General features: G+C 43.6%; 1 protein-coding gene across 1 annotated transcript; it reads left to right on the plus strand.

The window, feature by feature from the left end:
- Positions 1-8,511: 8,511 nt before the first annotated feature.
- LOC111158493 (transmembrane protein 178A) lies at positions 8,512-59,272 on the plus strand. Its single transcript, XM_022520549.1, has 4 exons — positions 8,512-8,911; positions 44,464-44,577; positions 46,958-47,095; positions 58,285-59,272. Exons 1-4 carry the CDS (start codon positions 8,512-8,514, stop codon positions 58,524-58,526), a joined length of 894 nt encoding a protein of 297 aa, XP_022376257.1. The 3' UTR covers positions 58,527-59,272.
- The last annotated feature ends 12,817 nt before the right edge of the window (positions 59,273-72,089 follow it).

Consider the following 72,089-nt stretch of genomic DNA (forward strand, 5'->3'; position numbering starts at 1 on the left):
TGGAGGGAAAACACTAAGACACATCTCCCCTACTGCCACCCCCCTTCCCTGACTTGCCACTCACACAGTCCAAGGCTCTTGATCACATACAGATTGTAGACACCAGATAAATTAGGCAGATGGAACTCATACATCAAAGCTACCTACTTGGAATCCTTTTTGGCCATTGGTGCGTTTCCTCTCTCTCTTTTTTAATCAGCCTCATAAATCTGACCCTGACAAGGTCCTACCTCTCCAGACCAGCAGTCAGAGGTGAGATGGTAATTTGTCCTCAAGGTTTCATTTGCTTCTCCACTCAAATGACTCTCAGCTCCACGTGGCACCCATTCATTACAGGGGCTCAGGTGCAGCTGTGGGGAGGTGTGAGCCAAGTCATGCCGACCTGGTTACTCCTTCCAAAAGCATGGGATGGTTCTCCAAGCACCATGCACATCAGATGATTACACTCCACTGTGTTGGATGAAATCCTTGGCATGCTGACAACCCTAAAGCATATAGCATATTGTTACATGTTCTCCAGAGGATCTCCTTCCTGACAGCTAGTCGTGTTCTGGCTAACAATTACTTGGACCCAAATAACTATTTCAAGAGGGTTATCCAAATCAAGATTGAAGGTAAGAAAGGAGTTGTCCAGGATGGTGAGCTCTCTGAGATGGTGGCAGCTGCCTGCAGACCCGTGTTGAATTCACCCTTTTCAGGCACATCTGACTCAGTCCTTATCTCCTGGTCTTGAGAGTCTGAATCTGGAATGCTGACCTAGCTCGTGTGAGCCAAGCTTGGATTTCTCATCATAGGTAGAGAACTTCCTTCTGACTTCTAGCAGCTGCTTCTTGGCTATGTCTCGAGTCCTTCTCGAGTCTTTGCTCTTTTCTCCCGGGCCTTCTAAGGAGTCTGTCTCTTTTACTTCTCTCCTCTAGATGCTATCCCCTGCTGGCTTAGTGTCCTCTCCCCTCTCTGGGTTTCCTCGGCCCCCCTGCTGAGGGAGGGGCAGGTCCAGGCACGCCCTGCATTCTCCTAACATGATTGGTACCCATACAATGCAGCAGTTATGGGCAGTGATTTCTAGAGAGGCATTTCTATCCAGCCCATTTAAAGACCTTGAGAAATGGAGATACCTTATTGTACTCCTGCAGCTTATTTTGGCTATTCACAAAATAGCATTAAACCTCCTTTATGGGCTCATAACAGAAGAGCCTATTGAAAGAGCATAATGGTTCCTCGCACTTTTGAGTGCCCATCATTCTACCAACACTATAGGCGATTTATGTTTTTCAGGGCCTTATGGTAGGTCTCTGGGCTTTTCATTAGGCACAGTCCTTGGGAGAGTGATGGTCTGTACTGTAACTGGGATTATGGTTTGCAAATGGGAGCAGTAACCAAATATTATTGTTGGAGATGATAAATGACAAGAGTTACCCTTCAACTCTGGAGCATTTCCTATAGGTCAGGCTTTAGGCTATGTCGCTAAGTGTTTTGTATTCACTGTGGATTTGATTCCTATAGCAACCCTAAGAAGAATACTTATTTCTTGGATCCCCATTGCACAGATGAGGAAACAGAGGTTTGGAGAGGCGATGTAAATCCCTCTTCCCCACAAAGAAACAAAAGACAAAAGAAACAGACAAACAAAACCCCAACATGCTAGAGTTTGAGCCCAAGTCTGGCTGACTCCACATCCCAGACTCTGTTGTCTCTCTATGCGTCACCATTACTGGACTGCCCTGCCTTGGCTGGGGGGACATGCATGGTCTTGATGTTTAAGTGCCTACAAGGAGGTCTTGACCTGAATCTCTCTGTTCCTCGAGCTACACTTCCCCCTAAGCTGTCTTATTCAGTCCTGAGCATTTAAATATCAACATACATATAACACTTATATGCTGACATCTCTAAAATCTAAATCTTCATTCCAGAGTCCTTCCCTTCCTCTCAGGCTCATAGAGCCAGCTGAGATTTCTAAATGGCATCTCACACCTAACAAGTCCAAAACAGAATTTTTACTTCTCCCCAAGTACGCCTGACATTCCATACATGATACCACAGTTCAAACAGACCAGAAATGGAGGCATGGTTCTTGATTTCTTCCCTCCCTCCTCTGGACTAATAGTAATTCTGTGACATCGACCTCCACGCACTTCTCTGTTAATGTTGCTGTCTCTTTAGTCTAAGCTACTAACAATATGCCGTGTCTAGACTGTTGTAATAAGACTCTTGACTGGTTTCCCTGCTTTTGCGTCTGCCACACCCAGAGCCAATTCATTTTTCACATAGTCTTCTGACATTTAAAACGTGAATTAACTCATGCTCCTCCCTGCTTAGAACTCTTCCAAGGTTTTCTTTTGTCTGAAGTCCAAACTCCATAGCATGGCCTTCAAGACCACATACGATCTGGCCCCTGACTAACCCTGCAACTGAGCCTTATACCACTCGTGGCCTCACTCCCTACTCTCTAGTTGCAGTGGTCTCTCTTCAGTTCCTCAGTAGTACAAAGCTCTTTCATGCCTCAGGACCTTTGCACTGGCTGTTCCCTCTACCTGGAATGTTCTCTCCCTGGCTCATAGGTGCTCAATAATGTTAACTGAACAAATGAGAACAATAGATTGTCTCTCCTACAAGAATAATAGAAGCAATATTAAAAAAAAAATCACATCATTAATAATATAGTCAGCCATTTGTATTTATGACATATAAATAATATGAGCTTAATATAATTAGGCCATGGGTTTTCTGAAGCATGTTTATATGTTTACATGAATGGAGTAGGGAAGAGAAAGGGAGTGGGGGTTGGGAGGAAACATATTTAACATGTGGTCATCATGAATCCTGTGGAGTAGGTATTGATATCCCTGTTTTTCCAAACTTAGGTGATTTGGGGAGGTTAGGTAACTGGCTAAGAGTGAGCAGGTAGGAAGTAGCCATCTGGAATTTACAGGTGGTCTGACCCCAGCACCTCTGTGTGGTTCCCAGGTCCTGGTGTCTTAGAGCAGACCCAGCTGAAAGAGGACATTCAAGGGTAAGGAAAAGGGGAGACACTGGAAACACTAGCTCTTTTGCTCATGTGGGCAGCGGCTCAGGCTGCTATGAACTGGAGAGACTGAGTATCTTAGCTGTATCCAAGTCTCTGCTGGTTGTCAAACATGGCCTAAATGAGCTGCATGAGACCTCAACTTCAAAACCCAGTATCCACACACACAGATAAGGCGGGGAATACAGCTACGTATGGCAATTAATAAGCCACCATCTGCTAAAACATCCCACTCCGAGTGGGATTTAACATGGTTATGGGTTTCTTTGAATGTGTGTGTGTGCGCGCGCGCGTTTTCCCCACCATATGTGTTTAAAGGCTCCAAAAAGGAAACAGCTTAATCCAGAAATGTGAAAAAGAATGGTGACATTCTGTGGTGTGTCACTGAAATGAGAAACTTATCAGGCACCATCTATTTTGGGGGTTTTGTGGTATTTTATGGTTCCAGGCTTCGAGTTAGTGACAAAATGGCACTGCCAAGATGACTTAACCACATACGTGGGGTAGAGAGGAGTACTGTGGTAGGCACTGCTTCTAAAATTTACTTTTGGCTTTGCCCTGGACTGAGTTGACACACATACAGAAAATCTCCCTTCTCCTCCAAGGCCCAACTGAGAAAGCATCTATTCTACTTGGCTTACCTATATTCTTCCCAACGGAAATGAATCCCTCATTACTAGATTTTCCTGTGTGAACTTCTGTGATGGCTCTCATCCCAGGCAGTCCTTCCTTGTAGCCTCTTGGTCTCCATCTCTCTTCTCCACTGACCCAGTGTTCCTTGAGGGTACAGTCTGTGGTGTTTTTCATCTCTGCATAAACCAGTGGGACCTAGAGCAATAACTCACTTGGGAGGTACTATATATATGTTTTTGAATGAAAATGAAATTGTTTCACGGAAACAATGTAGGGTGGTGACTTCAACCTCAGTTATTGGTAGAAATGACATATTGTAGATTAACAGCATAATTGACACCATCCTTATGTTAAAGGCTAAAAAATGTGTGACATTATATATATATATATATATATATATATATATATAAATTCCCATTTGTTATGAAAGCCAGAGTGTGGTTTTGGTGAAATGGCATTGTCTAAATCCTGTGGAATCTAAATGTTTGAAATGAGGGAAGATATTGCTTTTGGTCTCAGCATTGGAGCAAAAAAAATATTCATGGTTAGCATGGGTAGCTTAGTATAGATATGTCAATAAATCATTGCCATAGTTCTGTGATGATTGGAGATCTGTGTGTGTGTGCATACACACACATACATGTGCACACACACACAGACATTTTTTTAAAGATTTTATTTATTTATTTGAGAGAGAGAGCATGATAGAGGAGGTCAGAGGGAGAAGCAGACTCCCCGTGGAGCTGGAGCCTGATGCGGGCCTCCATCCCAGGACTCTGGGATCACGACCTGAGCTGAAGGCAGTGGCTTAACCAACTGAGTGGCCCAGGTGCCCACACACAGACATTTTATAAGGAAATATTTATTTAAGAACTTCCTGACTGCCAAGAGAAATACAATGAATGTCACAAAGCACCTAGATATTATGATAAGTGTGTTTGCAGAAGACAAAAACATTTTGTTTTCTAAATATTTAAACATGGCCGACATGTCAGTTGGGAAGTTTAAATGTTATGGGAATAAAGAAGGATTCCGGAGTTATATAGCGGATGATTCTCTCCAACTTAGAAAGGAGAGTTGGAAGCTGAAGGATGACATAATCAAAGTAATATTTGAGAAAAAGGCATTTGGCGACAGTATCCAGGATAACGGCAGGCAGGGCTGCTCCCGGAACCGTGGGGGCCAAGGAGGAGGCTGTAATGATAGTCACTTGTAAAGTGATGGAGACATCGTGATGGCAAGTGATAGAATGTAGAGGAAGGATTGGCTATGAAAGGCATTTCCAAGGAAAAATCCCTATGATTTTTGTGAAGGTGATAGATAATTCTAAAATACTGAGTTGGAGTAACTTGAATGATTTGTCAACACCAAGGAAGGAGAAGCGGGGAGGAGCAGCTGGACACAGGGAGATAGAAGGGTTTGCTTTTGGACATGCGGAATTCAGTAAGGCAGTGAGACACAGCACTGTCCCTGGCTCTACCCTGTCATTTTTGGACACTGTGGTTCTCTGGGGGACGCGTGGGAGAGATCAGACCTGGGGACAACAAAGCGGAAATTGAAGACAGGCAAAGAACCAGCGCGGTCACAGCATAGCCACCACCGAGACTTGCCGCACAGCTCTGGCGGGGTATCTGGTCTCCTATCATTCTGAGTCTCTGCCCGGCTAAGTGCCCTCATCCGCTGACTGTATTCTGGCTTCTGCTTCTGCTTCCAGTCACCTACAAGCATTTAGCTTGTCGTCAGGCATTAGAACCTGTCAGCTTTACCATTTGAAAATGTAGAAAAAAGTTCTTATTTTACGGTGGCCCCAAATAGGAAAGCCTCTGGGCTTGTGAAGTAGATATACAAATCAAAGCAGTCTGTTCTGACTGTCATGCCAATATCTCTGATCTAATCCTCTTGGTGAAATTTACCTCATTCTTTGGCGCTAACTCGGAAACCTCTAATAGCCTGCCTGCCTCCCCGGGCAGGAAGTTTTTTCCTTGTCCTCGTTCCCACAACACTTCGTTGTCGTTTCTGCTCCAGCACATGGAGCAGTTGATGGGACCATCTCTGGCCACTAGACTGGGAGCATCTTGAAGATGGGAACTATCCATTCATCTTTGTAACCCCACTCCTGTAACAGAGTGGGGGTTAGTGGGTGACACTTGGTAGTGTGAAATATCCAAAAGAGAAGTTTTAAGGACACGGATGGTGCACCGTGCAGTTGCTTTAGCAAAGCCTGTGTGCGTATCATGTGTCCTATCCCCGCTGAGGCTGTTGATACTGCACCAGCAGAGGCGGTGCTCTCATTACATGCTGCTGGCCCATATTTGTAATGCGTGACACTTTTTTTATGAAATACTATCAAGGGTAATCCATCATACAGTAACCTTTGGATTATATGCTGAGGCCGGTCTTAGAGCCATGAATGAGCTTCAAAAATAATGCTATTCTCTAAGAAGGGTAGGATCAAAGAGTTGTGGCTAGGAAAATAAAGCAGAATTATGCTCTTTAAAGTTAAACAAAAGTGCCTGAAAAAGAGGTTTCCCTCCGTCCACTTCTGCTGGGGACAGGGTTATTGTGTGAAGATAATCGAGGGGCTCTGAAATGTGGCAGGCTGTTTACGTCTTGTAGGGTATTGGTGTATGAAAATGGGGTGAGGGCTTGCCAAAGGTTCAATCGCCCTTGAGGCTTGCAAGGTCTGTAATCACCTCCTTTCAAGAGGCATTTTTTTGTTTTGTTTTTAAATAGCAGGACACATGACAACTTGAGTGAATTTCAGATGTCAACTGTAGGCTTACAGTTAAAGGTATTTCTCTCTGCATATCCGTAAAGATCTGGGGTTTTACACACATTACAGCGTATAAATAAAAGAAGGCTTCTAAGTCTCGTCATTTTGGTGTAAATCCAGATAAGACTCCTTTGATGAGCTTAGCGTTTCCTGTTAAGGAAAAGCTTATAGGTGAGAGAAACACTAAAATTATAATTCTTTGTCTTCCTTAATTAGACCAGAGCTCCCCATAGATCTTGCTGAAGCTGTGAGAAAACCCAAGCAATAATTCACACTGTCAGGTCAGCAGATAGGGGCACAGGGGTCCGATACGACGGAAGGATTTGCTTAGGTGACCTATCTGTGAACTAAACAGCTCAGAAGAGGTCTACAACCTTCAGCGGAAATACATGCTCTGAAGATGCCGAGCACAAACAGCAATGAAAATAAATCCCAGCAAGATTCTCATTCCACCTTTACAGATGTCATTCCAGAGGAAGTATATAAATCCCATTAATACCAATTGATGTGGGGCACTAATTAATAAGTCCCATTAAATCATGGAGTAATGACATTTAGCATCTAATGAATGCCTCATAATCTCTTGATCGTTAATATTTTATAGCATAAGAACACAAGGATTGGCATCCTGGGCTCCTGCAGCATGGTTCTCTGTCCCTGACATGGCCCCAAGGGCATTAAGTGGCACAAGCGTTTTGCACCTCTGTTGTAAGACTACACAGAATAAGTGGCTGAATCTTCCAGTAACCCTGGGTTCTAACATTTCCTCATTTTAGTGAATGTGAATCTGTCAGTCTCCTAATTAACATCTATGGACTGCACGGGCGCCCTGAAAGAACAGAAGGGAGCTGAGATGGGGACTTTATAGTGTAGCATTGCTTTCTCCCATTCCATGCCAGAAACTTGCACGGGAGAAAATCATTACTTTGATTTATTACCGGGGGCTTTCTTTATTCAAATGCAATAATCACCTCACAGAGCAGGTGCCATTGCAAGGGTTTATTGATCCCATGCTCTTCTAGAAATTCCAGGAGGCCATCACTCTGCCCGGAGATGGAGGTGGTCAAACAAAAAAGAACTCAGTCTCAGAGCAGGCTGAAGGGAAGTGGGAGAAAATCCCTGGCCATCGCTCTAACGCTTCAGTGACACTCGGTGCCTTTTTTTTTTTTTTTTTTTTTTTCCCCCTTCCCTCCAGAAGAGAGGCTGGAGGAAAGAGAACGCTTAGAGGTGGCAGTGGGCAAGGGAGAGGCAGAGAGCACCGCCGGAGAGCTGCCAAGGGGTCTAAGAGGTCTAAGAGGCTGCATCCTTCAGGCGTCAAGAGAAAGGGTCTTCGGCTCCAGACCACGATTCCAAAGAGTTAAATTTTACCACGCAGCCCGATCTGGATGGGATTTGCTTCTGGTTACAAAACGGGACACTGATCAAAATCAACTTGGACAAGTGACAAGCCCGAGTCTGCTGTCGGTGGATGTCTTTTAAGGTCGTTGGAGGGGAGAGGACGCGAGGCAGTCTGCTCAGGGGTAGGTGGAGAGAAGCTTCGAGTCCAGGGCAGGGCTATAAAGGGACGCGGAGTCCGCAAACAGCGAGACAAAACGAGTGGGGAAAAGAGAGAGGAAGAGTTGAAGAAAAGTAGGGGGAAGTGGGGACAGGGTTAGGGGAGAGAGGAGGATAGGAGAGAAAAGTGAGGGCGGCAGGGAGGGTTTAAAAGGGAAGGGGGATCGCTGGAGAGAAGGGCGGACGGCAGACTCGGGAGGTGGAGAGGAGGCGAGGGGACCGAGCGGGTGGGGGGGCGCCGAGAGGCGGGCGAGGGGCTGGGGAGGAGGCGGAGGGCTAGAAAGTGCGAGAGGCGCAGGGGGCGGAGGGGCGGCGGGGAGCCGGGGGGCCGGGAGGGCAGTCGGAGCCGTGCCGGGGAGGGGGACCGGGAGCGAGCTGGGCCGGGAGCCGAGGGCGGGGAGGCCGCGGGAGGGAGGTGGGGGGCAGGTGGGGGAACGCGGGAGGGAGCGCGGAGGAGAGCCGAGGCCAAGTGCATTGTGTCTGGCGGCGGCGCGCGAGCCCACCGGCGGCTGCGGCGGGGCGGGAAGCCATGGAGCCGCGGGCGCTCGTCACGGCGCTCAGCCTCGGCCTCAGCCTCTGCTCCCTGGGGCTGCTCGTCACGGCCATCTTCACCGACCACTGGTACGAGACCGACCCCCGGCGCCACAAGGAGAGCTGCGAGCGCAGCCGCGCGGGCGCCGACCCCCCGGACCAGAAGAACCGCCTGATGCCGCTGTCGCACCTGCCGCTGCGGGACTCGCCCCCGCTGGGGCGCCGGCTGCTCCCGGGGGGCCCGGGGCGCGCCGACCCCGAGTCCTGGCGCTCGCTGCTGGGGCTTGGCGGGCTGGACGCCGAGTGCGGCCGGCCGCTCTTCGCCACCTACTCGGGCCTCTGGAGGAAGTGCTACTTCCTGGGCATCGACCGGGACATCGACACCCTCATCCTGAAAGGTGAGCGGCGGGTGCGCCCTGCGCCCTGCGCCCCTGGGCGCCCGCTCGGAGAGCGCAGCCCCCGGCTCCCCAGGGGCGCGCCGGTTCCCGCGGCCACCTCCCCGCCGCGTCCCCGCGCTCCGCTCCCCGACTCATTCTTTCATCCTTCCCGGCTCATTCTTTCATCTCTCCCTTTCTTGACGACCCCCTTCCTCCCTTCTTCCCTCTCTCGCTCTTCTTTCTTTCCATGACTCTCTTCTTTCCTTCTCATCCTGCTCTCCCTCTCCTCCCCTTTCCCTCAAGTCTGTGCCTTAGGCGCTCCCCCCCCCCCCTTTATCTGCTTCTTTCCTTCCTTTGCCTCTGTTTCCCTCCTTCCTTTCCTCTCCCCTCGTCCTTCCCTGTCTTTGTACACCTGCCTGACTTGGAATGCAGGTGTAGATTTTCTTGACTCTGCTCCCCTACGGAGGTAACAATAAAAAAGACCAGACCCTTCCCAGCTGGGCACCTCTCAAGTTGTGCTTTCCTTTTAGAAATACCTTTGGAAGAAAAGTGGTGCAAGCCTCAGAAGAGGCGGCAAGGGGCTTCTTCTTATACTGTGCTCATGTTGGCGTTAGATGGAACTGGTGTGGCCATCCCAGCCTGGCAGTCTAAAGAGAAGATAAGAAGGCCCAAGATCTTCTTCCCAACCCCAAAGTGCAGGGTTTCCTGTTGATTGGACCTCAGATAGCATTAATTCATTGGCGAGGCAGTTGAACACCGATAGGATATCTACTTTTTCCCAACCTTCCTGGTGACTCCACACTCCATCCTCAATGTCTGGACACACCGGGGTGAGGGGAGGAGAGAAGCTTCCCAACCCTTTGAAGTGCTTCTCTCTGGATTTGGCATGGAATCTCTGTGGTGTGATACCTTGTTAGGTTGCTTTTGTGGTAGTTTTGGTTTTGGTCCCGAGTTGTAGAGCATCAATTTGCTCTTCTGGAATCTATGCAATGCCTGGCTCCCATGTGTGGCTAATCAGAAGTTTGATTTTTTTTTTTTTTTTGGTAGTCTCATTCATGTAAAAATATTCAAGTGACAATTCCATTGGTGAAGTTTCCTTCTAACTTTCAGAGCTCCACTCTTAATATCAATTCTTTTTCTCTGGAAATGGGGGGGGGAGCTTTTTTCTTTTCCTTGGACTCATTATTGCAAGAAAAAGAAAAAGTCTAAAATCACTGCATTTTAGTATTTAGTAGCCATTCAGCAAAGCCAATGAACAGACTGGTGTGGAATTGCAGTGTGGCATGGGGTTACGTAGAAAGGAGGGGGTTAATAATGTTTTGGCCTTCAGAGTCTTGTTAGTTGGCATATTCTTCATTTCTCATACATGTCAACTTCCTCCTTCTCATGGCTAGCTCAGCTGGGGACTGCCATCTGAAATCTGTCTGTGCATGGAAGGACTCCAGCTCTTTTAGGGGGAATAAGATACAGTAACCTTCCTTTGGGAAGTGCACCTTTTTCTTTCTTCTCCTAACTCACATCCAGATCTGATTTCACCTCATGAAGATGCTGCATAATTAATTCTGATAGTAGCATAGTACATGAACAAACTGTAAAAGCTGGATTTGGAGTCTCCGTTATGGAATGCTCATTTAGGCAAGGCAATTTTGAAAGCTAAGCAGTGTAGTCTGTCTTTGGAAATGACAGAGCTGCATTGCCTTACACTCTTTCTATGCCTACAGTAGTTGATTGCATGTAAATTGCATATAGAGGAATGCCTGAAACAGCAGGGCAGAGTCTAACCCAACAGCAGGAGAGGGACCCCCACAGGATACTGCACATTCCCCACCTCTGGAAGTGCCCTGGCTAGCTGAGATGCCCAGCTCTGGGGTAGTCCAGGATCAAATAATCTTAAAGGTAAAGGGACTTTAGAGGTCATTGAATCAGTCTCCCACCTATTGTTCAAAATCCCTTCTTCTATAGTCTTTCTGGCAAATGTTTGTCCAGCCGAACACTTCCATAAGATTCCCATACTAGTTAAATTCATTGGCTTTTTTTCATCATGAGTGCAGTGTTTTAGATTAAAACAATATCAGCTTTGTCGTATTGGTAGTGTTTAGCTAATCGTTTGTGCAGAACAGCGAAGGGTTCTAGGCTATAACCAGAAGACACGGGCTCCATTGCTAGCTCTACTGCTCAGTGCAGTGCACCCTCCAGGAAGTGATCAGACCTCAGTGGCCTTCAGTTTTCTTGTCTATGGTATTAGGAAAGCTGACTCTTCTTTGGGGAATATTCTAGTTCTAAAATTTAACATTGTTGTAATAATAACAGTGTAAATTTAGCTTTCTGGGAAGTTAATGAGCTGACATTATTACGACATGAGGGGTTTGGAGAGAATGACAGATATCATTACATGATAGGATCATAATTTGTTGTTTGGGAGATGGCCAGAAATGCTTCAAGTACTTTTAACATTGCAACTAGCCTACCTTGGGCTAGTTACATAACCCTTCTGGATCTCCATTTCATTACCTATGAAATGAATAGGCAAAATGAACAGCTTTAAAATTCTATAATTCCATGAATAATTTGATTTTGATCATTACCTTTGTTTCAGCATCGGACGTTAGTGGCTGTGGCATGAATTTCTTAAATGAGTCATATGTATCCAGCGGTTGACATCGCATCTAATTTAAAAATTTAGATAAATAGGGTCTTATGGTCTATTTTTACTTTCTTCTCTGAATTACCTTGTTTAAGAGTTTTAACATTTAGCAATTTTAATCATCAGAAAAGAAGAAAAATAGCCTCAGATGGGAGAGTGGGGTGAGGTGGGAAAGGACCCCAGAACCACCTGGGGTATTTAATGAGCTTTTGAGAAAAAAAAGAGATGAGCTGTTCTTCATAGGACTCAGAAGGAAAGCCTGGAGGTGAGTAAAAGTTGCAGAGAAGAAAGTGTGAGTTTGTAATATGGAAAGCATTCTCACAGTTGGAATTATTTTAATCTCATGTTACTGGAGGCCAGAGGAGTATTTCTGAGAGATGTAGCAGAGACAGAAACAGTCCATGTAAACAATGAAAAATTAGTTTAGAAATGAAATGTACAGACTAGCTCTTCTTAATCTACTTAAGAGAAATCTCATGAGCCAGAAAAGCATCCATCTCGACGGAACAAGTATTTGGGAAAAATTACCAAAATCTAATCGTCACCCTTCATTATGATTCTAGTTCACTTCTAGCCCAGAGTGACCCTAGAAGGTCTAGACTGGACCTCTGAGTAGGACCTTTGATTAGAATGGTGGCAGAGCTATTCATAAATGCATTCAGAGCCAAGACTAGAACCCCGTGCTACTCTACCAGACTGACAAAGAACCATTCAGCAGCATGGTTTGATTACAGGTGTTTTTCTAGCTGCAAGTCCTCTTCCTAACACTACATTGGCCAGTCCACATTTTTACTTTCTTGCCCTATGGGATAACCTGCAAAGTCTTTTGTGAGATTAGGTTCACACGCTATTCCCATAGTTTACTATCCAGTGCAATAAATGCCCATTGAAAGCCTGTTATATGCCAAGTCATGAGGAAGATGTGGCCCATGGGGTTCTTTTGTGTTTGACTTGGTCAGTTGATTCTAAATGATTCTTCCATATAGTTCCTTCTTGTAGCTAACTTTTGATGCTAAGGAAGCTGCTGCCCTGGTCAAAGTGAGTGCTGTATACAAATGAAGGCATCCCCCACTGAGCAATCAGAAGGACCTGAAAGTTGAGAGAGCTGAGTTGCAGGAACTTGGGAGAATGGACTTAGAGCTCAGAGCTCTGGCCCCTCTGTGCCACTGGGACTGTTAGAGGTTTGAAAGAAAGCTGTCCATGTAAAAGTCAGGGAAAACCAGTAGAGCAGGAGACACGGCGTGGATTACGTAAGAAGCCCTGGAAACGAGAAGAGGCAACCTACAGATAGGTTCTTCATTCATTCATTCATTCATTCATCTGATTTATTCACTCGACAAATAAATATTGGGTGTCAGGTATTGCTCTAGGTGTAGAGGATACAAATGTCTGTCCTCATAGAGTTCATATCAAGTGGTGGAGTTTCTAGTGAGTAATGTAGGAACCACCTTTAGTAGGTTACGGGAGGAGGACATGGGGAGGGCTGCTAGCACTGGTAGGCAAATGATGGAGGAGATGTGCAGAGTGATGGAGCACTCTGCCCTTTGGGGGACACCGGCCCTTCTGTTCCAAGTACAGCTCTTCTGTTTAAACTACTGGATGATGGGGCGCCTGGCTGGCTCAGTGGGTTAAGCCGCTGCCTTTGGCTCAGGTCATGATCTCAGGGTCCTGGTATCCAGCCCCGCATCGGGCTCTCTTCGCATCGGGCTCTCTTCTCAGCAGGGAGCCTGCTTCCTCTCCTCTCTCTCTGCCTGCTTGTGATCTCTCTCTGTCAAATAAATAAATAAAATCTTTAAAAAAAAAATAAACTACTGGATGAACATTCAAATAGAAGGACAGATGGAAGGAGACTCAGTTGAAAACATTATATAATGCTACTTTCGGTTACTGAAAACACTCATTTTAATAAATAAACATTGATGAGACTTGTGAATCCATTATGTAGAACTTCGGAGAAATTAATTTTGAATGGGAATTAGTCATTGAAATTGTATCAAAAGTTCCAACTGTTCTTACTAGGCTTCACTTAAATTTTCTAAAATTTTTTAATTAAAAATTTTCATTAAAAACAATTAACATTACGTTTCAAATATATGTACCTTGTTGATGTAAATCAAATCCTAATATTACATATGGCCTGCAATAAACAAAAGGAATATTAGTGTTGCAGGGTTTTGTTTTTATGAAATTTAAAGGGGTAGAATTTCAGAAATGTGAAGATGGTAATTTTGTATGCATAATGTTAACTTGTATAAATCATTTGGGATTGAATTCTTGAAACTTGAAATAAAACATGTCCTTGTGGTTTCAGAAGCATTTTTCATCTAATGAGATAAACAGAGATATCAAAGACAGTGGGACACATATACTTTGTCATTTTGTTCTCTGCAAGAGAAAGAAAGTAGGAAAATTGGTAGGAATTCATTGGATCTGCTCTTCACTCTGCTAATGATTTATCTGTTTCCCCTGTTGCTTATTTTCCATGAAATTAATAGTCTGTACAGGACCCACCAAGTTCTACCTGACACAGAAGTAGATTGATGCTTTTCTTCAGCTCATTTGTAGACCAAAGTATCATTTGTGTTAAAATAATTATCGCCCAAGAGCTGATGATCTAGGACAGTTGAGACCAGCACTGTTTCTCCTCTCTGACCCATTGGCTCACATATAGTTTTCAGATCTTGTCTTGAACCAGAAGATGCTGCTGGCAAAGGAATTCGTCAGCTTTGGGGGTGCTAGGGATAACATTAAGACTTTCATTTTCTTTTTTTACTTGGAAAGCAAGTGGTCTCTGAAATGGTTTTGAGCCTCACTCTCTATAATTTATATTTACTCATTTTTAAATTATGGACCGTACGAACGTATGCATCATAGAATACAGACAAAAGCAAATTGGGAAGTGGGGTGGTAACAGATATCAACACAAGTTGAACTGTTTTCACCCTACATTCCAAAAGATTGCTTGTATACCCCCTGGCGTGTGCTCACTCCACTTTGAAGAGGGCTTCTCTCACTGCTCGTTAGCAGAGCCAAGTTCTCATCTGAGCCAAAAAGGAGGGATTTTTCGTCCCTCAGCTGAACTTTATGGGGGGCCTCCCGGTGCACTGTTGTGTCACACACATTCATCTTGCACAGCAGAGAGAGACACATTTGATTTTCTGTATCCTTTCTGACACCAGGCACAGTATTAAATGAGCCCTTTTTGATTAACCAACTGCCAGCTCATACTACACAACTCTTAATGACTAGACTTGTGGTTTTGTTGCAAAGTGTTTTGAGGCTGAACATAGCCAAGAGTAGTACTTTATGATTCAACACATTCTATTGCTAACACTCCTGAAGGTTATGTTGAATAGAAATTAAATTCTTACTTGCCACTCTGCTCTCAAAAAAAGACACTTGCTTAAATCCTTCCACCCGCACATAGGAATTGTCTTGTAAAAGTCATTTATAAACACAAAAGTGGGTGGGGTTTTAAGTGGTTTGGGATCAGAATTGCCAGAATCAATGACATTTGTATCTACCATGTCTCATGGATAACATTTAGCAATGGCTTTGAGGGGAAAAAAAAGGAAGAATTTTTGCTATGTCATAGCAAAGGTTCACATCCAATTATATCCAACTTGCTGTGATTTTTTTTTCTTTCCTTAGTTACTGATTTTTCTTCTCCAGTGCTCAAAAAGAGCCCTCAAACCCCATCAGGCTGACTACTGGTAATTGCAAGTGTTCTTGATTGCTGTAGGCGATAAGCTTTTGTTAGGGGAGCATCTGGACGTTAAGATCCATTGAGGGAGAAAGGGAGACTCCAGATGTTAAGCTGGAGCCCAGGGGGAGTGGGAACATTGAAGAAATTTAGGCAGGTCACAGGGTTTCCCAACCGTTAACCAAGGATGAACTTGCCTTTCATCTCTGTTACACCTGAAGGGCAGTATACCCCAGATTATTGATCTGTGACCTCTGCCAAGCCAGCTGTGACCTTGGTGTGGCTGTCTCCTGATTCCCTCCGCCCACCTTTCTCCTGTTCACCTTCTCTCCCAGGGAACTTCCTCTGTCCTTTCATACTCAATTACGTGGACATCTGAGTTCTATTTTTTGGTACTATTTGCTGGCTAAAAGAATAAAAATATGAGATTTGGTCATCCTCTTCGCTTGCCAGCCCCTTGCAAAAGCAACTGGTAGAATAGAAAGGAAAAGTTGAAAACAACCAAACTGAGGACTCCAGAAACTTCAAAGAGCAGATAGGTTTCCTTTGGAGTAAAACTTTAGCTCACCATTTCAAGGCAGTTCAGCCAAGATCATCTGAACCATGTAGACTTGCTTCAGGCTTAAAAAATTAGTTTTCCTACAGTTGTTATTTAAAAAAAAAAAACACCACAAAAAACCACCACCACACTGACATTGTCTAAAGCTTTGCACAACTAGTTGTAAAGATTGTTATCAAAATAGAGGCAACTGTAAATAGAAAGTGGGCTTTATCTTCAAAAGCTGATAAAATTTATGACAGTTGATTTTTTTTCACTTTCTTATAGTGTTTCCCTGTGGTTAAAAGAGATTGCAGTGATTAATCTATCTTCTTGCTAGTTTTAACTAAAAGGATGTAACTGAACTTGGAGCATGAGCGACTCAGCGTCGGTGTCTGAGGCTGACAGCCTTTGTTTCCTGCAGGGTAACTGGAAACTCTGTGCTGCACTCCATCTTTCTTGAAATTCAGCCAGATAAACTGATTGCAGACCTAACAATAATGTCTTGGGAACGCCCATCAGAGAACGCATTAGCAAGTGAAAAAAAAAGGGGGGAACAATACAAGCCATGTTTTAGTTTCTGTTATCTCAAATGACTGAGGACACATGGAATTATTTTCTATAACTTGCTAGATGTCCCCCAGTGTTCAGATTTTTTTTTTTATATTCTGTTCACAGGTAAAAATCAGTCCACTAATTTCTCCTCAAAGGACATAAAGGTGCTACTGTGTTTCCTTTTGGTTTTCTCCAAGTATTTTGATTCTATATAGGTACGCGGGGAGAGGTTCCAGAATTTTAAGTGGGAAATTGTGAATGTATCGATAATTCCAGAAGGCTTAATTGTCCCTTTGCAACAGGTCATTCTACTGCAAATCAACACTGATGCTTCCATCTGCCAATGCCCGCTTAGGGTCTATCATAGTGGAAGAGGCAGGGTGGGGAGGGGAGGGATCTGGTCTCTTTTGGCTCTGATCTCTTTTGTTTACATTTTAAGGAATTTTTATTTGGTGTAGGGGATGTGAGCATTTGCATCACTCAGTCAGTCAACAATGTTACTGAGTGTCGTTGGTGATAAGATGCTGCTAAGTGAAAAATACGGGTTGCTATGTCCTCCCATCTTGTGGGGTTGTGTTTCCCTAACCATACCCAGAGCAACGAGGTAGGAAGTCTGGGTAGGTGACAAATTTGACTTTAAATGCCATTTCTTAAGTTCTCACAATTTTGAAAACCGCTTACAGTGATGTTTACAGTTGTCATGGAGTCTTAAGCGTGGGCATCCCCTTAAATGTCCCTCAGTGAAGTTATCCTGAAAAACAACAGAAGTGATCACCTGTCATGTGATTGAGAAATTATGATACCGGTCATCGCTGTGACAGTTTGATGTCGCAGGAGACAACCGTAGGGGTGAAGAAACCAAAAATATAATAGAGCCGAGGCCAACTGGGGCTCAGTATTTGTTTTATGCCACTGATGCCTCAGAATCCCTTGGGCCAGGTCACCTCATTCTTCTCATGGAACATACTTGAGGACACCTGGGTGTTCAGAGAATGGAAGTATCTGTTGAAGAAGCTGAAACTCACAGGTATTCAGCAAATAATGAGATAAGCTGAAGTCAGGAGTGGCAGGAAAGTGACAGTGACAGCTAACATGAACGTTTCTGAAAAATAGTGTCTTTTGTTCAAGTGTGGAAACAAAACAAAACAAAAGACACAAGGAAAGCATTTGCTATTCAACAGTAAAAGATAACATCCAGCCAGAAGATGTCCGCTGAAGCAGCATCAAAGTCGTATTGTAATTTTTTCCTTTTTTTTTTTTTTTCCATCCCAAGTGTTACCTTTTCTTTCTGGAGGAAACTCAGGTTGGTGGGAGGAAAATGGGTGAGCACATATAGAATCAAAGATCCACAGAGTTGAAAGGAACTTTGAGCAATGATCCTCACCTTCTTTTCTTGCTGTGATGCCCATGATGCTTCCAGTGCCCATCAATTTCCAGCAGACCAGAGCCAATTCCTTCCTTTTCTTTCTGAAAGCGTCTTATTAGAATGCCTGGGAGGGAGGGGATGTTGTATTCAGCATCATTTTAAATTTGTTTTATTTAATAAGACAGAGTCTATCATTTGGATCAGGGAGGCCCTTCTGTCTTGTATAGAAGAAGCTTGGAGACACCAGTCTGACTGGCAGTGGGGATAGTGGCTTCGTCTATAATTTTTTAGGGGTGGAGGGTTGTAAGGGAGGCTGACGGATATCGTATGCATGGGTGCTTCGGTCCCCCAAAGTCATCCCCAGACACCACCACTAATTTGGAAAATTGGGAGATGTATAAAGAACTCATTACCTCTTCGTCTTCTGAACTGGTCCCAACACACCTGATTTGGGAAAAATTTTTTAAAATGATAAGAAAAAGCATATAAAAGGTCACAGTTTTGTATGCCCTCCAAATGTGGCACGGTTATTGAAATAAATATGTCTGAGAGCCCCTGAGAAGCATTAAACAGAGTCATTCCCTAGTCTCCAAGCCACACATACAGATGATTCTGCAAGAATATTATGATTATGCCATGGGGGAAATTGAGTGCTTCTTACTAATAGGCCCTGGATTTTCATTTTGGAAATTTGTGGCAGGGGTACATTTTAGAGCATGTTTCTATTTCTAAACTATGACAGAGTTTTTGTGTTAGCATGCTTCCAGTTCTGTTTACAGGTTAAAATGGCAGACTTCCCCCTGCTGTCCCCCCCACCATATATGTAGTTTTCTACAGTTGTTTTTATTTCTGAAAAGGTCAGGTACAGCAGCATTTCTGATTAGGTATGAAACATTATAATTTGAGCTGTGGGTCTAATTTTTTTAAAATGCAATTAATAAAGTGCTTGATAAACATCTACTTACATAGGTGGGTTTATCAGTTAAGGATCTCTTAGTGCCAAATAACAGAAAACCCAAATAAAATGGCTTAACCTACAAGGAAAACGTATTATCTCCCATAACAAGATATCTGGAGGAAGCCCGTATGCAGGGCTGATTAAAGATTCAGTGCTGTTGGGCTTTAGTCGTCCCAACATGGGTGTTTTTGCCTTCAGGCTTGTCTCTTCCTGATCACAGCAGAGCCACAAGTCACTTCCTTACACAGTGATGTTCCAAGCCTAGGAAGAAAGGGAGGCCATGCCCCATTTTGTGAACCTTTTTTTAATAGTAAGGGTAATTTCCCAAAGGTCTCTGAGCAGACTTCCCACTGGTGTCATTGGTGGGACCATTGTCACATGACCATTCCTAAACCAATCTCTGGCAAATGGGATGGAATTATCATAATTCCCTTAGACCAATTAAGTTTTCCCCTGGCGCTGGGGAAGGGTCAAGTCTCCCCAGGGAAGCATTGGCTGCTTGACAGGTGAATAAGGTTTGGGCTCTGTCAGCTAAGGAAATTTGGCTGGTGTGTATACAATCATAGTGCCTGCCACAACAAGGGACTCCAAATGTCATCCTGTCCTACCTGTGGTCATTGTGCAGGTAGAGCAGGACTGAAAACCCAGAGTTTTTGCTAGCTTACTACTAGCTTTTCCAAATATACAGTGTTCTCTCTCCACATCCTGCCCTGACGGGCACAGGGGAAGAAAAACATCTTTTTTCCCTTTCCACTCTTAGCTTCTCTGGTTGGGACCTTATAAATCAGACTGACAGAAGACAGATTAATAAAAGAAAACAAACAAGTTTAACATGTGCATGATTCATGCACATGGGAGCACTAAGAGATAAGTAACTCAAAGTGGTGGTTAGAACTTGGGCTTCTATAGTATCATAACAGAAGAATAATACATTTTTTAAGAAGAGACCATACAAAGGAAAAGGACTTTGAGTTTCTAGGACTGAAAGATTGTGGGAAGGCAAATATATGAGGAAAACTAAGGATAAACAAGGACTAGTTTCAGTGATTTTTTTTTTTTTAAATGTCGATCTTCTGATACTGTCTCTGGGCTGATAAGGGTCTAGAATTTTCTCTGGTGATTGGCTTCTATCCTTCGTGGTAGAAAGGGGAAGGAGGAGAGCAGAGCAGAGAAGTTTTCTTAAATCTACTTCTCAATTGCTTTCAGTTCATAATAATCCTTATGCAAAAGTGACATATTTGAAGACAGCATATTCTACTGCCTTTTTTGGACACATGGAAGTATCTGGAAAGCCTGGTGCCTTTGTAAGGAGCTAGTTGTGGTTCTTTAATTTCTAATCTTTAATTCTTTCTGGTTGTTTCTAAATTACTGTTGGTAATTACACTTTTAAAAATGGAATGTAAAATGTCTAAAATTGTGCATTTTAGGGGATATAGATGTATCCTAAGGTCTGATAGTGCTGTTGCTATAAGTTCAATGCACACTGGTTTGGTGAGGGCAGTGTTTCAGTGCTTCCTGGTTATACAACATTTACAACATTTGTTCCCTTCCCCCCACCCCCACCTGCAACTTACACAGAAGTTCTGTGCACATCAGAGAAGAGCTCTGTGGAGATCATTATTCTGAATAGGCCTTGCACCTACCCCCAAGCCAGCTTGGTTTATAAAAATCTGTTCACCCCACAGAATGACTCGTTTTAATTTCCAGCAGGAAAACAAGAGTGACAATCATATGTTTCATTCTCATCCCTTGACTGGTACCTGAGTGACCGTAATTACAATGACAAAGTGCATCTATCACTATAACGACTTGAGAAGGAAAATTAGCAACCCTCCCCCAGCTGTTGTCTGTGTCCTGATGTGCTGGTAGAGGCCCAGGTTCGAAACCCGAGAAACTAACCAATTCCAATTTGACACGTTGCTAGTGTCTTTAAGGGCTTGAATAAGCCATGAAATTTCTGTGAAGAATTGTTTGCTTTCAAAATTGCAAACCCAGAAGGCCACGTGAGGAAGCAGTTGTTTGGTGGCTGTGTGTGATCTTGGGTTTGAAGGAGTGGGTGGAGGGAGACTGTGTTGGGATGAACCCCGGTCATCTCAGCAGGCCAACCCACTCCAGGGCACCTCACATTTTCGGATGGAATTACTAGGCTCCTCTTGGACATCTCATTTGAAACTGAGAGTCTTATTTATTAAAGCTTGATGCCTCTTTAGAACAGGCATTTCAAAGCAAGAAAACAATCTGAACCATTACAGATGGGATGAGCTAGGAGGATTTTAGCACAGAAGCCTCAGAAGATGGTGTAGAGCCGCAAGGTATGTGGGTGGACATATATTTGGACCACCAGATTGCATGCCAATTTGTAGGTTCAAAAAAAAAAAAAGGCAGGAGAACAGGCAGAAAAGAAAAGAAAGCAGGAAGGAACAAATGAGCAGCTATCTGGTGACTTTTCTACACAAGTGTTCATAGCGGCACTATTCACATGAGCCAAAATGTGGACACAACCCAAATGCCTACTCATTGATGAACAGATAAACAAAATGTGGCATTTAATATAATGAAACATTATTCAGCCATAAAAAAGGAACGATATGCTGATTCGTGCCACAATAAGGATGAATCGTGGAACCATTAGGCTAAGTGGAAGAGGCCAGACACAAAAAGCAATGTACTGTATGATTCCGTTTATAGAAATGTCCAGAATAGGCCAATCCGTAGAGAAACCAAGGAGGGAGGAAGCGGTAGTGACTGCTTAATGGGTTTTCTATTGGCTTGATAAAAATATTCTGAAAAAAAAAAAAAAGGGGCAATGGCTATACCGTGTACTAAAGGAAATGGAATTATTCACTTAAAAATGGTTAAAAGGGTAAAAAATATATATATATTGGGTAGTTTCCCACTGTTCACAGCTCTAAGTCTCAACTTCTCAGCATATTCTAAAAGTCATAAAATAATCTTCCCCGTGTAGCTCTAACTCCGTTTCCCGTGATCTACCCAGCCACTCCTCAGTGAAATCAGGATCGGGCTACCCCAGACTGTTTGCTCTTCTCTCCATACAAATGCCCTTCACTGTCTGTGTCATTGCATATTCTGTTTCCTCTGCTGGAAATACCATGCCCTCTTGTCCATCTGGGCTCTCTTCCTTGAAAGCTTCATGCCACAGATACTTCCTTGACCGGCGCCTCAGCCCCTCACGCTGCAAAGTTAATTACTTTATTAGCTGAGACCCCAGTGCGCTTTATCTATACCTCTATGACAGTACTTCCTACATTGTATTGTGGCTCGTTTCCTCGTCCATTTGTCTCCCTGCCTTAAGGCCAGGGACAGGTGCCACCTGATTAGTATCTGGCCCATGGCGATCTTTCCATAGAATGGCTGCTAAAAAAAATTGCATTGGCTTGATTCGTATCACGGCCATCCTATCTGGTTTGCTTTCTTCTCGCCCACTCCATTCTTTTTTGTTCAATTCAAGGTTAAGAAGAAGGGAGAATTATTCTCCATTTTCAAAGCATCAGACTCTAATAATTAACTCAAAAAGACAAAGTCCTTGGCATTTTTTAAAAAGTAGGGATAGTAGTAGATGTAAAACAAAAACAAAAACAAAAACATTTATGCTATGCTTTCCTTTTGAAGTGTTCAAAGAATCAGTGTAAAATTAACAGGGTGCTTCTTTCGGGGGGATTTTCCTCAGAAAGTGTTCTTAATCCCGAACTAAAGGATTGTGTTATCATTGAGGTTTTCTTGTCTCCTTGCTTATCTCCGCAGGAAGTCTCTACCTTCAAGGAACGGTTCTGTTGTCTCTGTTCTCTCCCAGGACCTAGTAGGGGGCTTTAGAAATACTGGGAACGCAGTACATACATAGTGTTTTGCAAAGTTCGTTCCAAGTATTTCTTTGTACAGTTTTGGTATATTAAATACTCTTTTCTTTCCCAGTAAAACTGTTGCAAGTCCAATTACATACTTCCTTCAGCCAGAGGGCAGAACAGCTGGAACACACTCCAGAAAGACTCTTGGTTGCTCATCTGCGGCGGGCTCATTGCTTAGGAACAGCCCTCCCCCCAACAGAATCACGGGGGATGCAATGCAGGAGTGCTCCCCTAGGGCTTTTCTGGCAGAAGTGGCTCTCTAAGAGACCAGTGGCTTTGCTGACGTTCTGAAGTGATCTTTCCAGCAAGTTTATTTTGCAAAAGTTTTCGGAGGAGATGGGAGTCCGGAGACTTGGGGCATCTTCTCCACTCTGTGATTAACTCACTCTGTGACCTTGGGCAAGTCACCTAACCTCTCCAGAGCTTCATTTTCTTATTCGTAAATACAGAGATTGGATCCGTGTAACCTGGTGGATCTTTTTCAGGCATTAACCGGCTGTAATTATAGGATGCCCAGAAAACAGCAGCTTAATTAACTCTGCAAAGTGTAAGGAGAGGAAAAGGTCAGTTCTTTCTAGAAGCAGGTAAGCAAGCATTAGGACAATCCAAATTTGAGAGCCTTTTCTTGTTTTCAAATTGTTCACCCATATGTCTTTTCTTTGCTTTTTTGAATGTGACAGGCTTTCTTATTGCTTAATTTTCTTTTTCGTTTCCTGAGGATTTCAAAGGAGAAAGCAGGACTTTCTATATTGTTCCAGGAAGTCTCTTCTGTGGGAGCAATGTTTGCCATTTGGTTGGAAGAATTCAACTGTATTACTTTTTTCTTCTTAGATGATTTCATAAGGAATTGGTAATAATAAGGTAGATCTGGTTTTAGGGACTGGAGTCAGAGTTTATAAAAGAGAACAAAAGGGAGTACCCTTTAGAAAATTACATAGTACAATTTAAATTTTGCCTTACTTGCTTGTTTTTAAATGTCTTTGGGGAAGTTTTGAAAAGATTTTGATGAAAGAAAAAAATCGTATACTTTTTTTGTTACCACAGGAAAAATTCCATCTTTATTCTTTCTTTGCTTCAAAGAGTATTTAATACTCATAATCCATGTGAAGTCAATGGGAAGTCTACAATTATGTGTGATACTTCATTTTGTTCAAAAGTTTTAAAGATATGCTCTCCGAATTTAATAATCCATTGTGTTAAATACCCGGAAGTTATATTCGATCAGTTTAATTTAATTCATATTACGAATCCTGATTATTCATTTCAGTGTCTCTTTTCCCCCCTCAAATGATATTTTCAGTGGCTTGCCACATATTGTAACTGGCATAATAGTTAATTTTACTGAAAGCCTCATTCAGAAAATTTGAACGTGATATGACTTGCCTTGACCCCAAGTTTCCTCCTTTGCAGAGGAAAGGATATACCTACATGACCTCTTTGGTCATCCATGGCAATGATTATAATGGCCAATTCACCATGCAACTTTCCGATCCTTGACGGGACCAGTTGTTTTTACTTAAATCCTTCCATGCAAGCCAGAGACTAGGTAGGCAGGCCAATCTTCTGCATCATCTCCATCAGGGTCAGGCTGGTTCTTATCGAGAGAGCCAGAGTGTGACTTCCAGAAGACAGACTGTATGTGGTCTATGGTATTGAGGAGGTACACCACACCTTGCCCCTGTCCTAAACCTTGGGCTCTTTGGAAGACTTACTTAGAAGATTATCCAAGAGGAGGAAAATAAAACTGTTTGAAGAAGGTTAACTAACCTACCCTAAATGGTGATGGGGAAGATGGGAGAGAAGCAAGTCCATAGAAAAGGAGAGGCGAGCCATCACATAATGGTCTTAATTTTGCTCTCTTGGTTTGGGAAAATATTTCTTAGAAAGTTTCTTCATTCTTTTGGGATTTTGTTTCTTTGTTTCCTTTTACAAACCGTAATACAACAGTCTTACACAATCCTTGGGAGATTATAAATTAAGTAAGTGAAATGTCTCTGTAGTAGCCATATGACAAGGAATGAGATACTCACGGAGTATAAGAGAACACCTTAAAAGTACACAGCACATTCCTTCTACATCCCTCAAAGCAGCTTTTCACAAGGAGAAAAAGGACACATGTACCCTGAGTAAGCCTAGGTGGTCCAGGGGAAGGACATTGGAACTGCTGGTAATTACCATCTGTATGCAGAGCAGGGGTGGTCCATGTGGTGGTGGTGGGGGGGGGGACAGGAATGAGGAGAGGGGTTGGGGGGTGGAGCGTGGGGTGGGCGGGGGTTGTGGGGGGTGTGGGATGTGGAGACTTGAGCACCAGGAGCTCCCGGCCTAGGCCTGGCTCTTCCTGCTGCCTGTGGGACCTTGGCAAGTCACGTAAACCTCTCTAGATCCCTCTTGGTGGTTTTCCAAAGTAAAGGGTCAGACTTCATGATTTCTAAGAGTTTTCCAAATTATTACATTTCATGATTTATTTAGAGCATCAGGAAGTCAGGGTGAGTTTTCCAGAGAGCTAAAACCTACCTTTCTGTGCATCTCCATGGATGGATGTATTTATTCAATGGGTGATGCCCATCCTTGCCTTCTGAAACAGAGAGCACCAAATTTAATTTTTGCATCATGATTCAGGTCATCATTATGAATGATGATGTAATAATTAGGTACCATAGGGCATGCAGAGGTATGTAGAACTGTGTGCCTCAAAACTAAATAAAACACAGTCTACTATTCTCTAAAAAAACTGCGGTTGCTCTGATTTTTTTTTTTTTTTTTAACACTGGCTGCTTTTCTAAATATCACTTCCTTCTGCCTCTGTGGTCTGCCTGTAGCTGACCTTTTATATATTCCACTTTGCTGCTTCTAATGGGCTAGGAACAGGATGCCATAGATGAAGCATGTAGGAATTAGGTGTGAAGTTAGAGCGAATAGTCTCTAGACAAGGTTTCGGGAGGTAGGCTGTGGGACGTGATTGTCACTGCAGGAGACTTCTGGAGGGGCTTCTCTTCTGTGTGGCAAGAAGCAAGTCTTGCGGAAGTACAGTATGAAGGTACTGTTTATGGAATGATGTCTAGTTTGTGACCATTCTTCCTACAAAGAAATAGAGAACTGTGACAAGGCAAGAATGCCAAGAGGGCTCAGAAATAGAAAGGGGTCACCAGGAGGGCGGGTGGGCAGGTCTGTGGCAGTGTCTGGGTGATGGACAGGCATGGCCTGTCATTTGTAGGGCATCCCACACAATCATCCTGCTCACAGCCTTGGCTTGCCCGCCATTCGCTACCATGACTGCCCATTATTCCCTCCTTTAGATAAAGCAGATGCTTGGGATTGGCCTTGGCAAGGCTCAATTAGGACCCACGAGATGCTGAACTTCTAGTTGTCATTCTATTGATCCTGGAGACCACTTGTAGTAGATTAAGAAAATGTAAATTGGTGATTCATTTGCTGTGTATTTACATGGAAATGCCACTTTATTACCTTGCAAAGTACAGTATCTTCCATTTCAGCATAAATTTGGACATTGACTAATTTGCACTTGTTTAATCTTGCAAGCTTGGCAATTTGGGGAAGCCTCCTACTTCCCCCCTCCCCCTTCCCCATAATCTCACCTCACCATCTGACAAAGCCAAGAATGTTGCTTTAGGCAATGGGAAGCATATTGCAAAATACCACTGGGTTTCTTTAAGCTTTTCTGGTGTTAATTAATTAATTGATTAATAAGCATCACATTGGTCAGTCTCTCCTGGGGCTCTCTTTGCTGTGCTTTGTGGGTGCAGTCAGAGAAGCAGTCAGACTTGGGGCTCTCCTGGGACCACAGCTCCTTTGCCCAGGTGGAGGACCAGGAGCCCATCCTGGGCAGGGGGTAAGCAGGAAGGTCTAAGAGCTGTGTGGATGGCTTCATCCAGGATGGTGTTTTTGTAACTCCTGAGAGCGACAGGGAGGTGTGGAGGAAAAGCCCTGAGATGACCAGTCATTAGACAAATAGGAGTGCCTGGGCCATCCCTTCTGGCATGGAAGTCAAGCTTGCGGCAATTGTGTTCCCACCCCATCTCCCAGGTTAGGTTTTTCCTCCTTTTTAACAATCAGCGTGGGAGATGATGGACACAGTGTGGGAGCACCTTCTGCTTTCTTCTCGACTAATGCTGGCCCTTCCTCACTTCCAGAAAAATACTGTCCTACTTGAGCTCCGGATTCTGGAATGACAGTCCCTGTAATAGTATAGCCTGCGGCCTTATTTATCCAAGGTTTCAGATTGACTTCTTCTTTATTGATTTGGGCTGATAATCATTCAGTCTGTTGGACTGTTTCTAATTATTTCGGCTATTTTAATTATTGGATTGTGCATGATCTGCTCTGTTCAAATAATTTCTCAGCAAAAAGAATTGAACCAGCTCGAGTGTATACACATGTCCTTGGTTTCTATCTGCTCTGCCTCTAGCCCTTTGTGTCATGTTAAATGAATCATTTTTGCCTCCCTGTTTTTGATTTTCCTCTCTGTGAACACAGAGAGAATGATATTATCTTGTGGCTGAAGATTTAGGGTCACTGGATATCAGGCACTAGCAAAATGGAAGTCGTTGCTACCTGTTTGATAGGACCATTCATGCTGACTTTATGTTGTTTAAATCCTTACATTTTCCTCATTATGAACTTTCGTAAACATATGCTCATTGTAGACAATGCAGAAACCTACAAAGAGGAAAACAAAAATCATTTATAACCCTGCAACTTAGTTATATAAGCCTGTGAAAGTTTGATTTCTTTTCACCCAATCTTTATTCAGATATATACACAAAGACATATTTGAGAGAACACAATATATCCTGCTTTGTATCCAGCATTAAGCCACAAGAATTTTGCAAATTTCATCATTTTTAATATCGGCATAAATATTTTAACCTGTGGATGCCCGGCCTTCTAGTTAATTTACTCTTTCCGGCTCTCATATGTCCTCATATCTCTTTTTTGGCCCAATTGACAGGATCATGGATCTGAAATGAAACTCGATCGTATCGTTGGCCTGCTTAAACCCTTCTGTGGCTCCTGATAACTTCCCAGATGAGGCCTGGCAGTGCGGGGAAGGTGTTCGGCCGCTGCTGCTCTCTGCGAGCCTCCCCTCTCAGCTTCTTATCCTCCTCACTCACTGTCTCACGCTTTATGCTCTGCAGCCTCAAACCTCCTGTCCGTCAGTCCCTGGAAACGCTCCTTACCTCTGCACTTACGCTTTTTGCTCTTCTGTCTGGAATGCCCATTCCTCCCCCTAATGTCACCACCGAGGACCTGGCTGATTCAGACTGACTTTTAAAATTCACCCTAGGATGGCCTCTCGGACTCCCCCCCCCCCCCGAATATGTCCCCCCGCCCCCCCAGAGCAGTTTTGTAGGAGCCTTTTTGTATTTGCATCACGGAGATGACTCCCGGCCCCCTCCAGTCCGTTCGCCACACTAAGGCAAAGGTGAAGTGTTTTATGCTTGTTTGTTTCAAAAACAAACCAAAAAAAATCAATTCTGATCATGTCTTCAATTATCATTTCTAATCTGTGGTGACTTCTTTTGAGGCTTACGATAAAGAGCACGTTTCAACCCACCTTCAGGCTTTCCATGATCTAGCCCCACTTTCCTCTCCAGTGACACTCTGCACCCCACTCCCGCAGACCTTCCTCTTCAAAGCCCTGTCCATGCCCTTGCTTCTGCCCCGCAAGGATATTCCTGCCCATCCTTGAGACCTCAGCCTTCCTGGACTGCCTCCCTCTTCCCCTCACGGCTCAGGCATCCTGTTCAATGGTCTCAGAGCCCTGGGGTCCCCTTTATGTTAGTCTTGTCATTTGCCATCACTTGTGCTATTATTTCAATAATGCCAGTGTCTAGCAGTAGACTCTAAGCTTCCTGAGGGCAGGGTGTCTGTTTTCATGCACAGTAGAGGTGGGATTGGACTGGGGGAAGATAACAACGTCCCACAGCCGAGGTCAAACAAACTTGTCAACAGATCGGGCTGGAGAAGACTGGTTCAGTTAGACGGACCTAGTTGGGCTTTGTGGGAGCTGCGGACTGAAGATGGTCATTTACAAACGTGCCTGCTCTTAGAGTCCTAGTGAGACTCTGTGAAATCAATATGATCCGCCCCATTTTACAGATGAACTAAGACTGCAAGGATTTCATAAAGGTAGCAGGTGGGAGGGCCCTGAGTTAATGTTAGGCCGACCTCCAGGAGGGGGAGGGCAAGGTGGCACGAAGGACAGGTCCGGCCCAAGAAGTGATGGAGCTCCTGGTGTACGTTGTGGAGTCCCTTTCTCTTTGTGTGTCTCAGGGTGCTTTTTGGCAGCCGGCTGGCTCTTCGAGTGGTAGGAAACCAGTCAGTCGCGAAAGACCTACAGCCAGAAGCAGGGAGCCCCGCAGAGGCTGATTTCTTCTCTTCACATTTGTGCCCCTGGCAATGAATGATGTTGTCCCAGTCCTTTTGTGCTGCCCTACAAAAGAGAGGGGGCAGCTGCTGGCCTGGGGCACTGGGATCCTCAGAGGGCCCTGTGCTCTGCCTCAGGGAGGAAGTCACCAGACTGGGAGAACAGGTACTCAGGAGCCCTTGAAGGAAATACCTGGCCCTTCTACTTCTGGTCCAAGGCTTTTTAAAGTCACCGCCCTGAGGAGGCTGAGAACTGTGGGATCCCTGGAACACTGGATATCTAGCCACGGGCTTTGAAAACCCAACAAAGGAAAACAGAAGTCTTCTGGCAAAGGAGAATAATCCAGAAAGGATGTTGCCAGAGAGTTTAAAAAAAATTTCTCCAGGATTTTCTTAAATTAGGTTTTCCTTTTAATTACCTAGTTATCCTTCAGAAACTTGGAACAGTCCCATTCCTTATCAACATATTCCTTGTCAGTTATGCACAGGCTGAGGCTTCTGGTGCCCAGGGTGATGCTTAAGTAGCAGGCAGCTGCCAGTTTTCCCCTTGGGTTGTGGGGAGTGTCAGGAATGCTAATGTGCTGGGGCTCGGGCGGGGCTGGTAGCTGGGCTGGGCTGGTAGCTGGAGGGAGAGGCCGCACTGAGCACAGGGCCTGGGGGCAGGGTGGGGAACAGATAAGCAGCTCAGGGCCTGCCGGTTGTCCTCCTCCCTGCCCAAAGACGGCAAGGTGGCTGGCCCCACCAGGTAAAGTGGGGGGCCGGGGGGGCTGAACATTAATTTTTAATTTTTGTGCTTTCTGATAGGCCCTGCCTGCTCCCTGGTTCGAAACACTGTATTTTCAAATAGAGGATTGAAGTGATGCTTCGCAAAACTGCTTATTGGCACTTTTTAAAAATTTCCCGTCTGGCTGTCTCTGTCATTCACGCTGCTTGATGTAAAATTAGGGCTGGAAACATTGCGTGGGCATGTTCTGATGAGATGTGTGCTGGAATGTGTCAGGGCGCGTGTGTGATTGGATCCAGCGGGGACAGCCGTGAGGCACGGCTCCTCTTCCTATCCTCCGTGTCCTCCCACGAGGCTTCCCGGGGCTGCACGGGATCAGCACAGGTGGTCAGAAAGAGAAGTACAGCTCGGCTGCACGCTGTCCTTGGAACTGGGCTCGAGCACCTGACGGTTGTTTTGACGGCTGGAACCGTGTGGGTAGGTGGGTGAGTTTCTGGTAGGATGAGCAGTGGGGACTTCACTTTGGAGTGTGTGGCTGTGGGGGCGGGCCTCTCCCCACGCAGAGATTCCCAAATGGATGGCAGTTCCAACTGGATCAAGGGGGAGGTTGGTCAAGGGGGAGGTTTTCCCTTGCGATGGGACCCTCGCTTTAGGTCGTGAGCGCCTCCGCCGTCAGTCTGGGGCTCATGTGTGTCCGGGGCTCTCGGGTTACAGAGCGATGCCAGCTCTGGTCTCTACCTATCGTGGTCCTTCCCCCCACCCCCTCCATCCTTTCCACCTTCTTCTCTCCTCAGCCACTCCTTTGTCCCTTCTCCTGTTTTTCCTCAGTCCCGGTCTGGGGTTTTCAGGGCCTGACCACCTGCTCAGCAAGCAGGAAAAGAAACGCTTCGGACGGTGGTCTCCTTGAGTCTTTCTTTCTGTTTCCTGGTGGGTAGAGGGCAGTGTGAGAGCAAAGGGGATGGAAGTATAAAAGAATTCTGTGATAAACGCAATGCGCCATCAATGCCCCATGTCAGCGCATGCCTGCTGGCTTTGTGTTTGTCCCTGTAAGAGGCCTAATTGGCTATGATCAGGTGTAGTCCTAGTGATTCTCATCTGACAAAGTCTGTTAACATATCAAAGACTGGCTTTGGAGGGAGATGCTAATTCCATACCAGCTCTGCTTCTTGTTAGCCATGGGACTGCAAACAGTTGACCTAAGCTCACCCAGCCTCAGTTTCCTCCTCTGTAAAACAGAGGTAATGATGGCACCTGTCTCATGGTGGAAATATGAGCAGAGCTCTGAGCACAGAGCCTGGGATGCAGCAAGCCTTCCGTAAATTATTATCACAACCACTTAGGTATGTGGCCATGGGCAGGCCACATAAGTGGTCTGTGCCATGTTCTTATTTGTAAAAGGAACAGAATGTCTTCCTTATGTAACTTACAAGCATGTGTGACGAGGCACTCTGAACACAGTGTCACATGCTACGTAATAAATAAAAGCTTGATTATCATTTTCCTATAACCATGCTCAAGCAATGTCGGTGGCCTCACAAGGGTGCTTGTCTGGCTACAGATTAATGCCCTGACTTAGCGATGCCTGTGGGGCTGCTGGAGGAACCAGCACACACGGGAAATGGTGGCAAAGCCTGCCAAAGACAGAGGGTCCCGCCCGGACTGCCGTCTTCTTACCGCTGCCGCAAACGGCTTCCGGATTTGGCTTCTTCCTCTACCATAAGTTTCTTGCCACTGGAAGGTGGTGAGTGCTCCTCTCTCCTTCCAGTGAATCCTCGGTAATTCATTCAATTTGCGGACTTTATCCCCCTTCATTTCTTGTCTCTGGGGTCTTCCAGTCCACCGAACTACGTGGGGGCTGGGAGAGAGAAAGGAAATGAAAGCAGACTTGTCAGTTTCGCTTGATCGTTGCTTAGAGTTGATCATTGCTTGGAAAACGTTGAAAATATTGTTTCAAATCAATTTATATTGTTTTTTGAAACTGATTCCAATAGCCTACCAAGGCCCAGGAGGACAGCTCTATCAATTATCGAGCGAGCAATGGAACAGGCACTCTCTATAGATCCTGAAGGCTGGCTCTAAAGGGCTCCTAGTTTCCATTTATCTTGATGTGTATCTGTGACACGTCTCATCATAAATCCAGCAGCCCATCTGGTGAAGGGGACACGAGAACATTGTTCATGGTAGCAAATATGTTTAAATTTTTTCACAGTTTGAGCAGAGCTATTACCCTCGTCTCTACCGTCATAAATTAGCTCTACCAAACATTGCTTTCCTAATCTCCATCTACGCTGGTAATTAGTCAATTCAGCTTGATCTAGCATTTATTTTCATAAAGGAGACAAACTTCTGCAAGTGTAGCTCAATTAGAAAGAGTCTATCAAGCCACCTGGAAGGGGCCAAGGGTGCACTGTTTTTAAGGATAATTTGCCCTGGAACACGGTCAGCTCACTCCACAATGGCTCATCTTTCTCCAGCAAGTTGCTCTTTTCTGAGTATTTGGGAAATTGCTAAAGCCATCAGCGTTCATGGGTCCCCATGTGGCAGGAGGAAGATCTCTCTCTCTCTCTCTCTCTTTCTCCTCTATCCTTCCACTCTCCCTTCACCCTCCCTGTTTCAGACTCATGGTTTAGTTTCAAGTCATTAGTTTCTCATTTTTGTGGAACCATATTCTAGATTCAGAAAGTAGGTCCTCTGTCTAAAAGGCACTCGCTCAATAAATCTTCATTGAATGAATGAATAAATGAATGAGTGAAAGAAAGATTACATGATGGTGTAATTGACTTTGGTGGCAAAAGGTAATGATTGACACTTGGCCCCCAAATTTTTTCCCAGATGCTGGAGGTGAGGATGAAGTTGCATAGGCTGCAGTTCCTCAGGTCAGGACCCACACTTTTCTGGTCCTTCTTAGAAAGACAGCAGGAAGAGGGAGTGGAAGGACACTGTCTCTAGGGACTAGATGTGATTAGGACACTTGGTATATATGGATCTCATTCAGTCCTCATTAACAAGTCTGTGAGATTGTATGATCTCTACTTCACAAATGAAGAAATGGAGGCTCAGAGTGGTTGAGTTTATTGCTCAAAGTCATACAGCTGGTTCCAAAGCCAGTATTCTCCTTTCTACTCCAGGACCCTGCTTCTTATAAGCTCATATTAAATGTAACACACACACACACACACCCAAAACCCTATATTTCCAAGTTTTTCCCCATATTTGGGAGTATACAGGCTTACCCTCCCAATTAAAAAAAATCATATTCATCGATGTCCATACTAATTGAAAAAGTCATACTGGAGAGTAAATAAAGCTTACATTTGCTTCCTACACTGACTGGACGCCTTCCAGAATCCAGGAGATTTGAACTTCAGGTGTGTATTAACAACAGCTTTAGACTCATGTACTATTAAGACAGGTTTTGTTCAGACTGTATTGATCTCTCTGAGGTCAGCATGTCATGACCAGAGCCAAGAGTAACTAGCAGTAACTGTCAGGCTGTGCCTGTAACATGGTATCCCCTGTGGGAAGGAAAATACCACAATGTTACTGAGCTGGAGCTTCCACTGAGCCAATGGCTGTATTTGGTTTCACAAGAATCAGAGCCTGGGGTACAAGATAATGGCGTAGGGTGTCTGGCTTCTTGCCACGGGGATAGTCACATCCCCCTTGCCCACATTGGCAACTCTGAGCAAAAAAGAAGGAATAGAAGCTGCCTCCTGCTAGAGAGAGAGAGAAGGTAAAGGGAAGGTAAGGAGAAAGGGGAGGGAGAGAGAAGCAGAGTGCACTGAGTTGGGCTGAAATCCCCCATAAATCACATAAAATCTCATCCTCTCTTTGATCTCCACTCATGAATTCCTGTCCTACCAGCTAATCACCAGCCATGATCACCCACCATCACCCACCATCACCTGTCTCAGAGCCGTGCCATGATGGCTCTGAGAATCCGAGAATCCCTGGTTTTGATTTTTCCAAGTTGTATTACTTTTTATTGTAGATATAACACAGTAACTCCATTAAAGGAAATTTAAAAATGAATTCAGACAACTGGTAGTCATTCACTGCGTTAACCCTGTGAAAGTTTCCACCTGTGTTCCAGATCATGCTTCTGGAGCACTGTTTGTTTTGGTGTGCTCCAATGCCCCTCCCCTTTTCAACTTCCTGTGGTGTTTACTCTCTCTGTGGTAGGCTGAATCTGTCAGGCTTGTCACTGAACCCTCCCTCTTTGGCCCCTAGAGTTCATGTGTTTACAGTTCAAGGAAATCACCAGAGTCTTGCCTTTAAAGAATAGTCCAGTGGTCTGTGTTTGTTCAGGTAAATAAAGGAGCAGTAGCAGCAGTAATAATAATGATAATAATAATGACGATGATGATGGAAGCTAACACTAACAGTATGATGTGTCTCATTTAATCCTCCTCTGAGATAAACAGACTACCTCTGTCCATATATCACAGTTGAAGAAACTGATGCCCAGAGAGGTTAAGAAGCTTGCTAAGGATGCACAGCTAGTGAGTGGTGAAGCCAGAACACAAATCCAGGTTGTCTTGCTTCAGAGAGAATATGGAGTGAACAGAGAGACAGTTTCACAAGTGAGAAGCTGATTGTCCATTACTGATAAGAAACAAGGGTAGTAGAATAGGCTAGTAGGTTGTGCAGAGAGAGTCTAAACACAAAACGACGTTCACGCCTTTCAAGTACTTCCTAGATCAAGCACTTGTTCTCAGTGGCTTTTACTTTATTTGGAGTCTTATTCACCATCTGGAGCTTTCCTCTCTCTAGTACAGTGGCCACCAGTCACATGAGACTAGCGTTTGGGATGAGACTTAGAGGGAAGGAGTTGTGCTGTAAGTGGAAAACACCAGATTTCACAGATTTAGTGTGAAAAAAGTATGTAGACTGTCTCACTAATAGGAGCTCCTGGCTGGCTCAGCTGGAAGAGTGTGGGACCCTTGATCACGGGGTGGTGGGTTCAAGCCCCAAGCTGGGTGTAGAGATTACTAAAAAAATAAATAAACTTAAAAAAAACGCTCACTAATAATTTTCAAAATATTGATTGTATATTAAATCAAAATATAATACAATTAATCTTCTTTATTTTTGTAGCGTGGCCATTAGACAATTTAAAATTCTCTGTGTGACTTGTAGATTCTCGGTATTTCTCCTGGAAGAGTGCCCCTCCACTGTCTGTAATTTTTAATCTCTCTCCTCTCAATTCTGGAGTCCTGATGATGGCTTTGCCCTTAGGGCTTGACTTCAGGACTGGTTTTGTCCATTTGAGACTTAAAAGTCAGTATTGGGCCACTACACTCACTGTATTTGTTTCATTGATCTAAGTGAAGGCTGTTTATACCCCCTACAGGAGGCGACGAGGAAAGCATTTTCTTTTGTCTGCTTAGCCCCTGATTCCCTCTGAAATGAAATCTGAGGACAATATGGCAGCCACGCTGCCCTGTGACCCCAGGTTGGATCTTGCCTTTCAGACCAGGAGGGGCACAGGCAGAGCCAGTGGGAAGTTCTTTATTTTGCTGCCCACAGGCCGGTTATGGAATTCCAAGTTACCTTTGCAGTGTTCCAGGAAACAATGCAGACTGTTCACTGACCGTTTCATATGCTGGATGAATGAAGCAAAGATTATACTGCTGTTGTCAGCAGCTGGGGCTACCCGAGATCTTAAACGTCAGGGACCCAGAAAGAAGTCACAGCCTCGACTCTTCAGGACCTTGGGACACTCAGAGGGAGGCAGAGTGTCTGATCTATTATGAAATGACAGAGACTTAGTGATCAGGAGCCAGATTGGGAGGCCCAGCCTCTGACATCACAACAAAGCCGGAGAATTGAGGGAGCTGCATGGGCTGCTGCGTTCCTTCTGGAAGGCATTTTGAATGAAGGCATTCAACTGGGACAGGGGGAGTCGGATGTGCTCAGGGTGTCTGGGGTTGTCCCAAGATGATGGCCATATAGCTGTATAAGAAATGGCCACTACCTTGCCAAGATACACCCCTGGAAGGGATGGGGATAGCCCTGGGGACCAGTTGCGCTTTAGCTGGATGGCAGGGATAAATGACAGGGGTCTAGAGCCTGGGTCTGATTATGGTGTGTCCTTGTATAGAGGCAAGACAGAGGCCAAGGATGGAAACCTCAGGCTTTATTGCTCTAAGTATGCACCAGAGATTTTATCTTCTGTTTGCCCAAGTGTGGAAGTCAGTACATGGGCACAGCATTAAACCTATCTAATAAGCTGTTATGTGGCATTTACTATGTGCTGGGTACTTTATTTTTAAATAAATATGTAATTCTACAATAAATACAAAATTACTTTATGGGAAGTAAAACTGTGTCCTGCTGAGAGTAATCAATGTAAAGAAACATAGGAAGTGCATGATAGTGGAAATGGTAGGTGAACATGGCAAACATCTTCAAGGTTTTCCACACCCTGCGTTACAGATGGGCAGCTGAGACCCCGGGGGCTCCAGATCTTCACACAGCGGATTTGTCTGGCAGAGGCATGAGTGGGGGTTGGAGGGTGGAGAGAGCAATGGCAAGGAGGCCAGTTGGCCAGCCATTCAGGAGTAAAGTGGTGGGAGTCTTGCCCTGAGCATGAGCAGAGATGACACCTGCGAGCCCCTGGGCAGACTGGTGTTCAGGCAGCCGTTACCTGTGTCTGTCTCTTTCTCTGCACACTTGGGTTAATCTGCGATGCCCATTTAGGGTGCAGACTGTTAGCGTGTGGCAATAGTTCTGTTATGGCGAATGGGAGCAGACGCCAAGAGATTATTTCATAACCAAATGCTGACATTTGTTGAGTGCTGTGATTGGCTGCGTCCCATGCTACGTCCTTGAATGACCTCTTTCATTCCTTGCAATAACAGAGTAAAATATCTGCCATTCTTCCCCCTCTTTTACAGATGAGGGAACAGAGGCTCAGAGAGGTTAAGTGATTTGCCAAAAGTCACACAGCCAGGATTCAAATCCAAGTCTGACTGCACGGCCTTTAGCCACCACACCTATTGCCTTGTCATTGACTGGTACACAGGGACTTCTTACAGCATCTTCGGTTTCTCATGTTTTTCTCTCACTTAACCTAGCGTATGGGTTTCTGTAACTTAGCTTAGAATTCAATTCCTCGCTCTGAGCACCAGAGACAATAGAAATTCACCAGACCCTAAGCCCCATTCCTAACCTCTGTGCGACATATTTATGTCTCTTCTTCTGTAGTTTGTATCATCATTAACGTGGCTCTACTTGGCCCTTTAAGAAGCTAATTAATCACTAAATATAGATCACAACTTGTTCTTTTCAACCCTCTGCATGTTTCTTCCCCCCATTGTGTGATGCCATCTGGTGCTATGAGCTCATGCTTTTCTGTTCCTTTTCAGGGAGCCAGCTTCACTGCTCTCTCTACCCAGAAAGCCAGTTAATTTCAAAGTTTGCATGCACAGCTTTGAAAAAATTGGAATCGAATGCCTCCTTGTGGACTTTCACAGCATCACTCTTTCAGAGAACATCGCAGGGAACCTCCGTCTTTACCACCATCCGCGTAGACGCGTACACTTGTCGTTTCATCAAAACGACCTCATTTGTCTTTGGTGAGCTGTCAGGCAACTCCAGGTCTTTTCCTGTGTGATGTTAGTCTAGTTTCATTTTGTCAGTTTAAAGTGTATGCTGTAGGAAGCTGACCTTAATAAAATACTCACCCCTTTGCATCTCTCCGACTTCTTGCTGGAGCAGCGGATCCGGTCCTTAAGAACAAGGAAATCATGCAGCTAACGCAGGCCTCTGACATTGCTGCTGGTCCGTCCTTCACTCCCACTTCCTCTCCTAATCCTGCCTGGAGTCTCTAATCATCTTCCAAGGGACTGGATCCCGGGAGCTATAGACTGTTTTCTTGCCAGCTCAGCTGAGAAGCTCTGGGCTCACCACCAGGCTCCCGATGCGTGGGATCGTGGAGAACGGCTTGTTACCGTCCAGTCCAGACCTTGCTCCTCTCCACACTCCTTTCTCTCTTCTCATTTCAGAGCTCTTGGCAGTTTAAATTTAGCCTGGGAGCCTAGTGGGGAAGGAAAAGTAATTTGGCTCTGTGTGTGCGGCTTACCTCACTCCTGGCACAAGCCAGATACCCCTGGGGAAGCAAGAGTGCATTGGCCTGCTGCCTACCTCCTTTCTGCTGTCTTCCTCCTGAGATCATGCCTGTTCCCAGCAAGGGGCTGAGGAGAGGAGCCCTGAGAATGTCCACAGTGATTTCCCCAGCACAGAAGTTGTTCTAAGGCCAGCCCCTCGGACTCTCAGAGAATGGTTTCTCCCCAGTGCACACCCCATTTCCAGCCATAAGCAGCTTCTGTGAGATGCAGGTGGGATGAAATCCCTGAGTCAGCCACAGAGCCAAGCCCATCTCCAAATACCGTTATTGAACGATGGGGGTAATATATGGACAGAAGCCTCATTTAGGTATCAGCTTTGTTTCCAAAAGAGCGTATGTTGTTACTATACAGAAAAAAAATGTGTTTTTCACTTCACATTGATAGTTTGCTTAATAATACAGTTCTAAACACCCACAGAATTAAGATGCACTCCTAAAACATTAGGATTTCTCATTTTCCTGCACGAGTAGAATACAGAGTTTGGGTAACATCACATGTTTTAAAGCTCAATTACTGCTTTGCCCTGTGGCCTTAGGCTAGTTCCTTGACGTCTCAGAACTTCAGTTTTCCACTTACTTAATGGCGTGAATCCTACTTTTCTTTTTCTTAATCTGGTTTGTAGGGTTGTGGGTGAGTATCAATTTTGTCGAAAGCTTTTTCTGCATCTTTGAGATGAGCTTGTGGTTTCTGTGCTTTAGTCTATTGGTAAGGTCTATTATATGAATTGATTTTCGTATGTTGAAGCAATCTTGCATTCATGACATCAGTCCCACCTGGTGCTGATGTGCAATCCTTTTTATATGTTGCTGAATTCAGTTTGCTAGTGCCTGTTGAGGATTTTTGCATACCTATTCATAAGGAATACTTTGAATTATTCTTTACTTATGATGTTTTTGGTTTTTGCATTGGGGGGTAATACTGGCCTCCTACCATGATTTGGGAATTCTATTTTTTTGAAGATTTTATGAATGATTGTTAATTCTTTAAATATTTGGTAAAATTCACCAGTGAAGACATACGGTCCTGGACTTTTTTTCATTAGAAGGTTTCTTTTTTAAAGATTTTATTTTTAAATAACCTCTATATCCATTGTGGGGCTCAAACTCACAAACCCCTAGATCAAGAGATCCATGCTCTGCTGACTGAGCCAGTCAGGTGACCCATCATTGGAAGATTTTTAATGAGTTCTTTACTAACAGAGTCTCTACCTATTATAGACCTATTCAGATTTTCTATTTCTTCTTGAGCCGGTTATGGTAGTTTGTGGCATTCTACAAATTTTCCATTTCGCCTGTATAATCTAATTTGTTGGCATGTGTTTTTTTTTTATAGTATGCTCTTAAACTCCTTTTTCTTTCCATAAGATTATTGATAATGTCCTCTATTTTATGCCTGATTTTAGTAACTTGAGTCTTCCCTTTCTTTATTATGGTTAGTCCAACTAAAGATTTGCCAATTTTATTTTATTTATTTATTTTCTTAAGATTTTATTCATCTGAGAGAGAGAGAGAGACAGAGAGCGCGCACAAGTTGGGGGGAGAAGCAGGGAAGAGAGGGAGAAGCAGACTCCTTGCTGAGCCTGGAGCCTGATGGGCAGGTCTATCCCAGGACCTGGAGATCATGACTTGAGCCCAAGGCAGACACCTAACTGTCTGAGCCAAGATTACCAAGATTTGTAAATTTTATTAATCTTAGTGCCAATTTTTGGCTTTGCTTATTTTGCTATTTTTCTATGCTCTGTTTCATTTATTTCTACTATAATTATATAATCTCTTTTCTTCTGCTTAGGATTTAATGTGCTTTTCCTTTTTTAGTTTCTTAAGGTAGACAGGTTATTGATTTGACATCTTGTTTTTTAACATGGGCATTTGCAGCTATAAATTTTCCTCTAAGCATGTTAGCAACATCCCATAAATTTTGGTATGTTGTGACGTTGTTTTTTGTTTTCGTTAAGGTGATTTTAAATTTCTTTTGTGATTTATTTTTGGATCCATTGGTTGTTTAGGAGTGTGTTACTTAATTTCCACAAATTTGGGAATGTCTTAAATTTTCTTCTGTTATTGATTTCTAATTTCATTGTAGGATGGTCAGAAAACATTGACTTTATATGACTTTATATGTCATTATGACTTTAATGTGACTTTCTGTCACATTGTGAGTTTAATAATTTTAAATTTATTGAGATTTGTGGTCTGTCCTTGGAGAATGTTCTACGTGCGCTCAAATAGAATGTGTATTTTGCTGTTGTTGGGGGAGTGTTCTGTAGATGTCTGTTTTGTCTAATTTATAATGTTGTTCAAGTCTTCTGTTTCCATGTTTGTCTTCTGTCTACTTGTTCTACCAGATTGAAGGTAGGATATTTAAATCTCCAACTGTTATTGTTGAATTGTCTATTTCTTCCTCCAGTTTTTGCTTCCTAGATTTTGGGGGGGATTTGGGATTTTGCATCTGTTTACAATTTTATAAATTCCCAGTGGATTGGCCTTTTTGTCATTCTAAAATGCCTTTGTCTCTAGTAAAAATTTTGTCTTGAAGTTTATTTCGTCTGATATTAGGATAGCCATTCCTATCTCTTTTGGTGATTGCATGGCATATCTTTTTCCATACTTTTATTTCCAACCTATTTGTGTCATTGAATCTGAAGTGTGTCTTTTGTGGACATCATATAGTGGATCATGTTGTTTTATTTATAATGCCAATCTCTGTCTTTTGATTGGGATGTTTATTCTGTTTAGATTTAATGTAATTCCTCATTAAGGAGGACTTATGTCTTCCAGTTTGCTATGTGTTTTCTGTATGTTCCTCTACTCTCTTCCATTACTATCTTCTTCTGTGTTAAATAAATGTTTTCTGGTAATCTTTTAAAATCCCTTTTGTTTTATTTTCTATTTGTATTTTTTTGTTATTTTCTTAGTGGTTACCCTGTGAATTATAATTAACATCTTAATTTATAACCATCTATTTTGGGTTAATGCCAACTGGATTTCATTTGTATATAAAATTTTGCTGCTTTATAGCCCCATTCCGTGTCCTGTCCTTTGCACAGCTATTACCATACAAATTACATTGTATGTTCCTCAACACAGATTTATAATTATTGGTTAATGCTTTGTGTCTTTTAAATCAGATAGGAGAAAAAAAGTTACAGAAAACACAAACAATACATTTATACCATTTTTTATGTTTACCCATGTCATGGTCTTGACAAATGTTCTTTATTTTTTCATGTGGATTCAGTTACTGTCCTTTCATTTCATTCAGACCACCTTTAGTGTTCCTTATTGGATAGGTCTAGTGACTAGAGTCTTACTCTCTCAGTTTTTGTTTAACTGGAAATGCCTTAATTTTTTCTTCATTTCTGAAGGATGACTTTGCTGCTTATAGAATTCCTGACTGATTTTCTTCCAGTGCTTTGAATATATCATCTCACTACCTTCTGACTTACATAGTTTCTCATGAGAAACTCTTCTGCTCTTTGGAGGAACTCCTGTATGTGATTAGTTGCTTTTTTCTTGCTTCTTTCAAAATTTTTTCTTTGGTTTTCAGGAGTTTGATTATGATGTATTTGGGTGCTGCTTGCTGTGAGTTTATCTTACTTGTAGTTCATCAAACTTAGGTGTAAGAATGTACTTTTTTATCACATTTGGGGAGTTTTTGAAAATTATTTAATCAATTATTCTTTTTTTTTTTTTTTTAGATTTTATTTATTTATTTGACAGAGAGAGATCACAAGTAGACAGAGAGGCAGGCAGAGAGAGAGAGAGAGGGAAGCAGGCTCCCCGCTGAGCAGAGAGTCCGATGCGGGACTCGATCCCAGGACCCTGAGATCATGACCTGAGCCGAAGGCAGCGGCTTAACCCACTGAGCCACCCAGGCGCCCCTCATCAATTATTCTTTTTGGCCCTTTTTCTCTTTCCTTCTTTCTGGGATTCTCACTATACTTACATTGGAATGATTGATGGTGTCTCACAGATCTCTGTGACTCTGTTTATTTTCTTCACACTTTTTCCCTTATTTTCTTCAGACTGGATAATCTCAATTGACTTATCTTCAAGTTTGCTGATTATTTCTTCTGCCCCTCTAGTGGAATTTTCATTTCAGCTATTGTTCTTTTCAGGTTCAGAATTTCTATTTTTTTTCCTTCTTATACTCTCTATCACTTTACTGATATTCTCTGGTGAGACATCATTCTCATACTTGCCTTAGTTCTTCGACTATGATTTTCTTTAGTTCTCTGAACATAGTTTAAGCAGTTGATTTAAAGTATTTGTCAGGTAAGTCCAACATCTGGGTTTCCTCAGTGATAGTTTCTACTGGCTGGTTTTTTTCCTGATGCCTGGGCCGTATGTTCTTGCTTCTTTGCATGTTTTGTACTTTTCTATTGAAAACTGAGTATTTTTTAAAAAAATATTTTATTTATTTATTTGACAGAAATCACAAGTAGGCAGAGAGGCAGACAGAAGGGGGTGGGGGAAGCAGGCTCCCTGCTGAGCAGAGAACCAGATGCGGGCTCTGGGATCCAGGACTCTGGGATCATGACCTGAGCCGAAGGCAGAGGCTTAACCCACTGAGCCACCCAGGCACCCCCAAAACTGAGTATTTAAAATATTATGTAGCAACTCGGGAAATTCGATTTTTCCTCCTCCCCAGGGTTTGGTATTGTTTTGTGCTGTTGCTGTTGGGTTTTTAGTGTCTTCCTTTAACTAATTCTGTAAAGTCTGTATTCTTTGTCATATGTGGTCCCTGAAGTCTCTGTTTGACTAGCTTTGTGTGAAGCTAATGGACAGAAATGTCCTTAGCTGCCTGGAGCTAATAAGTCCCAGTCTTTGCTGATGGGCTTTGTGCGTATGTTGGGCATGTCTTCAGTTCTGCCTTAGTCTTCAGACCCTGCTTACAGGATCCCCAAGGTCACCCTGAAGACAAATATCAAGTGGAATGACAGTTTTGAAAAATACAAATGCAAGCTATTAATACATTTGCAGCATGGTATCTGCTATTGTTCTCATACCAGATTGCTTGTTCTTTGTAAGCACAGGCCTTTTCTGACTTATAAAGAGCTAATTCCTATGCCTTAGACCACATAACTGCTGCCATGGGCTCATGTTGAAAAAAAAAAAAAACAAAGAATAAAATAAAAGAGCTTTGAACTTTGGAAGAATCTGTGCTTTCATAAGGGAAAAAAATAAAAAAGCTTCCCAAAAGCAGAGAGAGCCTTGGGCAGTGTTGCTCAAAAGAGATTCAAGGACTGCTTGTCTCAGAATTACTTGGGATGTTTGTTAAAGTTCAGCTTCCTGGCCCCACTCCAAATCTTTTGATTTAGAATATCTTTGGGTGGGTCCATCCAGGAATCTACATTTTTAACTAGCTTTCCATTGATTCTTGATGCATGCTACTGTGTGAGAAACTCTTTAGGGAAGATGATCCTATAGGTGCCTGCACTTCAGAGATGGGCTCATAATCCATCAAATAGTAGTTTCCCCCTCTAAAAAATTCGCTTTATTTCTATAGTTCATCAAATCCCATCAATTAGAGGTTTATTTGCATCTATGAGGTGTTTTTTTTGTTTTTGTTGTTGTTGTATGTGTGTGTGTGTGTTTTTATTTTTTTTAAAGCTGCTGCCAGGGTTATAGGACTCAGGCTGAATCATGGGACTCAGAAGACTTCAGGGGGAAAAATAAACTCATATTTATTTATGCAATTAAAGCCTGGGTTGGGAGGGAGGGTAGAAGAAGGTACCACATAAAGCAATGGGTATTCTTGCCCATTTCAAAATTTTGCACCTAGGACTGGTCATGCAACCAGAAAAGGTAGGGAGAATTTTTTTTTCTTTCTCTTCTCTACTTTTATTTTTATTCTTTCCCCCTCTCTACCTTTAATATTACTCTTTCTCTTGGGGACCAGAATTTAGGTCAGTAAAATTTGTGTTAAGGGAATACATCAGCTGCCCTGGGGTTAAAGAGCCTGTTGAAGGTTCTCTGGTCACTGAATCACCACCTAAACCACCAACAGGAGGGTTGTTTTCATGGAATGATGTCTTCTGGTTTCCAAATAACACACTTCTTTTTTTTTTTTTTTTTTAAAGATTTTATTTATTTATTTGACAGACAGAGATCACAAGTAGGCAGAGAGGCAGGCAGAGAGAGAGAGGAGAAAGCAGGCTCCCCGCCGGGCAGGGAGCCCGATGCGGGGCTCGATCCCAGGACCCTGGGATCATGACCTGAGCTGAAGGCAGAGGCTTTAACCCATTGAGCCACCCAGGCGCCCCAAATAACACACTTCTTAATGATCTTTTTGATGCTTCCCATTTGAGAGTTTGAGATTGGATCAAGTTCAGGCTCATGTAATTTATCTGGGTTAACTTAAAATTTTAAATTGATTTCCCCCAACCATCTGCATACTTTTGGGCCATTTCTCCTTGTGGAGTTTTGTGTTTAGTTAACACAAACTCAGTGTTGAAAAACACTTAGGAGAGTTTAGATCCGTATCAATTTTAACACATTCAAGAGTGAAGCATGATTTAAAAAATCATGTCATGTTTTAGGTGTTCACTGCTCCAATTTGCCCGTGTTACTGTGTGTCATCAAGAGATTCCTATCCCTTCCCCCATTCAACCCAGTTTAGGGACACATTACTCTGCCGTAGGTCTCCAGAATGGTGTTACAAATGCCCAGACTAGTAAATCCCATTTCTTATTTCCTTCAAGGTATCGCACAGAGATGCACGGCTATCAAGTACCACTTTTCTCAGCCAATCCGCTTACGAAACATTCCTTTCAATTTAACCAAGACAATTCAGCAAGATGAATGGCACCTGCTTCGTGAGTATTTCTGGGAAAGGGTCAGAGAGGAAATGGTGTCTTTCTGAACAAAAAGTATTCCCACCAGCCCTCTCAGGTTTGAACCGAGAGATGTTGTACTGAGCATTTGTGGGCCTGGGGGCCAAATCCAACCTGGTCAGAGACTCTGAGAGTCATTTCACTATGCTCCACAACTTGTTTACAGATGGAATGTCTGAAAATCAGGCATGAGGCGTGTCTGTTTCTGCCCTGGGGGCATCTGTATACAAATGGCCTCCGTACATGAATGGCCTCCTGCATCTTTTCTTTACCAGGTCATCTGGCATGGGGACCTGTTCTGCCACTAGTCTTGGTAAACCAAGGAGATTGTATCTTAGGTACTCCCAGTTTTGTTTTGTTGATACAATATTCATTTTAGCCACCATGTCTACCTCAGGCCTTGGTATTTCTGCTAAAATATCTTTATGAGTGTATGTTGCAATTTTCTTAGAGGATGTCTGTCATCAGAGGATATCTCGACAATGGGAACCACTCTTTTCCACAGTCAGGAAAATGTGAAAATCTAGAAAGGATCATGCAATGTAACACTAAAGGGGGCTGATATTTACCTGAAAATTGCTGATTCATGCTGCCTGGTGATAGGTGACTCAGGAAAGCAAAAAGTCAGAGGTTGACGTCCTTTTCCAATGAAATAAACAGCAAGAACTTTGGGGATCTTGTTTGGTGACCAAAACCACTGCAGAAAACCAAGCAGAATCTCATTTTGTGAGGCAATATCTGCAGATCAAAAGATTGTTTTGAATCTCAAACATGGACTTGGAAGTTCTTATGACACTGGTTTAGCCGTGGTCTCATGTTATACATATTAGTATTGGCAAATTTAGGACTTGGAAAGTCATTGTCTGAAATGTGGCTTAATGGTACGACTTCCTGAAAATTCTTTCTTGTTGGCTGATCTTAACAAGGATTTCTCAGCAGATTTAAGCTAGAGTTTTGTCTAAGTGTTCTTACACCTGAATTTTTTATGAGTGTGTTTGGAGTTCTTTGTCTTAATCAACAGTCCTGAAAGCTCTGTAGTCACTGGTTTTAAGACCGGTGAAAAAAGATCAATGTAGGAGCCTGAGAAAGAACCTCACCTCTTTACTCGAGGAGTTTGTGGTTTGCTGTTGCCCAGCAAGGCAGTATTTGAGTGTTCTCTTGATCTTTTTTGAGGTTCAGAAAGACACTTTTTTGAGGAAAGACACTTCCAGCATTTGCATGCATAGCTCTTTCTAAGATTGTCACTAATGCAAATCCCATGTAGATTATATCTGAACCTTGCGCCTTTTAAAGGTTGTAGACAATAGAACTACTACTTAAACCACAGGGAATTTAGGAAATTGAGACAACAATGGCTGACCTATGACGACATTTCCCCTGCTCAAATATGGATGTCGCAAAATGACTTATTCCCTTAACATTAAACTCAGCCCCTTTAAATGATCACCGCCCTTGGCCTGAGGTGTCTACACTTCCTCTTCTAGGCAACTGGCTTTCATTTAGATGCTCTGAGCTGGAAATGAGAAATCCCTTTAAAAGAAAGGAATGGGGGGCGCCTGGGTGGCTCAGTGGGTTAAAGAAAGGAATGGTCCATGTGGGCCCAGAGCTGTGGACTGGCCTCTGGGGCAGCCCATCTCTGCTTGGGATCTACTGTTTTAAGAAGGATCACAGACATTTAGATAACAATTTTTAAAATTCAATTTGTTCCCCAAAGAAAGGGAAGGAAGGAAATAGAAGAAGAAAAAGAGCAGAGGTTGGGCAATCAGAGCGCTGCTTTAGGACAGCGAGCACAGTGAAAATATATCTGGGTCCATGTCATCGGTCCGTGTCTTGGTTTTGCATCGGAGGTGGGGGAACGGCTGACCTTCTGTCCTAAGGATCACGATTGTGTCTTTATGACAAAGACAAATAAAATAATTGACACCCGTGGTGCTCAGGTAAAACCATATTTCCCTGCAGCATAGCTTGTAGGCTCTTTCTCCAAAGCCGGGATAAGCGTAGCACCGCAGCGGTGGTAAGCTGCATTCCCGTTGCTCTTTTAACGAAAGTGGAGATATTTCGCACTCTGTTTCCCAAGTAACTGCTATCTATGAGCCAGGTTTACTCGGGCATTGTCCTCTGCTCTGCTGTCTGCGTGGTGCAGACGTCTCCGTGCACGCAGGGAAGGTAGACTCTGACCCCATCTATCTTCTGGTGGAAAACCTGGGGAGAGACTTCCCTAAACAACCCCAAGCCTGCAGACCCCAAGACTGCCCGTGCCACTGACTAGTGTTTGCAATGTACGCAAAGCTCTTCATTCTCTAGTTTTCAATAACTCTGTTCTTTCTGCTTCCCATTCTGAATGTCTGTACCTCGAGAGTAGACCTGAGAAGAATCACGGCTGGCTTCCTGGGCATGGCGGTGGCCGTCCTGCTCTGCGGCTGCATCGTGGCCACGGTCAGTTTCTTCTGGGAGGAAAGCTTGACCCAACATGTGGCCGGACTCCTTTTCCTCATGACAGGTATGCTGAACACCTCAGACACCTCTCTGGGCAGAACGGAAGGCTGCTTTGCATGTGGCCAGCTTTGCTCTGCTAATTTTGCTTGCACCTGTGAGAAAAGCAGCCAGGGGTCATTGGGTTTGATGGGTGATAGAGAATGTAAAGAAAACAACAGTGTTCCTAATACAGACCTCGTTTCTGCAGTCCGGCCCTAGCCCTGGCCTGGACTCTTGGGGAGCATGGGCCATTGTTTATCAGGGGCGTGCCCGGAGAGAGAGTGATCCTCAAAACCACCCCCCCCGAGCTGAAAGTCAACTCCAAGTACTTCTCTTAGTGACGGTGTCTTTGGGGTCATTTTTACACACAAAACATTCATTCATTTCACTTCACAGATAGTTTCTGAGGACTCAGTATGTACCAGGCACTACTTTAAGTACTAGAGACACGATGAATAAGGGAGAAAAAATCCTTCTCCATTTTCATCTAGAGGAGAAGGAGACAATAAGGTGTGATGGTAATAAAAGCTGTGAGGAAAACAAACAAGGTGGAGTAGGGAGCCCAGGGAACACCTTGCTGAGGTGGCGATTTCCAGGCTGAATTAGGAAAAGCATCCGGCTTTTGGGAGTGTGCTTAGAGGTGAGCCAAGCCCTAGGGGCAGGGATGCCAAGCCCTAGAGACAGGATGGTTGGTGTGTTTTGAGCCACAGAAAGAAGACCAACCAATGTGGCCAGAGAGCAGGGAGATGCAGACAGTGATTTGAATTTTAATCTAAGGGTAATGGATGCCACCAGGTTTTTTTTTTTTTTTTTTTTAAGATTTTATTTATTTGACAGAGATCACAAGTAGGCAGAGAGGCAGGTAGAGAGAGAGGAAGGGAAGCAGGCTCCCTGCTGAGCAGAGAGCGCAGTGCGGGGCTCCATCCTAGGACCCTGAGATCATGACCTGAGCCGAAGGCAGAGGCTTTAACCCACTGAGCCACCCAGGCAACCCCCCCCTTTTTTTTTTTTAAGATTTATTTATTTATTTGAGAGAGAGAGAGAGAGAAAATGAGCTGTGGGGGAGGGGCAGAGGGACAAGCTGACTACCTGCTGACTTGGGGTTTGATCTCAGGACCTTGAGATCTTAAACTGAGCCAAAGTCAGACATTTAGCCCACTGAGCACCCAGGCACCCCAACCACTGGGAGATTTTAAGCAGAAGAGAGACTTGATCTTAAAGCAGGGGATTGGGGGGCACCTGGGTGGCTCAGTGGGTTAAAGCCTCTGCCTTCGGCTCAGGTCATGATCTCAGGGTCCTGGGATCGAGCCCCGCATCCGGCTCTCTGCTCAGTGGAGAGCCTGCTTCCTCCTCTCTCTCTCTCTCTGCCTGCCTCTCTGCCTACATGTGATCTCTGTCTGTCAAATAAATAAATAAAATCTTAAAAAAAAAAAAAAAAAAGCAGGGGATTGGAAGGAGGATGGTGTGTGGAGACATGTCTGTGGTCTTTTTGATTAGCAAGTGAAGGAGTCAGGAGCTGAGCTGACAGCTAATACTAAAGGTGGCGACAGGGAAGAAATCTTTTCCTTCTGCTCCTTCACAAAAATAAAAATTAATGTATTAGTGATTAGTGAATGTCAAATGCACAGTTTCACAAGCATACTCAGTATCAGAGCTAATTTGACTTTGGATATGCAGCCATTTTGAACAAGCCTACTTCTGCTTCTCTGAAGTTCAGTTTTCAAGTGACCATGACTGGGTTTGCCAGCACGTCTCACTTAATGGCCCCTCACGCACGCCTGCGTTAACTGGAGGCAGCTGTACCTGACTCTCATTGGCTGACGCCATTTTCTGTCTGCCAGTCTTTCAGGGTTGACCGGTAGGTGGCGCTTTGCTTTCTGGTCAGCCAGTCTGAGGCCTGAGTAACCCAAGTCACAGGCAGAGACCCTTCCTTCTGATGGCCATGGGCCCCTTTCTCTCCCTGTGAGTAACATGGGTCATTGTTGTAAACACGTGGACAGAGCATTCCGAAATCATATGGCCCCTGTAGAGTCTGAGCAGAAAACTGACTTAAGCTTTCCAGAATTTGGTGAATACACTAAGACTGTAGCACAGGGAGGCCAAAATTCTAGTTCTTGAGGTTTTGGAGGAGGATTTGAACCCTGAGACCAGCCACTGGGTGCCTCATTTAAAACCCAAAAGACCGAATGAGTGGGTCGGGGTAACAAAGAAGCAGAGAGAGCCTGTTTCTTCCCAGAAGATTCCTTTAAGCCTCTGCTGGGCCATAAGAGTTATTAAAAATCTTGTCCATCTTCTTCCCCTTCTTATTAGTTGAGCCCCCCATTTTCCTGACTCGTGTCAAAGGACTGCAGGTTCACTCTCCCCCAACCCTGGAGAGGCCCACATCACGTTCGTCCCCTTGTCAGGAAAATGAGGGGAGCTACAGACAAGAAAGCCTTAGTGATGGTTTAAAAACATACTTTAATATGGATAAAGCATAAATAATTTAGAATGCTCTTAGATATAAACAATTATTAGCAAGGAAATAGATCACTGGGCCATAAAAGCCAGGGGTAGTGAGAGCTCCCGAGAAGGTCGTGGGCTGGTCTGGTTTTAGATGAATGGAGGGTGGTTGTTGAACCTGGGGTGGGCACAGAGGAGAGCTAGCCGCCAGGTGGCCAGCTGCCAGCTCTGCCTTTCCCTGCTCAGCCCTCTTTTCTGATCCACACATGGACTATAACTCCGGGCCATACTGGCTCAGACATCCTCAGAATTTACCATCAAAAACCCCTGTGCAACTGATAAACAAAAACAAGACAAACAAAACAATAGCCACAATAATACAAACCCCACAACCACCAAACCCCCCCCAAAACCTCAAAAAACCCAAACTTATCAACTTAATGTTTGATGACCTGTCCTAAGGGACTAACAGATACAAACTAACGTTCTTTTGCTTTCTTTGCTTTGGTTGGCCAAGCAACATTTTTGAATAAAGGGGAAAATCCTCTTGTAGTCTCCACCACCTGAAAAATTAGGTGATTTAAATATTTTTTCTTATTCTGAATCAAATCTCACTGATGAGTTTGCCTCATTAAAAAAAAAAAAAAAAAAAGAAGGGACACCTGTGTGGCTCAGTGGGTTAAAGCCTCTGCCTTTGGCTCAGGTCATGATCCCAGGGTCCTGGGATCAAGTCCCGCATCGGGCTCTCTGCTCAGCGCCAGGGGAGGGGGGGGGCTGCTGTTTCCTTCTCTCTCTCTCTCTGCCTGCCTCTCTGCCTACTTGTGATCTCTGTCTGTCAAATAAATAAATAAAATCTTAAAAAAAAAAAAAAAAAGAAGTAGAAGAAGTTCACAACCATCCAAAACCGTCCAAAACCAAGAACTTAGTTTTCTGGGCTTCCATTTACTCTCCCACCATAAGCTTGTTATGCTGTTCTACTCGGTGATTTTCAATAATGTTGGAGAGCTGCAGGCCCTTGCTGTGGGCGGATCTGCTATGTCATGCTCATCTGTTCCGTTACTGTTGGGTTTAGAGAGGTTTGTTTTATTTTTTTGCGGTTTCAAATACTGCCTTTACCTTTCCTTTGCAAACCCCGGATGATGACATGAATCCATTGCCCGAGATAAATTAGCTGGAGGCTGTTCACGTGCAGTAGCTGCAGAGGTGAGCAGCAAAGGGTTAAAAGAATTGATTTTAATTAAGCAGAAGTGTCTTCAGCAGCCCTTGTCAGCATCTCTCCCACAGATTTCTGATGCTAAACTTAGCTGCTTCTAATGTGCTGGCATCTCCATTCTCCGCCTGAACTTATTAGCCAAGCCTTCAATGAAGAGCGTCAGTGATGTGACAGTTTGAGATGTTAAAATGGAAACTTTGAAACAGTCTTCCTCCTTCTGCCTTATTGCTGGCAGACAGTTCTTGATTACCCACATGTGAGCCAGCAGTGCTGGTGTTTGCCTCCTTCCTTTCCCCTGGGGCCTCACAAAGGGCCTTCCAGCGGGGCCGGCCATGGACTTCATATCCCCCAGAGGCCCCAGAGGTGGCCCTTGGACTTCGTGACCTCTGAGATCACACACATACACACACACACACACACACACACACACGATATAGAAGAGGTACAGGTAGAGGACTGAGAGGGTAAGACACTTGCAGCTCATCTGCCATTGGCCTGTGAAAGCATTTGCCATCAACATTTGATGACAGATTGTGTTAGATTGCCATGGTGCTATAATCCAAATGATTAGAATTTTAGTTATGTATACAAAGATTTGAAAGTGTTCATTTATTCAATGTAAACATTTTAAAGTATAACGTTTATGTCGCTGTTGCTCTTGTTTTATTATCTTTTAAAACACTGGGAATCTCAAAAATTAGTTATAGCTTGGGCCTCCCTTCATGGGGTCCTCACTCTCCACTGGATCCATTCCCCTGCCCAGGCAGGGCTGTCCGTTGAGTACTGTGACAGCAGACAGAAAGGTGACAGGGCCCAGGCTGCCCAAGAAAGCTCAGGACAGTCAACAGCCATGGTCGGTTATCCCTTCTTTTGCTTCAACACATAAAAAAACAAAACAAAACAAAACCAAAAAGCCAAAAAGAAACAAAAAACAAAACTAAAAAACCAAAAAGCCACTATAGTAGGTATATAGAATTATCTAGGTTATCCATTGATTATGACCTAAAACCACAGGACCTTAGTGCCTGAGTTGAAACATTGGGAGCCAGATGTGTTTTGGAATTCAGGATTTTTAAGTTTTATTTTAGAAAGGTAAATATGGTGCATAGATCTTATATTATCTAACACACTCAGCATGGCCTAAAATAAATCCATTAACATTTCTGCAGCAAAACATATGAATATTCACACGAAGCAGGATCAATAAGGACTATAAATAGCCTCATGTCACACCAGGTCAGGGTTTGCATTAAATAAGATTGCTGAGATCTTCCAGGGGAAGATGGGATTTTTTTTTTTTTTTTTTTTTTTTTTTAGTAATTGTGCATTGTGGATCTTCTATTTTACTTCTTTTTTTTTTCTTTTTTTTTTTAAGATTTTATTTATTTATTTGACAGATAGAGATCACAGGTAGGCAGCGAGACAGGCAGAGAGAGAGGAGGAAGCAGGCTCCCTGCTGAGCAGAGAGCCCGATGTGGGGCTCGATCCCAGGACCCTGGGATCATGACCTGAGCCGAAGGCAGAGGCTTTAACCCACTGAGCCACCCAGGCGCTCCTCTATTTTACTTCTTAAAGTGTTGTCTGTTTCTTGCCCATTCATTTAGGAAAGACAACTTAGGAATGGCTTTTCGAGCAATCTGTGTGAAAGTAGCATGAGGCATTTTTGCTGGAAGAGCAAAGAGACCAGGATGATGGGCAGGCCATCTTTTGAAGGACTGGGAAAAAAAAAAAAAATCAATGTTTATGCCTTTGGGTGTTGTAGTTGTGTTATTTATCAAGCAGGCTAACTGGGGTGAAGCAGCTCCCACTCCTTTCACATTGTTAAGCACATCAAAGGAGGATGGTCAGAAGAGGGGGCCCAGTTACCCTAATTACAGCTTGCCAGCTGGCCACAGGCACCTTAACGAGTTCAGGGAAGGAAATTGGGTTGATGCTCTGGGATGGTTGCATAAATTTACTTCCATTCTGATCCGAAAAAATCCCTTCCAACCCTGTAATTCTGCAACATCCTTGTATCTTCTAATTAAGAATATTGGTGGAAAGCTTTTTAATACATTATAAGAAAAGTAGTTGCATCCCGGGCTTTTCAGAACCAGTAACTCTTCACTCTTGAAGATGCTACCGGCAATAACCATGACCCAGCCTGGGATTCAGGCTGGGCCAAAGAGTATCAGTGCTGGCTGCAGGGGCCTGCAGGAGACTCCTGGCTGGTCAGGGAGTGAGCGGAAGGGAAGGAGAGCCTAGGAGAAGAATGGAGGAGAGGTGACCTCTCTCCTCATGGATCTTTATGAAGGACCGTTAGATTTTGAACTTTTTGAGTGCAGGGGTGGTACCTTATTTATCTTTTTGTACTCCCGCTGCATACCTTGCATGAACTGGATTGCTAACGACAAACATGTGGCATTATCTGCGCTAAGGTGCCCCCTGGGTAAGTCTTACGGGGGTAACTTGGGATGCCCCGGTCCTGAGGTCGGTAGAACTCAATGTGTTATAGAACTCAGTTTTGTTTGGCTGGTTTTGTTGACTCCCTGTGCTCAGCACTACTAGGATCCATGTGGAACTTTAGTCCAGGGGGTGTCTTTTATCTTGCCCTGAGATGCATGCTGGAAAGTGGACTGGAAAGAGCACCTGGGGTTCCTGATCACATCCACATCAAACCAATCACAGCTGTGATCAACGAGGACTCATTAAACCACCTCTAAGATGATCAGACCCAGGGTGGGATGTAGTAGATGCTTGATAACTAATTGCAGAATCACTGATTAACATTTAAAAATAGTAAAGTCTTGCTAAGACCCATAAAAGAAATAGAAATATACTTCCTACATTGATTGCACACGCATAGGATGTTATGGGTTGAGTTGTGTCCCTCCCCAAATCCCTAGGCTTGAAGTTTTTTTTTTTTTTAATTTTTTTAAAAGATTTTATTTATTTATTTGACAGACAGAGATCTACAAGTAGGCAGAGAGGCAGGGAGAGAGAGAGGAGGAAGCAGGCTCCCCGCTGAGTAGAGAGCCCGATGCGGGGCTCCATCCCAGGACGCTGATATCATGACCCAAGCCGAAGGCAGAGGCTTTAACCTACTGAGCCACCCAGGCGCCCCGCCTCGGCTTGAAGTTTAAACCGGCAGTACCTCACAATGTGACTGTCTTTGGAGACAGGGTCTTTAAAGAGGTGATTAAGGTACAATGAGATCATTAGGGTGGGCCCTAATCCTATAAAATGACCAGTGTCCTTAAAAGAAGAGTCCATTTGGACACAGTTAAGGAGGGAAAACATTAGAAAGAGAACTAGAAGACCACCATCTACAAGCCAAGGAGAAAGGCCTTGGAAGAAACCAGCCCTGCTGATAGCTTGATCTCAGACTTCTTGCCTCCAGAACCGTGAGAAAATTTCTGTTGTTTCAGCCACCTAAAGTTCTGATGCTTTGTGACGGCAGCCCAAGCAAACACAGAAGCACTGGGAGATGTGCATATAGAGCTAAAATAGAATTCCACAGTATATTAAAAAAAAATTTTTTTTTAATTAAAAAAAAAAAAAAAAAAAGGAGGGCTGCCTGGGTGGCTCAGTGGGTTAAGTCTCTGCCTTCGGCTCAGGTCATGATCTCAGGGTCCTGGGATCGAGTCCCGCATCGGGCTCTCTGCTGGGCGGGGAGCCTGCTACCTCCTCCCTCTTTCTCTCTCTCTCTCTGCCTACTTGTGATCTCTCTCTGTCAAATAAATAAAATCTTAAAAAAAAAAAAAAAAAAAGGAGGGTGCCTGGTGGCTCAGTTGGTTAAGCATCTGCCTTTGTGCCTTCGGCTCAGGTCATGATCCCAGGGTCCTGGGATCAAGTCCCACATTGGGCTACCCGCTCAGTGGGGAATCTGCTTCTCCATCTGACTCTGCCTCTCTGTCTCTCATGAATAAATAAATAAATAAATAAATAATCTTAAAAAAGAGAGAGAGAGAGAATTCCTCAGTATCAGCATTGACCTAAGACTAAGAATCCAGCTACAACAAAGACGTTTTCTTCATTTGAGTTACACTTGGTATCTTTGAAGTGAGGATCACCCCCCCCTTTTTAAATATCCTCTTTTACAAAATCTTGTTGGGCAAGTTGGAAACAATGCTTTCTCTCCTCTCAGTATGTTTTCTGGTAATAATCGGAAACAGGCCTGCCCATCCCACAAATAACAGCTGTGGCGTCTCTCTGTGTGCCGACTCTGAGACGTGAGGGTCTAACACAGAGGAACTCTTTTTTTTTTTTTTTTTAAGATTTTATTTATTTATTTGACAGAGAGAGATCACAAGTAGACAGAGAGGCAGGGAGAGAGAGAGAGAGAGAGAGGGAAGCAGGCTCCCTGCCGAGCAGAGATTTCGATCCCAGGACCCTGAGATCATGACCCGAGCCGAAGGCAGCGGCCTAACTCACTGAGCCACCCAGGCGCCCCCACAGAGGAACTCTTGCATATGCTTTTTTGTGACTCCTTGCTTTCCTCTTTCTCAGAACAACTTCAAAAGTGTCTTGGAAGAATTAATAACGTCACCAAACGGCACCCCCATGACAGAGTCTGTGGGAAGGGGGTGGGCGGATGGGGGCATGTTTGTGGGTTCATGGTAACCCTCCCCACCGACCTGAAGCAGAGCGCATAAAGACAACAGAAAATAAGGCAGGTTTTTGTCAAGATTTGACAAGTGCCCTCTTCCAAAAAGAATTTAAGTGGCACAGACATGCTTACATATCACCATAAAATAAACAGAGAGAAGTGATACAAGTAAGAAAAAGGAGCAATGAGGTTTGCAAGGCAAGATGGCTCTAAGGGTGAGGTCAATAGCAAAAAGCATGACATCAAGTGCCCAACTCTTGCTCACGGTGGGCGGCTGATTAGCTTTAGGGAGTTTCAGCAGCTCTGTCAGAGACAGAAATTTCTATCAGTGACATCAAGCTCAGTGTCCATGAGGTCCACAGATGGAAGGCACAATCATTCGTGACACTGAGGGCAGAGAAAATCATCCTTTTGGTTAAGTCCTCAGGTTAGCTTATTTCTTATAATCTTTTTCTATTCTGTGTGAACTGGTGGTGTTGCGCTGAAATTCATTTCACCAAAAACACCTTTGTGGAGCTGGAAGGGGAGAGGGGCTAACGAAATTAATGTTTAGTATAAAATCAAAGGGAGCATGTATAGTATATACACAGCTTTCTTCTTCTTTTTGGTGGGGTTTGGGTGGGGGAATGTTCTTGCTCCATGCCTTATTTTGGAATAACAGAATCACAAGAATTTGACACAGTAAGGGTTTTCAGTAACCAAGTCCCCCATTTTTTTTTTTTTCCCCTGGGTGAAGAAACTAAGACTCAGGTTAGGTAATTTCAAGGTCACACAGTGATTAGGAGCAGATCTGGGGACCAAAATACACATTTCCTGCCTCTCAGCTTAGTGCATTTGGACATCAAAGGATGCTTAAAATCTTAGTTTGAACTCAAGTTTTCAGAGGTCATTAAAACTACATTACTCGTAAAAAGCCTTGCTTTTAGGCATTCAGCTCTGTGCAGACAGTTGAATGCAAAACAGAGTTGTTTTCCTGTGATTGGGTCATTGTTCTATTATTATATTTTACCTGTTGATACTCCAGAGATCAATTTTTTCTAACTGCCTTATTGTTCTATTACCAGCATTCCTTAGAAAGACCTTATTATATACGAACATTTTCTTTGTTGTGGTGCCAGTGAAAACATTGATGTAAATGTAGGAACATTTGCTCTTCACAAGGTTTGAAAAAAGCAGAGGAGTATTATTTTTTGATGAGTCCATTCCTTTATGAAAGAATTATTTCCATCATGATCTTTGGAGAACTCAAAGTGATACGTTTGCCATAATAATCTAGAGCAGGAAGTCACAAGATAAGATTTTTATCCTTTTTGGGAAAATAAAATCCCTTTAGATTTTAAAAACAGAATTAGACAAAGGGTAGGAAATATCGAATTATTGCAGATCGAGTGTCCTTTTAATTTGAAACATTTCTTTTCTGAACGCACATTTGGTAAAGGGTTCAAGCAATGTGCCTTTATGTGATTTGAGAGCAAGCAGAATTCTGACACTTAAAAATGGCATTAAGGTCGTTTTTATTTCCTCCCTTATTGCTGCCTTCTCTGAGTTTGCTTTTCTGCTAGTGTTTCTGATCCCCAGAGCTCTATCAAAAGGATCAAGGGAAATCTGTTACTTCTGGCCTTCTCTTTTGAGTCCCCAAATCTGTCTCTGTCACCTACAGAAATGCTCAATATATCCCCAAAGCAATTTCCAGCCAATAGATGCAACCTCCATTGTATGTGGGATAAACCAAAGTATGAAGAAGAGAGGCACAGGATTTGGAACAAACTGGATACTCCAATACTTCACTAGGTGTTCATTTCTGCTTTCGTGACCCATCTCTGGCAAAAGCCTCATTCTGATCCCCTGGCCATCCCAAAGGAGCATCCATAGGGGTCCACTGTGGTGGAACAGAAGCATCTAAATCCTTGGAGCGTCACTTAAATACTAAAAATACTGTGTTTGGGAAATTTTTATCAGAGTTCTGATTTTAGTGTTCTGGAAGGACAGATAATTATACATACATGTGTTGGTACAAAAAAGTAAATCGGTCCGCTTTCTTTATGTCACCCAAATTATCTCCTATATTCTGAATGGTTGAAGTATGTGTTCTCCTTACTCAGCTATTTTACCTCAATCCCAACATCCTGGATTTAATTTGTATCATTTAAAAGCTTTTATTTGGGGCACCTGAGTGGCTCAGTCGGTTAAGCGTCTTCTTCCAGTGAGGGTCATGATCTTGGGTTCCTGGGACAGAGCCCCACATCGGCTCCCTGCTCAATGGGGAGCCTGCTTCTCCTCCTCCCCCTCCCCACCTTTTGTGCTCTCTCTCAAACAAATAAATAATGAATAAGAAAAAAACAAAAGCTTTTATTCATTCATTGAAAAATACAATGATATGTTGAGGCCTTAACATGTGTCATGCTCTGAACCTTAAAACATAATTTAGCACATGAGAAACACATTTAAAATATTATTTATAGGGACCATGACAAATACTAATGATAATGGTAGCTGAAAAGGAAAACAGACATTATATGATGCTTGCAACTATATAAAAATGTGTCAGATCAGGTATAGGACAAGGGGAAAAGAAGACTGTTTTATCTTAGATGTGAGTGATTCTAGAAGATCTTTTCCTTAAAGATAGAACCTTTATTTCATAGCTTTAAGAACAAAACCCAAAAATAAATTCAAATATACATCACCATCCAAGCAAGATAATCCTGAATAATTCAAGTTATCAGAATATGCTCCTGTGTTCTTTACTTGTACACCTCCCATACCTAGCGTACAGTCTGGCGCATAAAGGTTTTGCCAATGTTTATTGAGCGAATTCAAGTTAATTCCAGCGTGAGCATTATAGCTTCTTTACTAATTTGGAGTGACCACCTCATCAGTTGACCTGGTTTTCACAAAGGCCTGTCTGGCATGTGCCTTGTAGCAGGCAACACTGTAACCAATCATTCTGTTCTCTTTGCATTATTTATAGGGATATTTTGCACCATTTCCCTCTGCACGTATGCTGCCAGCATCTCCTATGATTTGAACCGGCTCCCAAAGCTAATTTATAGCCTGCCTGATGATGTGGAACATGGCTACAGCTGGTCTATCTTTTGTGCCTGGTGTAGTTTAGGCTTTATTGTGGCAGCTGGAGGTCTCTGTATTGCTTATCCGTTTATTAGCCGGACCAAGATTGCACATCTAAAGTCTGGCAGGGACTCCACGGTATGACTGTCCACACTTGAGTTCCCTGCTCAGTGGCCCATCCACGATGCAGACGGCTCCTGAGAGGAACGGAGTGGAGTTCAAGTCGGATCCCAAGCACAAAACGGTCTTTTTACATTCCAACCTGTTGCCTGCCAGCCCTTTCTGGATGACTGATAGAAAAAATCATGCAAAACCTCCATACCTTTCTACGGACAAGACTACTGTGGATTCAAGTGCTTTAATGACTATCTATGCTTTGACTGTGAGACGGAGGGAGCGGTGCCATGGAACATTTCTAGGTTTAGAAAACAGAGGAAATTGCAATGGAAAAAAAAATTTGTATGATTGCCATTTATTTCAGAAAGTTTGTATATAACAATTACCTGAGAGTCATTTCTATTTGCTAAAGGATTCATAACAAAGCAAGTATAATTTTCTTGTCATCGTATGACGCTTGTTCAGTTTTAATGCGGTATCTTTGGAACTTGTCCTGAGGGTGTCTTGTTGTGTCAGCACCAAATATTCGTGCATTATTCGTGGATGTTCTTTGTCAACAAGAAGATTCCCCTTCTGTTGCCTTATTTATTTATTTATTTATTTATTTTCAACTGGCGTCTCTTCTCTGTCTTTGTACTGGAATCCGGGTCCTAAGGGAGACAGACCAACCGCGTAAGAGCTAATCTGTGACACTATGCAGTATTGTTCGATGTTTTACCTGTTGTTTAACCTCTGTCTCTTTCTGTTAACTGGATTTCTGCATTAAATGGCTGCCCTCTTGTTAACCTGGGTGTGTCTTCTTTCAGTGGTGGACGGATGGGTCTCAGCCATGTGGACAGAGGGACACTCTCTTGTTTTACTAAGACTCTTATGAAGTCTTACTAATTGCTTCATTTCAACTAGGTGGGTCACTAACCTGCTGTTGACAAAAGATGTCATTTTCAAACTTCTTTGAAAACCTTACCTTGGTGTTCTAAGTTTTCTTCTTGCTCTTCCTTTTACCACCTGCTTGGTAATGGGCTAGTGCTAAGGATACATAGTTTCTCCTTTGTCCTTGGATCTCCTGGGGCAGTGGGTTTCCATTTTGGCTGCACATTGAGAATCACCTAGTGAATTCCTCAACCACACCTGAACTGGGCCCCTCCTCAGGCCAATTGACTGGGAATGTCTGCAGCTGGACCCAGGAGTGAGTATTTTTGGAACAACATCCCAGAAAGTTCAGATGTGCAGCTGGGACTGGGAGCCACTGTTCTGGGCCAGAGCCGCAGTAGTATCCTCCGCCGTTAACATTTATTTAGCACTTCATGTGTGCCAGTAATGGGCTATGTTTTGTTTTGTTTTGTTTTTCCAGGTATGATTTCATTTAACCTTCTGGAAAGCTCTGTGAGATAGGTACAATGATTCCATTTTCGTGATAAGGAAGCCGAGGATCAGCCTCAGGATGTTTGCTTCATTTTTTCTCAATCCTTTCCCCATGGCAGGGTATAGGACAAAAGTTAAAATCCTTCCATTGTGTCCCCTTATCTTTAGATAGACAGGTTGGCACCAGCTAACTTCCCAGCTTTTCCTTTTTTTTTTTTTTTTTAAGATTTTGATTTATTTATTTGACAGACGGATATCACAAGTAGGCAGAGAGGCAGGCAGAGAGAGAGGAATAAGCAGGCTCCCTGCTGAGCAGAGAGCCCATGCGGGGCTCCATCCCAGGACTCTGGGATCATGACTTGAGCCGAAGGCAGAGAGGGCTCAACCCACTGAGCCACCCAGGTGACCCCCAGATTTTTCTTTTAATTCCAACATTGTCCTGTTCCCTCCACACGTGGTGGATGTGATGCCACATCCAGAAGTAAGACATTGTTTCAGATTTTAATTTTGTGAAAGATGCACTTTTCCTTTATTATAAAAACTGATTTGGAACTTGAGAAAGGGGAACAATAGTGAAATCCACCCCTTCCTGCGCCCCTCCCCCACAAATAAAGCCTGAACTGCAAATGACAGTGTCCACATATTGTCACGTGAGCCTTTTCAGAGAGGTTCAGTGAGTCCGGTGACCACAAAAGCTCCTGAGACCCGTGGAGAGACTCCTTAGCAATCTCTCAGGCCTGTTTAATAAACCCATCCCTCAGAGTGAGATCAGAGACATAGAAAGGGGAATTATTTTCATTTATTACTTATGTGAGAAATTCTCAAAGCAGGAGAGCTGTTTCTTTGAAGTCTTCTTTAAAGATCCCCATAGAGAATGTCAAGACTCTTCATTTATATTCCAACCACCAAAGCAGTGTCTGAGTGAGTGACTTTTGAAGTTTCTGAGAAGCTTCCTAGGGATTTGAGGTGAGAATGGAAGAAAGCCTCGGAGTGACAGAAGGTTGAAGGGTTCACACACCAGAAAGGTGCCCAGAAGCCAGGGGAGTTCAGTTACATTCAAACTTGGGCTGGCAAAAACAGCCTCCTTGCCTTCCAGCCAAAGTGAGCTCAGAGCAAGGAGTGCTGGGCCCAACGTTCCTTGCTTTCTATTTACTGTCATGGAAGAGTGAGCAAATGTTGCCAAAGTCAGGTATTGTGTCCCCACCCATGGGCTTCTCCAGGAGGTGTTTTCTTCACTGGCTTATGAATGAAGGATGATGGAAACGGACGCTCACTACTGCACGGAGCAGAATAATTTATTGAGACAATCTGTTTGTTCTTCTTAAGTTCTCTCTGTCCCACTTCTACATGCATGCTGTGCCCAGACTGTATTTCTTTGCCTCGGAGATTTTTCTGCAAGGCAGAAAGCAGAAGTGGTTGAGATTGAGAAATGCAGGGGATCTAGAGGGGAGGACAGGCTCAGGACTGAGGTTGGGGACTTCAAGCACTCAGGGGCATCCCAGAGGCTGAAAGAGAAATTCATGGCAACCATGTGATTAGCTGGGCCACACACTCCCTTAAAGGCATCAGGACCACAGAGAGGATGTCTGTGTGGGGCGTCCAGGGAAACTAAAGCCCTTGGAACAATGGCCTTCTCACTGGTAGCCAGTCTGACCCTTGGAAGGCTCAAGGATATTGGCACAACTGTGCGTGAATATCCCCAACAATGAGTGAGGACCAATTTCCTCCCAGTCCTGCAAGATAAGGCTGGGAAGTGTATTTACAGAACACTTGGGATTGTAGACTAAGAGTCATGTCCATCTGCCATCGATAGACAACGTACACCAAAAAAGAGAGCTTTATCCAAAACCTGGATTAGATCATCAGAAGCCCCACAGCCCCCTCCTTTTAACAATGTCGTCCTTGGTTTACTGGCAATGTTAGAACAATTGTAACTCACTCTGAGGGAACCCTAACCCCTCTCACTGGAGTACATGGACCCTTTATAGTCCATGATGTAGGAAACTTACAGAGAATATAATTTCTCCATGAAAGTCACTATATCTTTCAAGAAATATTTATTGAGTGCCTACTAGGGGCCGAGCACTATTCTGGGCCCTTAGGAAACATCAATGAAAGCGAACAAAGTTTCTGGAAACAAAACACAAACAAGACACAGTTTATACCCTGGTAGTAAAATGCAATAAAGTACAAGTAAAACTCTAGTAAAATGCAGTAAAGTACAAGTAAAAATTAAAGTCACCCTTTTAAGCCCCAAATTATTTCCTAAGTCCAGGATTAAAGTGATTCAATACAGTTACTAAAATAAGTTTCTTTTGAATTATACTTTCATTGGCTGTGCATTTCACTTCATATCATTCTTAACTGAATCTATCCTCAGTAACACAAAAAGTAACATTATTACTTGCAGGGGAGTAGCCTCTCAAAGATTTCCCATTTGAAATTTAAACCTGAGAACAACTCAAGGTGGACTGCCCAGGTAGACCTCAATTACCTGAGCTAAGGAACCCAGGTTCTTGGACTTTCAAGGTTATCTGGGCTAAAGATGAAGATGAATCTAGGATCCTAGAGACTCAGAAGGCCACAAGGTCAAGGTGAGCTACCCAGGGAAGGTCACTGGCTCTGTCCTTGCTCAGGCTGTTTCCGCTGCTGGGGACTCCCACTCCCACTCTGCCAGGCTCGGGCTGACTTTTCCTTGTGTGTCAGCTTCCATACAACCCTCCTGAAGCCTGCCTGTCGCTCGTTACACTCTGCATAGTAATCACTTGTTTACCCCTACCTGGGTATAAACTGTGTCTTGTTTGTGTTGTGTTGCCAGCGCTCTGCCTAGGAACACAGTCGGTGCTCATAAATCTTTGCCGAATAAATGCATGAATTCAGATCGCAAAGATAAACTTTCTTCTTCCCTGGATAGAAGTGACTCCCTTAGCACCAATTGTAGGGAGCCCATCAAAAAATATATGGTAGTATAATAGGTTAAATGGAATGAGACTATAGCTTGGCAAGCAAGTAAGCCTCATTAGAATAATTAAAGGGACTATTAACCCAAACTAGCCCAGACATAACTTGAAATGTGTTATGAACTAAGTACTATGGAACATTTATTTGATGGCTCAAACAGTATTAAGTTAGTAACCTCAATATGGTTCTACACCTCCATTTAAAGCTTTCCCATTTATGTGCAGGTATGTTTTAAATCTCTAATTGGAATTCTGAAAGAAATGCTTCAAACGTGACTTCCTTTGAATGCAAACAGCTATACTGACCAAGAGCCCTTTTTAAATTGTATTAGTTGAGTTTCTCCAGGACCCTATCCTTGGATTGGAAGGAGAGGAAATTCTTCTTGCTGTAGGACAACCACAAATGCTAGAAGAGGCTCAGGGCACCCCATCACAGTGGGAACTTACCTATCAATATACTCTTTGCCCATATGCAACCTGTATTTTGCTAATCTTCGAAGCAGGATTTCTACTTATTCTAAAACGTATTAGCATGTATCTTCTTGTAGCTTCCATAAAAGGAAAACAAATTGGTTGGCTATAAGATACTTTTCTGTTCCTATTTCCTGTTCTTTTTCCCCATCAGCATGTATGGTAAAATACTGCTGCTGTCTGCTGTCCTGGGCAGTGCTTGGGCCTCCCTGTGGACAGGAGCAGAGAGACCAGGGCGCTAGAAAGGCGAGAACAAGGGGGCAGTGGAGCTGGTGAGATTGTAGAGATAGGGCAGAGCTGTGTTGGCCGTCCTGAGGAGGCTGGGTTTTACTCTGGCTGTAGAAGGCAATGAGAGTTTAAGGCAATGAGAGTTTAATCACATCACAGGGATGTGATGTTGACTGTCATTTTAAAATGTGAGTATTGCTGCTGGATGGAAGATGGATTGGAAGAAGCCGATGGAGGTGGAGGAGACAGTTGAAGAGAAGAGTATGGCAGGAATCCAAGAGACACAGTGGTGATCTGGACCCAAAGGTGGCCATGAAGATGGAGACAAGAGGGTGAATATATTTCAGAGATGGAGTTGACAGGATCTGCTGGTAAAGGGAATGGAGAGGGGAAAGAAAAAGACATTATCAAGGATGGCGACTAAGCAGTTTTCAGAGTTAGGTCATTTACCAAGGGATTCTTGTATCAAAGGGGGATAAGGGGGGGTGCCTGGATGGCTCAGTCGGTTGAGTGTCTGCCCTAGGCTTGGGTCGTGATCCCGGATGGGATCAAGCCCAGCATTGGCCTCCCTGCTCAGTGGGGAGTCTGCTTCTCTCTCTCCCACTTCCCCTGTTTGTGCCTTCTCTCTCTCTCTCTCAAATAAAAAAAGAAAATCTTAAAAAAAAAAACCCAACCAAAACAAAAGGGAGGGTAGGACTTGGAAATGGGGGGAAGATACTAAGTGTCATGGTAAACCCAGTGTCACACAAGATGGCGGTTATCCTTAACTGAATAGAGCCCAGGACCGAAAAGCTTTAGGTAAGAATATGGTCCAGTGACCTCAGCGTACCTTTTCCTTAACTGATCCAACTGCCAGCTTCATCCTCTTTAATTTCTAGTTGTTCTCCAGAAGCTGTCTATGCCAGCTGCACTGCTCAGTTTGAGTGTGAATTTTGTCAATTAATGGTGACTGCAAAGATTCCAATCCAGCCACAGGGGAATGCATGTAGTGATTGTGAGTTAATGGAAGAGACAGATGTCACCCACTAGCTTCCTCAGCTCACATCATACCTGATAGACTATTGGCCATGCTTCCTGTCATGTGTTAAGGCTGCCATTGCCAACATTCACAAGATGCACAGACCACTGCCCTGTGATCTGGTCATTTTGGATGACCAAGACCTTGATGACATCACTGCCTTGAGTGTGGGTTGTGAGGATGGATGAACTGTAGCCTCAAATTCTTAAGACATGTCCTCAATCTATACAGGACCTTATGGGTAAATTCCCTCAATAGTGGCATAAATGTGCAGTGACATCCTCTGGGAATTCTGGAAAGTACATTGAAAGCTTGCTGGAACAGGTTCACGGAGAATCCACTCTATCTGGACAAGAAGGGCCTGGGACTCCTTTGACTACCTTCCCAGAACATAATAGGTACCTCACAATCACAGCCAGATGTCAAGATGGGGGTGTTTAGTTCTTGAATCATAGAACACCTTTTATTTGTATCCTTGTGGCTTTGCCTGTGAGTCAAGTTGGCTGTGAGGAACACATAAACCCTTTAGAAACTTGCCTGAACTGAACTTCACTCAGCGGTGGCTTTGGCGGGCTTCAAACTCATTCACCACATGGAAAACATCACATCGGTTGACACTGTTAAGCTTATAAGAGCACAAAAGGAACCCAGAAAACTGCAAAGATTGTTGTGGTTTTCTCATTTCTCCCAAAGCTTGTATTACTTCTGGACTCTATTGGTGCTCAAAAAACCAACTCTGCTTTTCAAGCACTTGATTCCAAAAGAATGGTGCTGGAGTCCCATTCCCTTCGGTTCAGAGGGTTCCTACATTCTTCTAAATGTTAGATATAAATAAGAAGTGGAAAAGACAGCTCTGACTCTCAGAATCCTTTCCAGTCCTGTCTCTTGGCATTGATGAGATGCTAAGTGTAGGGATGAGTCAGCATTTCCTTAGTGACGGGCCATCTTCTTTATGAACTCTGTCTTATTGTTAGTGCCTCTACTTTATGGATGGAGAAACTAGGGCTCATAGAGGTTAAATAACCTTCCCCTAAGATACTAAGTGGTGGAGCTAAGGTTTAGATTCTGGCCTTTTTACTCTCAAGTCGTGATTCCTTCCACTTTCCCGCACAGCATTCTCATCGTGCCCAACACCCAACACATACACTAATTGTGCCTCTCTAACCATATCTGAGCTTTCCCCCCCATATTTTTATACATCTAGGTTAACATTCCCCCATGGTTTTCGTGGTTCCACTTGGAAGTTACTGCTCTGCAGTTTTTTAAGTTTATTTACTCCTTTTTTTAGAAATCTCTCCATCCAACACAGAGCTTGAACTCACAACCCTGAGATCAACTGTCACACACTTTTCCGACTGAGCCAGCCGGGCACACCCGCTCTGCAGTTTTCAATCAATGAGCTGCATTTCTAAACCAGAGCACATACTGCCCTTTGTAATTCTGTAAAGAATGCCAGACCTATTTTTATAAGCATAGAACCTCTCTTTACTGATTGACCTTCAGGAGCCCCTGTCTTTGGCGGTAGCCTAAAGGTATGACAGCAATTTTAATTACCTTCCTGGCACTGCCCCCTCAGAACATTCTGAGAAATTCCCATGTCACCAGGGCTGCTCAAAGATTAATATTTAAGTGGGGTAGATCCTCCTTACTTTGTCCTGTGAAAGCATCCCTGGTGGCTTTTTGAAAATTATTCAATGAAAGCAATTACTCCAAAAAGAAGGCTAGCTAGTCTTGTGTTTAGAGACAGGCTAGGAACTCCGAGACTCAAGACTTCTAGTCCTTGTTTCATGACTCTAGCTGTGAGCTCCTGAAAGTCAATCATCTCAACTGGGCCTCTGGAGACATTCAGGAGCTGATGGGCTTTCCAGGGACACAGGCAAGGCCACACGTGTAACACGCCCATGAAATACTTTCAACGCCTCTGCAAACTTTTCTATTCTTTTCCAAGTTGAACGTGAACTCATCCTTTGTAACGTGAACTGATTTTAAAAGCACAGCGTGTAGATGACACCAACAATGCAATGAAGCTATCCGATGCTGTGTCAATAGAAGGGTATCTTCCCAGCTTCTTAGTACACATCAAGGAGAGCACTTCATGTTCTGCTTCTCTTTGAGAGGTTGGTCCCTGTGCAGCGACTTCAAAACAAAATGTCAGGACAGCCTTGGGAGGAATGTGGAAGCTCTGGCTGTCATCCCTGTCGACAGTAGAGGAAATAGACTTTGAGCCTGAACCTAAGGTCTCTCCGCCAGTCTCTGGCAAGGTGTCTAAGTCCCCAGAAAGTGAGATCTGTAGGTTTTGAGGCCCACATGTCTAAGGATCTGTGTTCCCACAAACACGTCGATGAAGCACTAGTCTCTGCTTTATATGCCTCTACGGTGACTATGGTAAATTACTATCATGCCAACATGTTTCTCAAATAAAATGGACTTGGGAATTGAAATTAAACCAACTGTGAAAGGTAATCTGGGGGACATAACGCAAGTGATTAATGCAGTATTGATCCAAAGGCTGAGCTGGTTCTTAAACAAAGGGTTTTCCAAATAAAGTAACAGTTTAAAGAGGGTTCACGGGAGTGGGGAATGGTTTCCAAGAGAATTGGAGCAACATGAGGGAAGAATGTGGGAGGCGGGTGAGGTGGGTTGAAGGGCAGAGCCATGAGAGCCACGTGGAGCCACGTGGAGCCACGTGGAACCACACCAAGCAAGACATGTGGACACCCTCTTCCCTTGGCCCTTGTCCAAAATACCAGCTCTACTTCAGGGAGCCAGATGAGTGAAGAATGCAATGGGTTAAGATGGAAGTTAGTGTAATTTCATCATTTTTAAAGCAATCGGCCTGTGGGTCTGTGATACGCCTACATAATCAAGAAGGGTGTCACAGAAAATGTCAAGCTTTTACCTAGGAACGACCGAGCAGCTGGTTCTGTGTTGCATGATTCTATACATCCCCATGTCAGGAAGGAAAAAAAGGGAAAAAAAAAAATCTTCCTTCGGGATATAACAGTCAACATTTTTTCTTTTTTTCCTTCATGACATTGGAATGCACGGATTTGAGGGAAGCAAAGGGGAGCTGGGTCCAGCATCCTGGAACTTTCTGGCTTAGTTCACTTGGTTGGCAGACGACCTCAAAAAGTAACCTGCATGTGGTCATCTGTTTCTCAGATCTATACTGAGGGACTGGTATGTGCCAGAGACTGACTTCGGTGTAGGGGATCATCAGTGAGATCAACAAAGCCATTCCCTTCAGGAGCTGGAGAGACAGACAGCAAGCAGACACGTCTTCTGTGCTGGAGGGAAGTGCTATGAAGAGAAATGGAGCTGGTGAGGTGGTGGCTTGTTGCGACAAGGAAGCCAGGGATGGCCTTGCTGATAGGCGGGCATTGGAGCAGAGATCCTGACTAATGCAGGTATGGGAGGAAATGTCCCTAGAGAGTGGACAGGAAGTGCAAAGGCCTGAAATGGGACAAAGCTTTGCATATTCAGTCAGTAAGGAGGGCAGAATGCAAGAGGCAGGGTTAGAGAGGAGGTTAGAGGGCATCTCGGGGCACCAGGTCAAATGAAAAGTCATTGGAGGCTTTTGAGCAGAAGAATGGTATAATCCAACTTAAACACAAATAAAAGCAAAAAACTTCTGGCTCAGTGAATTAATTTTCCTTGGTTTCCATGTCAATATCGAGAGGCTGGTGCTGGGCATTTGGGGCATACAGGCAGACCACATCGTTAATATACCCTCTTCCAAGATGAGTTCAATCTCTAATAGCATGGAGGTATCTGGGGCAGAGTCACAAATGGGTGTCGGAAGCATGACCATGAAGTGGTAGAAATAATGAGTAAGAGGGAGGGGGACCTGGAGTAATTGCTCTCCTTTGTTACACCCCCGAGAAAGATGTTACTTGCTGAAGGAACTTGATGAAAACTGACAATATTAAATGATTATGGCATTCAGATGGCAAAATTATACTTCAGATCACGTGACTCTCTCGAACATAATAAATTCATGGAATTTAACTGAAAGACAAAGAAAGCTGAGCTCTTCTTGTACCTAGGCATGTTTTCAGTTGTTTTAAATTCCCAAGTCCATGGGGCGCCTGGGTGGCTCAGTGGGTTAAGCCGCTGCCTTCGGCTCAGGTCATGATCCCAGGTCCTGGGTTCGAGCCCCACATCGGGCTTTCTGCTCAGCGGGGAGCCTGCTTCCTCCTCTCTCTCTGCCTGCCTCTCTGCCTACTTGTGATTTCTCTCTGTCAAATAAATAAATAAAATCTTAAAAAAAAAAAATTCCCAAGTCCATTGCTTGTCACTCAAACATTTCCCTGGATTTCCTTCATCTTTCTCCATGGAGCTTTTCCAGAGAGTGGTTTCATCCTTCCATTTCCAGAGGTTAAGGGTAATCCTCTTTCTCTCCAACACTCAGACTTCTGGCTGGCGCCCCCCCAACTGCCCCTGACCTGCCTCCTTCCCGATTGCTGTCAAGGCAGTTTTTCAGGCAAGGCCAGTCTACCAAGGAGCATCCCTGAAGCCTGACACATAATAAGTACTCCGTCAACGCTTGATAGCTCAGTGAATGAAGGAGTAGATGAGAGAGTGAAAGAATCAGAAAATAGAAAAAGCTACACTCCATCTCAATGGGAAGATCCCAGGAAAAACCGTAGGATATAGTATTGGTATAACATGCATAAAAATTCTCCCTTGAGATTCCTTAATGACCAGGATTTTGCATCTCACCTAATTTTAGTACAAAATCTTTCCTGCATAGCTCTTTGAACAATCATTTACCTTATATCCAAGTGAGTGGTTCTTCTTGAAAGCTTACATATATTTTGAAAGATTTTATTTATAGTTTGTCAGAAAGCAGGAGAGAGAGCACAAGCAGGGGGAGTGGCAGGCAGAGGGAGAAGTGGGCTCCCCTCTGAGCAGGGAGATCCACCCGGGACTCCCAGAATCCTGGGATCATGACCCGAGGCGAAGGCAGGCGCTTAACTGACTGAGCCACCCAGGCATCCCAAAAGTTAATATATTTTGAATCCCTGATGAGCCTTAGCTTTCTAGGTCATAGAGGAAGTAGGTGTCCCCCTGACAGCTGTCTCTTGCTTTCTGAGTGTCCCTTTGATTCACTATCCTCAGAATCACAAGCATTTATTTCCTCCTCTTCAGCAGGAGCCATTACAATTTAGTTCAAGGAATATTAATCGTTCTTATGTGCCACACCCTGTGCCAAAGGTGGGGAAAATACTATAAAATACTGCAACTAGAAGATAACCTCAAATTTTGGAAAACCCTCAAAAAGCTGTATTGCCTTATGCATTTGATATTAAAGATGCTTTAGCAGAACCCAGAACTGTGATTTAATTCTGTGAAATACACTAAGATAATTAGAACCATGGCCTCTGATGATCTCTGACGCTGTCATTCAAGTCACTGAAGAAACACATTTTTCTATCTGTCATTTGCTTCGTCTTGGTTATACACACGAAGATGTCCACCCCCTCATGTATTTTTTCCTCTGAAAGATGAAAGTAAGGCTTCAGAACAGAGCAAAAAAGACTGTATTGTTCAAAATCGTTGAAGCTAAAACATTAAAAATTGAGACCTGGAAAATATGGCGAAAGGGAAAATGCAAACTATGCGGAAACCCTCCCGTGAGATTGACGCAGAGGCCGCACAACACCAGCGTGCTTAGAAACCTAGGTGTGATGGATTCCTGTCTCAGGTTGAGGTCTTTTATCCATTTCGAGTTTATTTTTGTGTATAGTGTAAGAGAATAGTCGAGTTTCATTCTTCTACATATAGCTGCCCAGTTTTCCCAGCACCATTTATTGAAGAAACTTTTTTCCACTGTATATTTTTTCCTGTTTTGTCGAAGATTATTTGACCATAGAGTTGAGGGTCCATATCTTTGCTCTCTACTCTGTTCCACTGGTCTATGTGTCTGTTTTTATGCCAGTACCATGCTGTCTTGGTGATCACAGCTTTGTAGTAAAGCTTGAAATCAGGCAACGTGATGCCGCCAGTTTTATTTTTGTTTTTCAAGATTTCCTTAGCAATTCAGGGTCTCTTCTGATTCCATACAAATTTTAGGATTATTTGCTCCAGCTCTTTGAAAAATACCAGTGGAATTTTGATCAGAATGGCATTAAAAGTATAGATTGCTCTAGGCAGTATAGACATTTTAACAATGTTTATTCTTCCGATCCAAGAGCATGGAATGGTCTTCCATCTTTTTGTGTCTTCTTCAATTTCTTTCATGAGTGTTCTGTAGTTCCTCGAGTACAGATCCTTTACCTCTTTGGTTAGGTTTATTCCCAGGTATCTTATGGTTCTTGGTGCTATAGTAAATGGAATCGGTTCTCTAATTTCCCTTTCTGTATTTTCATTGTTAGTGTATAAGAAAGCCACTGATTTCTGTACATTGACTTTGTATCCTGCCACGTTACTGAATTGCTGTATGAGTTCTAGTAGTGTGGGGGTGGAGTCTTTTGGGTTTTCCATATAAAGAATCATGTCATCTGCGAAGAGAGAGAGTTTGACTTCTTCATTGCCAATTTGGATACCTTTTATTTCTCTTTGTTGTCTGATTGCTGTTGCTAGGACTTCTAATACTATGTTGAACAAGAGTGGTGAGAGTGGGCATCCTTGTCGTGTTCCTAATCTCAATGGGAAGGCTGCAAGCTTTTTCCCATTGAGGATAATATTCGCTGTGGGTCTTTCGTAGATAGATTTTATGAAGTTCAGAATCCATTAGAATCCTAGAGGAGAACATAGGCAGTAACCTCTTCGATATCAGCCACAGCAACTTCTTTCAAGATATGTCTCCAAAGGCAAAGGAAACAAAAGCGAAAATGAACTTTTGGGACTGCATCAAGATCGAAAGCTTCTGCACAGCAAAGGAAACAGTCAACAAAACAAAGAGGCAGCCCACGGAATGGGAGAAGATATTTGCAAATGACAGTGCAGACAAACGGTTGATATCCAGGATCTATAAAGAACTCCTCAAACTCAACACACACAAAACAGATAATCATATCAAAAAATGGGCAGAAGATATGAACAGACACTTCTCCAATGAAGACATACAAATGGCTATCAGACACATGAAAAAATGTTCATCATCACTAGCCATCAGGGAGATCCAAATTAAAGCCACATTGAGATACCACCTTACACCAGTTAGAATGGCCAAAATTATCAAGACAGGAAACAACATGTGTTGGAGAGGATGTGGAGAAAGGGGAACCTTCTTACACTGTTGGTGGGAATGCAAGTTGGTGCAGCCACTTCAGAGAACAGTGTGGAGATCCCTCAAGAAATTAAAAATAGAGCTTCCCTATGACCCTGCAATTGCACTACTGGGTATTTACCCCAAAGATACAGATGTAGTGAAAAGAAGGGTCATCCGTACCCCAATGTTTATAGCAGCAATGGCCACGGTTGCCAAACTGTAGAAAGAACCAAGATGCCCTTCAATGGACGAATGGATAAGGAAGATGTGGTCCATATACACTATGGAGTATTATGCCTCCATCAGAAAGGATGAATACCCAACTTTTGTATCAA

Source organism: Enhydra lutris, unplaced genomic scaffold, assembly GCF_002288905.1.
Source record: "Enhydra lutris kenyoni isolate GAN:26980312 unplaced genomic scaffold, ASM228890v2 scaffoldscaffold59, whole genome shotgun sequence".
NCBI lineage: Eukaryota > Metazoa > Chordata > Mammalia > Carnivora > Mustelidae > Enhydra > Enhydra lutris.

Coding starts and splice junctions, on each gene's coding strand:
- LOC111158493 (XM_022520549.1), top strand. CDS start 8,512: ATGGAGCCGCGGGCGCTCGTCACGGCGCTCAGCCTCGGCCTCAGCCTC. Junction 44,578..46,957: donor AGATGAATGGCACCTGCTTC/GTGAGTATTTCT, acceptor CCTCGAGAGTAG/ACCTGAGAAGAATCACGGCT. Junction 47,096..58,284: donor ACTCCTTTTCCTCATGACAG/GTATGCTGAACA, acceptor CATTATTTATAG/GGATATTTTGCACCATTTCC.